Below are 72089 nucleotides of genomic sequence, written 5' to 3'. Positions count from 1 at the left end.
CTGGCAGTAGTTGTTTGTTTTGCAATCTGACTAACATTGTCATTGCTTCTGTTCTCCTCCTCCTCCTTCTCCTCAGAATGTTTACTAGCCAAAAACTCCTGATCATCATCCTCCTCCTCCTCCTCCTCCTCAATATCTGATTCATCATCATCATCCAATACTTTCTGTAGCACCATTCTTTCATCTAATCTTTTCACCTTTCCCTCAAATTTTGCTCGTTCCTTCCCTTGCAACAAGTTTCCTTGCACTTCTACATCCTCTTTCTTCTCAAAAAATCGCAGTTTTTTCCTAGGGTCTGGCAGACAGCTCTTTCCAGTAGCACTATCACTAGCAACACGTTTTTTTCCAGAGGGTACTGGTAGGGGCATTATGATTCTGTGGTCAAAGAAATATATAATAAATATAGTACATTAAACAAGTTAATAAATTAGTTTGGTATTCATTTTTAAAACTTTATTGAGCTAATAGCATTAGCTAGCTAGCTATTGCTAAGGCTACCCCCAGACCACAGGACAAAGAAGGATATAGTGATTATTTATTAGTCAGTGAGTGACACTGACAATTGATAATTTGATATAGTATACTTACTAATATATTATATTGCAATTTATACCATGCATTGGCCAGAGCATCAAACTGCAGCAGACTGAGACTGAAACTAGGCTGCAATACTTCAGTTCACTCATTACACTAGCCTCCTGGCAGGACTGGCTAGTGGCTAGGCTTTTCTGCATTGAGGTTAGAGAAGTCCTATTCCTATTTTTTCATATCCTTTTCAGGCCTATTCTGTTCTTTGAACTAAAATAACTTCTCCCTCCCACTTCAAGTCTTACCCACAGATCTCACACACAGGAGCAGAAGCCTCAAGCCAAGCACAAGATACATAATATAGGATATTGGACAGACTATTGGCCAATTATAGGTTTAGTAGTAGAATTGATTTGATAGTAGTGACTCACTGGCTTTAATAGCTAGCCAATATAGCCAGTGACACTAGGCTAATAGCCAAGCTAGCTATTAGCCTAGTGTCACTGGCTAGGGCTAGCTAGCTATAAACACTATTAGTGATAAATCTGGTAGATTACACATACATCTATATAATATTGATAAATATAATATTATATAATTTTATATCTTTATAAATCTATTAAAACTCTACTGCTGCAATGTTCAGAAAGCAATCAACGCACCTACCTTAGTACCTTCACCTTGTCCTTTATAAGCAAGCCCTGCTGCTGGACTGGAGTGCTGGTGCCTGCCTATGCCTAGGCTAGGAATGCTGCGAACGAAGAGCTCACTCAAGAAACAGAAAAAAAGAGTAGAGCTCAGCTCAGCTCACTGGTTGTGGCTATTGGCTATTTTGGCTAGTGGCTTGGCTGCTACCAGTAGCTAGCTATATGCTACTGTGGCTAGTGGCAATGGCTACTGGCTGGCTGCTAGTATCATAGGCTGATACTAGTATCAGCTAGCTAAGCCAGCTAGCAGCTAGTACCCCTTAATAACAATAAAGGCTGTATAATATTAACTAACTATCAAATCAACAGCTGCAGCTAGCTATAAACTGATTGACTGATGTTTTCTCCTCAAACCCACAAAACAAAAGCAACACATAAGCAGAGCACCCCTTATTATATAGCTATTATTGCTACCTATTGACTAAAAGTAGGAGGGAAAATAAACCTATTAATTTAAGTGGCCAATTCAAAAATGATGCAAATGAATATTATGCATAATATATCAAACAAATTCTAGTCACATGATTGATGACATAATCACAATATCCACAGACACACTACTACAGTAGGATTAGAACTTCAAGTAATAGCTCTATCCCCCATTCCCATTCCCCATCCCCCATATAAAACAATCTGTAAAAAACAGCACCTTGGCTGTTGGTAACCTTGGTAATGAATAAAAAAACAAGAAGACACCCAATAGGAATACATATTCAACCTTCAATTTTAAAAAAAGTGTCAATTTAGTATCAATTTACGTTAGTGCGCACTAACATATATCACTGCGCACTGCCATGTACCTAGTGCGCACTAATAATCCGTTAGTGCGCAGTACGGTGAGGCGCCATGTACTGCGCACTACGTCCAGCGACTGCGCGCTAACGGATAGTCCATGCGCACTAACATCCGTTAGTGCGCAGTAATAAAAAACCGACTTTAACCCGAAAATTCGTGGGATTTTGATTCTTTTTCCCAACTTCCCCAACAATGACGAATTAGACAATGTCGTTGGCATTGGCTAAATCGTGAAAAACGAAGGCACATCTCTACTAGTAATGTCTCTGATTATCTCTCTCTGGAAGCCAATTCCTTCTCATTTGCTCTCCTGCTTTAACCAAGTACTCAGACTGAGTACTTGGTTAAAGCAGGAGAGGTTGAGATAGTCCAATCCTCCTTCCACACCCAAATTTACCACCTTTTCTTCCTGAGACTTCTTAAATTCTTCTGAAAGTACCAAGTGGGCCCTCCCATCTCAACTACCTCTCACTTGAGTCAACAGCATACACAGTTCTTAGACCTTACCTTCAGCTCCTTCCCTTCTTGCCATGGGCAGAGATCCTTTCCTCATAGATGAATCCTCCACACTTCAACTTCTTACACAGTGAAAGACATCGCTCTCCCAATGGATTTTTGTAACTGAGTCCCTGGTATCCTGGGCACTCAGCTCCCAACCACTGAACCCAACCAAGGGGAAAAAAATCAAAACAAGAGGCAGGAAGGGTGGAAAAACTTCCTAGTCTCCTATTTGAGGAGATAGTCACTACAGATAATTTAAAGTTGAACCTCCTCTGCACCAGGTCACCGTCAGATCTACACCCTGGAGGAGTGGTAGCACACTACAGATCTTCCCTACCCATGATTTAACCAAACACAGGGATGTTCCAATCCTCTGTGATCAGTTCACACAAGAGTCTCACAAAGGAATTCTCCAAGAATGGATTAAAAGAGTAAAAAGAGTGATGGACCCCTTGTTGCATCACTATTAATCCCAGTGGTATTCCTGTATTCAAAAAGCAGTCTAGTGTATGTTAGAAATAGGGGAGGCTCCATTCAAATGCAGCTCTTCTCCTTGAGGATGCTGGGATGGTTTGCTTCCTGAGAATTAACAAAAGCAGCTTGTAAGAGTGAACTTTGGGGGAGGCAGTATAGAGTCGAGTTGAAGTTAGGAGGAAGCAGGAGTCGTTGCTTAAGTTGTTTTTTTCAGGCCCAGTCAGAGAAGATGGGCAAGCTCTGTTTGATGGTCCTGACCAGGATCAGGAGGAATTTCCTCTTCCAGTCCACTCACTGACTGGTTGGGATTTTCCCTCTGGGTTGTTTTCAGGTTCTTGCAATTTTTTTGATGTAGGAGCCTTGTGAGACATCTGGACCTTCTTGAACTCATGGAATGGGGAACCGTGTGTTTGAGACGCCCAGGGATAGGGAAGACCTGCCACAATTAACAACTCAGGTGTTAATATCAGTTTTTTTGGGACTGCTCCTTCTCCTTACCCTTGTAAGGAACATTAAGAGCTGTGTGCTCTGGGATCCCTTCCCAACTTGGGATCTGTGAAACCGACTGAGAGCAAGGTCTGAGGAAAACTGTGAGTAGTACTAAATTTGAGTTGCATCTGAGGATCCCCCCCTTTGGAGTCTTCGCCTGGGGAAGAGAGATAATTGAGAATCCTGTGGGTAATATGCGTTTAGCCAGTTCGAAGTGTTTTTTTTCCGTCAACAAGGAGATCTCTGACCATCTGGGACCCTCTTAATTCAAGCCCTGGATGGTGAGTGTTTCCCTTCCCCTGGATCCGAGTAAAGAGACCCTTGCACAGATAGAACAAGAAAGAACTGTAATAGTCACCTGTGGAGACTAAAGACATTAATTTAAAATGTACCATTTTCCATCTGATTACCCATCGGTAAAGATATTTTTTTGGACACTCAACTGGGAATGTCCCTGGCAAGAGCATGTTTTAAAATCTGCTTACATATGTGTATTAAAGCCAGAAAAGTCCTATGGAAGATAAGCAAAGTAGGTGTGCTCGAACAGCCTCTTAAAATCTGGAGCATATTTCCACGCGGTAGGCATATTGTAAATCATATGTGCGCAAGTGCACGCATGATTTGAAATTCCAGCCTATCTCTGCTCACACGCTTGTATGGGTACATGCGCACTTGTTTTAAAATTTGCCTGACATTGATTACTGGAGAGTTCTATGGGCTGGGATGCAGAGTTAAGAGAGAGAAAATATGTGTGAACTTTATTTGGTTTAAGTGAAAGGATATCCAGGGAAATACATTTACTTTACGAAGTAGAAATTTCTGTGGGAAGCATTAGGGATGTGCAGAAGGACACCATATGTTGTATTCGGGATTTGTATTCGTCGGGGGGCAGATACGTTGCATTCAGCAAGGGGGGCCCCCCGATACATTCATGCGTTCATTCTTATTCGTTTCCCGGCTAAAATTGAATTAACTACAACCCCCGACCCTCCTGACCCCTCCAAGACTTACCAAAACTCCCTGGTGGTCCAGCGGGGGGGGTCTGGGAACCATCTCCTGCACTCACGCCCTCGGCTGCCGGTATTCAAAATGGCGCCGATAGCCTTTGTCCTTACCATGTCACAGGGGCTAAAAGATTAAACTAATATAACCTAGTGCAAGGGCACTAAGAACCTGTGACAGAACATAAAAAAAAAATTCCTAAAAGAATTTTGAACATTTTGGAATAGTAGAGCAAACTTGTACTTACCTGATATTGTTGTAATTGCAGAATCCTGCAAGTAGTATAAAGGACGAGAGTTGGCGAGGAGAAACATACTCTTGAGTTCCAACTGTACCAGTTGTGCTAAGGAAAGTTCTGTACTTACCTGAGGAATGGTAACCTGTGAAGAAAGCTAAAATATTGCTAGCAATTTTATTTTTTTTTGTTTTGTTGGTGGGGAAAAATATTTGAGCTAATAGAATATTTGCTCACCTGTGTTCACAAATGTTTGGGTTTTTTTTTTTTCCTCTACGGAGTTACTTGTAAAAAGGAAAACCAATGGTTGAAAGAAAACAAGTGTCTGAAATTCTTGAACTGTGTCCACAACACCTGATGACATCTTATCTGTTACAATCGCAAGAATCTTTTTGACTCCTAAAAGAAGAGAGAGAGTTCAATAAAAGTTGGGTTGCCCAGTTTTGTTGTCTGTTTCTTCCAACTGTTTGACAAAACTACTGATCCCCCAACACCTACCTGAAGCCGAATAACGTTTTCCGTCTTAGCCCCTCCTTGTAAACTCCAGAATAACCACTGACAGGGTAGGACTTCCCCAAATGTACAAGTAAGTCTTTAGAGGGGGTAGGATTGTGGGGATTGCAGTAGGGGCGTCTCCCTCCTTATTCAGATCCCTTGATCCCATCCATCCACGTTCGGCCCATACGAAACCCCCACTGTGTCACTGGGAACTATACAGCAGAGGGGGAGGGATCCGGGAGAAAGTGAGAGGGTTTCTCCCCGCGGGTGGTTTACAGTAAACCAAACAATAGCTGTTACAATTGCACAAAGGCTGGTGGCGGGGAACGGAAGGGTCTGTAAACGCTGCCTCTGAAGAACCCCCAGTCCTTCTCAGCTCAGGGAGCAGAAGCTAAGGTCAGACCAAGGTCACACCAAGGCTTTTTTTTATTAACAGAGAAATGAAAATTCAACACAAAGGAACTACATATATGAATAACCCCCTATTTATCTTCCCATTTGGAATTTGCTACTGAAAAAAAAACATTAGGAATTGGATGAAGCCAGGGTTGAGAATACATAGCTAGAGCACTGTTTGCTTCAACAGTAAGTTTAATAATGTCTGCCTCCAATAAAATATAGCTGCTACTTCTGTCAACAAAAGGCCTTGATAAATTAGATATATTATGCTTAGCATCAGACTGGATTAATCATAAATCATTCCTTCTAGTCTGTAATATTCAAATAGATTTCATTTGTGTTGAAAGCTGTTCTTTTCATGTCCAATAATATATTAGGAAAATTCACATATTTATTTTATTTGTATGAAAGTTGATCTGTGTTTTATTTGAAGCCATCTTACTGTGCATATTATTTACAATCTGACACTGCATCTTGCCGTAATACGTTGGCTTTAGCAAAACCCGAGAAAATGAATTGCAGGAAAACCTTGCTCTGAAATAGACAAACTGCTCCTTCCATCAAGTGACCATGAGGTTGGGGGGGGGGAAGGGCGGTGAGAAATTAATGGTATGCTGGCACTAATTTACATAAAAATAGATGCCAGATGTTAGGCGGTCATCATTTATAGCTTTTTCCTGCTCTTGTGTGAGCTTCATTCCTGCAATAACAAAGAAATGCCCGCTCGGGTTTTATAACTTAAGACTTTCTGTGCCTTTTTGTTGTCTCTCTGAAAAAAAATGCATGCTGTCTGCAAATCGGTACTGAGAAAACCAAGGTGTTTCCCCCTCAAAATAACATATCACTTGAATTGCTACAAAGTGGAAATAATTTAATGCACATCTAGGACACAGCAGTGGTTTAATGAACTTAAGTTAGCTACGTTCCCTGGGAAGCAAGGTCAACAAATAAGCTATAGGTGAATACCATTTGTGATTAGCTTTTGAGAGGAATGCTCCCTTCATCATGTCAGTGAGCCTCGACAAACGTTGCTGATATGCTAAGAAACAAGAAGTTTAACTTTTACAGCGCTCAGGCAGGAATTCTATAAAAGAACAGATATAAGTATTGTCTGCACACGGGAGTTTATGCTAATGTGTAGGTCAAATGATGGATATGTTAACTTCTTACATATAAAAACAGCATACAAGGTTCCGGAAAATTCTGTTATAACAGCGCTTTATTTTTGACAGTTCAGTAGACAAGTAACAGAATGACGGCGTTCAGCTGACCTCGCTGAATTTATTGTATGAATGTTTCTTGTACTGGAAAATGTTGCAATAAAACCTATTTAAAAAAATGTTTTCTATTAACTTTGAAATAATTATCCATTGTGAGATTTTTTTTTTAATTTTATTTTTATTGAATTTTCAACAAATGTTTACATTTATTATAATGTCTCCAGAAAAATACAGAGTAGGGAAAAGGAAGAATGGAAATTAAACCATTAATTCTGGCATAAATAGCATTTCAATAAGCAGAAAAAGAACTTTTCCCTCCTGTCTATCATAGGAAAAAAGAGAGATCCAGGATGTTAAGAAGCAGATATTAGAAGCAATTACAAATAACAAGAATTAGCTTTAGCATAGACTGACCCATTACCATCTTTTTATATACACCCTAGCTTCCCCTGGAGACAATCTTAGGAGTGGGTGTCCAGATATTCCCGAAGGTGCGATGGTTCTGTGAAAATATACTTAGCATTTTGAAACAATAGAGCACATTTACAAGGAAACCGTAAATTAAACTTCGCCCCTCTGGTTACAACCTCATTTCTCATAGTAAGAAATTTTTTCCTAAGTTGTTTTTATAATGTCAGGAAAAACCCGCACTTGTTGGCCATGGAATTGTTGGTCTGAATTTCGAAAGAAAAGTCTAAGTATGGTATCTCTTTCTGAGATATATGTAAACGTCACTAATAAAGTTGCTCTTGATGTAATGAGAGAGTCTCTGTCGATTTTTCCAATAATTCTGTCAGATTTAATGATGATACTTCCTCAATCTCTTGTGTTTCCTTTTCTTTCTGGTCCTTAGCTAAAGGTATATAAAATGCTTTTGATATAGTTGGAATATCTGTTTCTTGGAGCCTTAATATCTTTAAGACATAATTTTTAAACATTTCTTTAGGTGGAATAATACGAGATTTAGGAAAGTTCAAAAACCTCAGGTTAGATCTCCTCATTGTATTTTCAATCACTTCCATTTTGTTTAACTGCTGAGTTTCTGACTTGATTAGATTAACCTGGATTTCCTGAATTTTCTTTATTTCTTTATCCATTTCTAATATAGAAGTTTCCATTTGACTTGACTTTTCCTCAATACCTTGCATTCTATTTGTCTGTTCTTTTAACATAGTATAGACTTGATAGAATTATCCATGCCCAAGAGTAGCTTCCATACTTCATGTAAGGTAATTTTTTTCTGGCACAGTCATCAACATCTCGCTAGGATCTGGCATTATCACTCCTACCTCCAGGAGATCTCCTCTGTCTGCTTCTGGTTTCCTTCCCTTCTGATCCACGACTTCTTGGCCCTTGTAACCCTTCTCAGGGCTCTCCGAGACGTTAGTATGTCACTACCGACTCTCGGGGGTCGGCGGGATCTCGAGGGTGGCTGGGTCAGCTGGAGTCCCAGATTTCTCCTCCGTTCTCTTAGGAGGTCCTATCGACGGACTGGGGGTCCTGGGTGCACCGGGGCTGAGGGATGTTTCCTCGGCCATCGCGGTCGGCGTCTGCTTCTCGTCGAACCCGCCAGCGGCCCCTCCCTCCGGTCTCTCGGTATTAGGCCTCGCAAATACCTCCTCGATCCGCGGCTGTCGATCTTTAGATAGCGGCGTAGAGGTAAGTGTCTCTCGAACTCGAGCCTTTCGTTTGGTGTGTGGCATCGTAGCAATAGCAATATTTTTAAGGAAAGAAGAAGTTGAAATGCTCGAAGAAACTTTTACCACGGAGCAGGAAGCTTTTGCGTGCGTCTATGCAAGCGCCATCTTGGATCTCGCTCCCCCCATTGTGAGATTTTTAAAACTTTACTCTTTTTGGACTCTGAAATTTGTTTAGTTTCAATTCAATAAGTTAATCTCTGCAGTTGGTATCTTATAATCTGCTGTAAATAAGTTCTTCTACTCAGTTATGGTTACTCCTATCTACCTTCTTTGCTGCTCTCTCCTCTTCTTCTCTCTGTCTATCCCACCCTTCCCCCGCTCCCTCTCTTGCCTGCTCCCTCCCCCGCTCCTTGTTTTTTGTAATTTCCTCCTATCTCAAGTTTATTGTGAACCGGCGTGATGTGCCCCACGAACGCCGGTATATTAAAAGCTGTTAAATAAATAAAATGAAAAAAAATTCATGCTCCATAAAGCAGATTTGATTAGAATTAGGAACACGTATAGCAAATTGCGCCATAATCTCTCACACTGTAACATTTTACTCATGGTAAAAAGAACCTTTTGGTGAGCACATGGCATCAGTGGACTAAGTACATTACTTGGAAGACTCTCTTTTTAGTAGCTATAAATTCAGCATGAAGAGCAAACAAGCTTCAAGCCCTAGTGACCTGTCCACCATATATTCAAATTTTTAAGAATCAGGTAGAATTATGAACTCACCCTGAGCTCCTACTGAAAGTAAGTTCAACTTTCCATCAAAATTAAGCCATTACATTACCTAAATTCTTCCCGAACTTGCATCAGTCATCCAAACAACAGGCCTAGCATACACTCAACTGTCAAAGAGCTTTCTTGCTCAGCCTTGATAGGACTAGATCTTTATGAAACTCAACAGAGTTCTTCATAACTTTCGACCAAAATAAAAAAAGGGACTGCCATTAGTAAGCAAGCCTTTTCAAAATGTCTCAAAAGCCGCATACAACATGCCTATGACTGCAAACACAGTCATGCTCTGCAACCAGTAAGGGCACATCAAATTAGAACCATTTCCTTTACATTGCCTTACCTCAACTCTTGTCAATGCAAGACATCTGAAAGGAGAGGAATCATGTTCTGATGCTAAATTTTGACAATGTACACTAACATTTACTCTTTCGAATAATAGAAAGACTAGGGGGCACTCCATGAAGTTAGCATGGGGCACATTTAAAACTAATCGGAGAAAGTTCTTTTTCACTCAACGCACAACTAAACTCTGGAATTTGTTGCCAGAGAATGTGGTTAGTGCAGTTAGTGTAGCTGGGTTTAAAAAAGGATTGGATAAGTTCTTGGAGGAGAAGTCCATTACCTCCTCCCTCCCATCCTGCTATTAATTAAGTTGACTTAGAAAATAGCCACTGCTATTACTAGCAACAGTAACATGGAATAGACTTAGTTTTTGGGTACTGGCCAGGTTCTTATGGGCTGGATTGGCCACTGTTGTAAACAGGATGCTGGGCTGACCCAGAATGGCATGTTCTTATGTTCCTAACATTGTACACTGACTCTTTAACTTTCTGCACTTACATCACGGGGTGGAAAAAAAAAAGGAAAAGACCAAAATAAAATGTCCTATAATGCAACCCTGACCTGGGGAGTCCCATCTTGTGTGGCTGTATGTGATGCTTGTTCATGGAGAACGTGACGTTGCTTACTTTATCAGGGGTTCTCTGTGGTCAGCAGAACATACTGCCAAAAAGTCCATCCCTCCCTCCCCGGAAAATTGAACTTTAAGCTTGGAAATAGACTGAGGGAGGTCGCACGGTGATGGTAGCGCAGGAAAGCCCACATATGCCAAGAATGGGATCCAGAAATTTCTGAGCTAGAGAAGAAAATGGAGTGGAGCAGCACTGTCGGATGATGCCACCCATTTTGTGTGGCTGTATGTTCTGTTGCCCACAGAGAATACCTGTTAAGGTACGTAACTTTGCTTTATCTAGCTAAATAGTTATCCGGCTACTTGGCGGGGCAAGATGGGCATGGCTACTCATCTGGATAACTTAGGGGGTCATTTTCTAAAGGGATTGCACGCGAAGAGACTTTTCGCATGCGATACCTAGATCGGAGTGGCGTCGGGGCGGACTCTGCGACTTCGCTGACGGCAAAAGGTAAGACTCCTTATTGCCCGCCAGTAGCGCGCCCAATAGCGCCACCTATCATGGTGGCGCTATTGAGTGCGAAAGCTGGCAGCGATGACACCGCGGTGGCGCGATGGCTGCCGGCTTTCGCAGGCCCGCACCCCCTGCTTCTCCCCCCCCCCTGCCCCCCCCCCCCCCCCGGTACCGCGTGATTCTCAAAGGCCTGCGATTTTAGAAAATCCAGGCCTTGGCCGGATAAGTGCAGATATTCAGGCTTATCCAGCTAAGTTAGTCAGATAAGTGAGACCTGCTACTGAGAATGCCCAAGTGTCAACAGTTGCTTGTGATTAAATTAAAAACAGTCTTTAATTATATTAGTTGTAGAGAGGGGGGGGGGGGAGGATCCAGGTAGGGGCCCCATGAGAACAGGGCTGTTGAGGCTCCAGGATGAGGTGACCCCCAATGCTGTATTTTTTTTTTCAACAGCCCAGCATGGGGGAACGGGAATCGGTGGCAGAACTGATCGTGGGAAGCAGTGGCTGGAGGTCTGCTGACTGCCTCCCACCCACTGAGGTAGAGCTGTGGCAGAGGGGGAAGGCAGAATGGATGTGATGAAAGGGCCGCGGCGGTGGGGGAAGTTTCAGGCAGCAGTCCGAGGACGGGTCAAGGGCTGTGGAGCCGCTCCGGGTAGGGGGGGTGTGGGGAGCTGCGTGAAAGCGGGCAGCTCACGAATGCGGCGGTCCTGTGCTCTCTCTCAGCGGCCTGCTCAGGAGGAAGTGGTGTTAAGTTTTCGCCCCAGGTCGGCTGCTGCTGAGGAGGGGGGTGGGGGGGGGGAGGATCGCTGCTGGCAGGAGGAAGGCCCACGGGCCTGCGTGTGAGCCCGCAGTCAGGGGCCACGGCTCGAAGCGGAAAGAGCCACGCGCAGCTCGTGAGGCGCTGGCCGGCCACCCCCTACACGCTTGCTCAGATAGGGGTAGCGGGAGGTGGGAAAGAGTCGTTCCTGGCAGTGTTACGAATTGTGGGGGCGGGGGCCACGTCCCCCCGTTCTGATGCTTACAGTATATCTCAGAGAGAGAACCAACACATTTAATGCCGTTATACGTACTTATTATTTCTTTAGCACTAGCTTACAAACTAGTCAAGACAAGCCTATAGCACAAAAGAGAATTTAGGAGTTTCATATATTACGAAAATCGTTAAAAAACCAAGGAGGCTGCGATCAGAAGAACCGGGGAAGAACCTGCGCAAAAAGAGCTCCGTAGCTGCTCCCTCCAATGCTTTTTTCTTTCTGGCTGCTATGGACTTACGCACGGCAGGCAGACGAGCTCGGCGTGACCCTTTCTTTTTTTACGAAAGCCTTGACTTGGCAGGAATTCGCTTCTGTCGAATTAGACACAAAAAAATAAAACACCACGATATTCATCATCGTGGGCAGACATCCTTGAAACCCAGCAGTAGTTAGTTGGGGGGGGGGGGGGGGTCGTATGTCTGGGGGGAAAAAGGGGCTTCAGAAGAACAGTCATGGCCAGGGCTACCGTACTGGCAGTGCAGGCCACCGCCTTGGAGCAGCAGATCCCCTGGGCTGGCACAATCTTGCAGGCCCCGCCCCCCTGCTACAGGTCTTCAAACACCCGTCATGGCTGCCCCCTCCTCCCTCCCATCCTGCGCAGAGCTCTTTAGCAAAGTGGCACCTCTGTCAGAAGCCCCCCCCCCCCCCCCAGGAGCAGCATCCACGACAGCAGCTGCAGCCTGACCCGAGCGTGGGGGACTGTGAGACAGCATGCGCTCACATCCCCCCCCCACAGCGATCCCTCTCTTTCCTGACCTGAGCGTGGGGGACTGTGAGACAGCATGCGCTCACATTCCCCCCCACAGCGAGCCCTCTCTTTCCTGACCTGAGCGTGGGGGACTGTGAGACAGCATGCGCTCACATCCCCCCCCCCCCCACAGCGAGCCCTCTCTTTCCTGACCTGAGCGTGTGGGACTGCGAGACAGCATGCGCTCACATCCCCCCCACAGCGATCCCTCTCTTTCCTGACCTGAGCGTGGGGGACTGTGAGACAGCATGCGCTCACATCCCCCCCCCCCCACAGCAATCCCTCTCTTTCCTGACCCGAGCGTGGGGACTGCGAGACAGCATGCGCTCACATCCCCCCCCCCACAGCGATCCCTCTCTTTCCTGACCCGAGCGTGGGGGACTGTGAGACAGCATGCACTCACATCCCCCCCCCCCACAGCGATCCCTCTCTTTCCTGACTCGAGCGTGGGGGACTGTGAGACAGCATGCGCTCACATCCCCCCCCCACAGCGATCCCTCTCTTTCCTGACCTGAGCGTGGGGGACTGTGAGACAGCATGCGCTCACATCCCCCCCCCCACAGCGATCCCTCTCTTTCCTGACCCGAGCGTGGGGGACTGTGAGACAGCATGCGCTCACATCCCCCCCCCACAGCAATCCCTCTCTTTCCTGACCTGAGCGTGGGGGACTGTGAGACAGCATGCGCTCACATCCCCCCCCAGCGATCCCTCTCTTTCCTGACCTGAGCGTGGGGGACTGTGAGACAGCATGCGCTCACATCCCCCCCCCCAGCGATCCCTCTCTTTCCTGACCTGAGCGTGGGGGACTGTGAGACAGCATGCGCTCACATCCCCCCCCCCAGCGATCCCTCTCTTTCCTGACCTGAGCGTGGGGGGACTGTGAGACTGCATGCGCTCACATCCCCCCCCCCCAGCGATCCCTCTCTTTCCTGACCTGAGCGTGGGGGACTGTGAGACAGCATGCACTCACATCCCCCCCCCCCAGCAATCCCTCTCTTTCCTGACCTGAGCGTGGGGGGACTGTGAGACCGCATACGCTCACATCCCCCCCCCCAGCGATCCCTCTCTTTCCTGACCTGAGCGTGGGGGGACTGTGAGACTGCATGCGCTCACATCCCCCCCCCCCCAGCGATCCCTCTCTTTCCTGACCTGAGCGTGGGGGACTGTGAGACAGCATGCACTCACATCCCCCCCCCAGCAATCCCTCTCTTTCCTGACCTGAGCGTGGGGGGACTGTGAGACCGCATGCGCTCACATCCCCCCCCCCCAGCGAACCCTCTCTTTCCTGACCTGAGCGTGGGGGACTGTGAGACAGCATGCACTCATATCCCCCCCCAGCAATCCCTCTCTTTCCTGACCTGAGCGTGGGGGACTGTGAGACAGCATGTGCTCACATCCCCCCTCCCCACAGAGATCCCTCTCTTTCCTGACCTGAGCGTGGGGGGACTGTGAGACCGCATGCGCTCACATCCCCCCCCCCCAGCGATCCCTCTCTTTCCTGACCTGAGCGTGGGGGACTGTGAGACAGCATGCACTCACATCCCCCCCCCCCAGCAATCCCTCTCTTTCCTGACCTGAGCGTGGGGGACTGTGAGACAGCATGCGCTCACATCCCCCCCCTCCCCACAGAGATCCCTCTCTTTCCTGACCTGAGCGTGGGGGACTGTGAGACAGTATGCGCTCACATCCCCCCCTCCCCACAGAGATCCCCTCTCTTTCCTGACCTGAGCGTGGGGGACTGTGAGACAGTATGCGCTCACATCCCCCCCTCCCCACAGAGATCCCTCTCTTTCCTGACCTGAGCGTGGGGGACTGTGAGACAGCATGCGCTCACATCCCCCCCCACAGCGATCCCTCTCTTTCCTGACCTGAGCATGGGGGACTGTGAGACAGTATGCGCTCACCTCCCCCCCTCCCCACAGAGATCCCGCTCTTTCCTGACCTGAGCGTGGGGGACTGTGAGACAGTATGCGCTCACATCCCCCCCCCCCCCACAGCAATCCCTCTCTTTCCTGACCCGAGCGTGGGGGACTGCGAGACAGCATGCGCTCACATCCCCCCCCCCACAGCGATCCCTCTCTTTCCTGACCCGAGCGTGGGGACTGTGAGACAGCATGCGCTCACATCCCCCCCCCCACAGCGATCCCTCTCTTTCCTGACCTGAGCATGGGGGACTGTGAGACAGTATGCGCTCACCTCCCCCCTCCCCACAGAGATCCCTCTCTTTCCTGACCTGAGCGTGGGGGACTGTGAGACAGTATGCGCTCACATCCCCCCCCCCCCCACAGCAATCCCTCTCTTTCCTGACCCGAGCGTGGGGGACTGCGAGACAGCATGCGCTCACATCCCCCCCCCCACAGCGATCCCTCTCTTTCCTGACCCGAGCGTGGGGGACTGTGAGACAGCATGCGCTCACATCCCCCCCCCCACAGCAATCCCTCTCTTTCCTGACCTGAGCGTGGGGGACTGTGAGACAGCATGCGCTCACATCCCCCCCCCCCAGCGATCCCTCTCTTTCCTGACCTGAGCGTGGGGGACTGTGAGACAGCATGCGCTCACATCCCCCCCCCCACAGCAATCCCTCTCTTTCCTGACCTGAGCGTGGGGGACTGTGAGACAGTATGCGCTCACCTCCCCCCCCACAGCGATCCCTCTCTTTCCTCCTGCCCAAATGGCAAACCCACGTCAAGAGAAGGAAAGGAGGGCGCGGCGGGGACGGTGAGCACGTGCCGGTTCGTAGTTCCTTCGCTCAGGGTACGGCCCCCCGCTGCCAGTGCCGGCGCTGAGAACGGTCAGCTCCTGCCGCGGAGGCCCCCAACTTAATGACAGGTGCACAAATAATGATGGGCGGGGCAGAAGCAAAGACATGAAGGTGCATGGGGTGGAGAGAGGCCCAGGCTAGTGGGGGCAGCATGTTTTCTAGCCCCCTAGGGCAGCGTTAATACTAACACTGGGCTTGGGAATGCAGAAGGAAGTTTGTATTTTATTCAGCTGACTTTTATTAGAGATGTGCATTTGTTTTTGCCAGATTGGACAATTTCAACGAGATTGTCCAGTTCGGCATGGTTCGGAGTGAACCTGTTACAGGAGGACCCGAATCCCTAAACGGATTTTCCCGAAATTCGGGAAAAATTTGTTTTTCGGGTTAGCGCCGAGGGGAGGGGCACATTTATTTAAAAAAAAAAAACAAAACAAACCCAACCCAACCCTTCAAATTTATTTAATTACAACCCCCCACCATCCCGATCCCCCCAAAAACTTACTGAAAGCCCTGGTGGTCCAGCGGGGGTCCCGGGATGAATCTTCCGCTCTCGGGCCGTCAGGCCTGCCAGGAATCAAAATGGCGCCGGTGGCCCTTTGCCCTTACCATGTGACAGGGGCTACCGGTGCCTTTGGTCGGCCCCTGTCACATGATAGGAGCAATGGACGGCCGATGCATCTTTGAAAACGGCGCGGGCCATCCATTGCTACTTCCATGTGACAGGGGCCAACCAATGGCAACCGGTAGCCCCTGTCACATGGTAAGGGCAAAGGGCCACCGGCGCCATTTTGATTAGTGCAGCCGATGGCCCGAGAGGGAGAGATCGCTCCCGGGACCCCACTGAACCACCAGGGCTTTTAGTAAGTCTTGGGGGGGGGGGGGAGGATCAGGATGGTGGGGGTAGGGTTGTAATTAAGTAATTTGAAGGGTTGAGGCGGGGGGTTTTTTTCGGTCCGTTTTGCTGAAAAAAAAAAAAAGAAACGTAGGAAAACAAAGTTTTCCATGAAGCGCCCGACCCGAAAAAACTAAGCACATCTCTAATTTTTATTTTCCACTTTTTGGCACTACAAAGCAGATTACAATCAGGCACTGTATGTATTTCCCTGTCCCCCCAGAGGGGATTTACAATTTAAGTCTGTAGCAGTGGAGACTAAAGTGACTTGACCAAGGTATCAAAGAGCAGACGCGGGATGTGAACGCTGGTTTCCCTGGTTCATCGCCCCACTGCTCCACCCACTAGCCTACTCCTCCACGTCTAGGTGCTACCAGTTTCATATCCAAAGGCGCTTGCCTTAAGACATTTTTTCTTCTCCGAGCTCCCATACCAGCATCTCAGTGTAGCATTAAAGCCATCCATTCACTTGAAACGTTTGACACTTTCACAGTTTTCATCTTGTTAAAATGTTTAATGATAAAGCAGAAACAAGCTGAATGCAATTATTTTGACTTACGTAGAAATGTTCTAATTTTTTTTTTAAATAAACTGTTAACACAGGGAAACAAGTAAACAGGGAAAATATTGAACCAATCAGAAGCATTTAAAGAGAAATCTGATTTTCATTCTATGCACTGCCTCAAATTCCCTTTGATTACAAGTCTCAATAATTAAAAATCTAGGCAGCTTTACCTATCCGTAGGCACCTTAGTTTTTCGTTTTTCAGGATTTTATTAGTGTTTATTATAGCTAACAAAAATGGGAGAAAAAGCAGCACAAGAAAATGATGCACTGTTTTCCACCGAGTTTCTCCCATTTCTGTTTGATAAAAGAGTGGAGGAGTAGCTTAGTAGTCAGAGCAGTGGGTTAAGAGACTAGGGTTCAAATCCCACCACAGATCCTTGTGACCTTGAGTAAGTTCAGGAACAAACAGGGGTATATTTACTAAGCTGCAATAAGGCTGTGAATGCATAACAGTAACTAATGCATGCAAAGCTCTTAATGCATAGTTAATCCAATGCAAATAACACAGCTGATTTAGAACAACTGTAGCCACGTTATTTTAACACATTTGGAAGAGATGAGGATAAAATCTCCCGGGGACATTGGGACGCCAGTGTGTACCTCGATTTCCCCGGGATGCTACTTAAAGGGGTCCGAGGCCCAGAAATCCATCCTCCCCCCCACACGTAGAAGTAAAATTTAAGACCTGCACGCGTGCGCGTTTGCCGGTGCGCGCGCATGGATGCGCCAATTTTATAACGTATGCGCCTATATGCACGCCTGCTATAAAATCGGCCACCCGCGAGGGCACGCGCGCACAATTTCATATTGACGTGCGCACGAATGCCATCTCCAGCGCGTTAAGCGGGGGGGGGGGGGGGGAATTTTAGCCGGTACTCGCGGTGATGCAGTAGGCTGAACGGTGGAATATAAAACCAAATACACAAATCCCCTGGGAAATAAAATTACAACTGAAAACGAAGATCCTCAGGCTGAGAAAGACTCCTTATATGTGTGTGCAAGCCCAGTGCTGACCAGCACTTTGGCCGCCGTGGGTCAAAGCATTTTCTGGAATCTGAATTGTAAGCCCAAAAGCCAAATGCTCTGCTCTGGAGGGGGATTTATTGAGTTGCCAGTAAGAGCGCCCATCACAAAACGACGAGAAACGTAAACGGTGGGGTTTGCACTCCCTCACTAACTTTCCCCGCACCCTCCCCGCTAAGGCACCCCTGTGAGGCTCCCAACCCCCTAGTGAATTTTCTAACTGTGCACAGCCAGGAAAAGCCTGCACATTTACCTTTCAGGCGCAAAGTTTGCTCCCGAATTTCCCAAAGCAAATTCGTGAGCACACATCCGCTCCGAAAATTTGCAGGTAATTGGCCCGGCCTGTGCCCAGAATCACCTGCACCAAGTTACCCCTGTGCTTGCATTCCCATCTCCACCCCCCCACCCCTGAAACATCTCTTCCCAGTTCTCACACACGTGTACATGTGAGGGTCCTGAGGGGGCGGCGATAAACGTGAAACGTGATGTCGTGCTCTGATATCGGTCCTCATTAGAGTGGTGCCTTACAAGGATTGTGAGATGCTACTTTACGGCCCTATTCACCACTAAATAGCAGGCAGCGTATGATAATAACCTACGTGGATATAAGTAAAAAAAAAAAAATCATTTAATCATGTTTCCTGAGAGAGTCCTGATCTGGGAATCAATCCCAGGTCCTCCGAATGTAGGTGAATTAACAACAACAACAAAAAAAAAGTATCACCTACAAGTTTGCTAACCTTTATTTCTACATCGTATGGAAGGAAATCATTTCAATACTAAAATGTAACACAGAGGAGCCAAAAGCTTGGCAGATTTTTATACTAAATTTTGCTTTAATAAAAACAATTTGTTTGAGACATCTGAGCTTTTTAAACTTGTTCAAGTACTTGTAACGCAGCGATAAATACTGAGGTTTGACAAAGAAATGCAGATGGTCTTCCTATCACCTCTGCAGTGTGTAATTGAAAAGGCTTCGACTTTGAGAAGTAATCGCCAAGCCATGCTCCCTTTCTTACGGCTCTATTCAAAATGATTTTTTCAAGTAATTATGCCTATAATAACCACCCTCAAATGTGTCACAATAAACTATTGCTCCTTTTAGATTGATGAACGGATAACTAACTGCAAAAGGTTGCTGATTAAATGCAATAGACTTAAACATAATTTCTAGTCTATGTTTTTAAGTAGATTTTCAGCTGTAATTATGTTCAACCTTCTGAATCCATCCTATTAAAATATCTAACATTTTTTGTTTACAACTAAGCAAAAACAAAATAAACCTCGCAATACTTCTGAAACGGGGTAAAAGCAATTGTGCGTTGCTGTCTCAAAAACCCAGCAAGTTCATTTATTCACTTATGACCCTTATATGCCGCCACCCGTGGAAGGCGAAATTCCTTGCTGCAACCCCCTGCAAAAGGAGCAGCAGTCGCCTGGGGTCCGGGCTAGTCACAAAACCTCAAAAAAAAAATAAAAGAAAAAAGCCACAATAAAGGCCTGCATAAAATCACTCACTCACACCTTCTACCCCATCAGCAAAGTGGGTGAACCCCGTCCGTCCCAGACTGAGAAACAGGAGAAAAGACAATAGTCGTGGAGGAGTAGCCTAGTGGTTAACAGTAGCAGGCGACAAACCAGGGCTCACACCCCATTCACACTCCTTGTGACCTTGGACAAGTCGGGTCATCCTCCGTTCCATCGGGCACAAACACGGGGACTGATTGACGGGGACTTTTTCTAGAGCCGTGCGGGCGCACATGTGCGCACACGTGCCGGCTGGCGCCCACGGACCCAGTGGGGTAGATTTACAAACACGGCGCGTTCGTGTACTTTTGTTGGCGCTCCAGGCGCAAACAAAAGTACGTGGGATTTTAGTAGATACGCGCGTAGCCGCTCGTATCCGCTAAAATCCGGGATCGGCGCGCGCAAGGCTATGAATTCTGTATAGCCGGCGCGCGCCGAGCCGCGCAGCCTACCTCCGTTCCCTCCGAGGCCGCTCCAAAATCGGAGCGGCCTCGGAGGGAACTTTCTTTTGCCCTCCCCTCACCCTCCCCTCCCTTACCTAACCCACCCACCCGGCCCTGTCTAAACCTCCCCCCTTACCTTTGTCGGGGGATTTACGCCTCCCGGAGGGAGAAGTAAATCCCCGCACGCCAGCTGGCTGCTAGCGCGCTGGGACGCGACCTGGGGGCGGGTCCGGAGGGCGCGGCCACGCCCCCGGACCGCCCTGGGCTGTAACCATGCCCACGGGCCCGCCCCCGAAACGCTACGGCCCGCCCCGAAAACGCCGAGCGGATCGGGCCCGCCCCCTCAACACGCCCCCCTCGGAAAACCCCGGGACTTACGCGAGTCCCGGGGTCTGCGCGCGCCGGTAGGCCTATTGAACATAGGCCTACCGGCGCGCAGGGCCCTGCTCGCCTAAATCCGCCCGGATTTAGGCGGTTTTAGGCGAGCAGGGCTCTTAAAATCCGCCCCAGTGCGTCTATGCAGGCAGGATACAGAATAGGTTGTTCGCCTGTACACGTGCGCGCAGTTCTTTATAGACGCGCACATCCGCCACCTCTACCGCGCAAGTGGGGGGATTTTAGTACACACGCGGCGCGCTGGTGCAATTACCAGTTTGCCCAGGTAAAAGGATAAGACTTCCTAACCCCCCCCTCCCCCCCCCCAGTTAACTAGCCTATCTTTTACCCTGTTAGCCCCCAACTCTTAAAACCCCGCTAACCGCTTTTTTTTTTGTTTCAGGACTCACACGCCATCCGTAGCCAGAAGTCAAGTCAGGCGGTAGGGACCTTGGCGCGCGCCCCGCTGCACGTAAATACCTACGCGCGGATTTCACTGAGAAACCTAGGCATGTCCATGCCCATCCCCCGCCCCTTGCGCAAAAAAAAAAAAAAAAAAAGGGCCTGATTTTAAAAAGCATTTACTCGAGTAAAAACCAGGTTTACTGGAGTAAATTCACTTTACCTGAGTAAGTGGGTTTTTGAAAATTGCTACAATATATGCCATTGACTTGTCTATAGGATTTACTCACATAAGTGCACTTTACTTGAGTAAATGGCTTTTGAAAATTGCTACAATAGTAGCTACATTTACGCATGTAACTCCTTTTGAAAATTACCCCCAAAATGTTTGTGCGCGTACCGGGAGATACGCGCGTACCTGCGTGCTTTTTTTTTTTGTAAATCCGCGCGGCACGCAGCAGCCTGACTTCTGCACGTATCTCCCGGCTTTGGCAGGTGTAGATCTTTTGACTCTTCTCCTATTCCCATCTGGGAGAAATGCTTAGCAAATGAGGCCCGGAGGTGGTAAGCCCTCTGGGAACAGGGAGATACAGTGCCTGAACATAATCCGAAGCTCCATGAAAGGCAGAAAACAAATACATAAAAGGACACGCCAGATACCCTAGAACTGGCAGGCGGACACAACAGGGGGCGGGGTCCTTCATGTCCCAGTAGTCCTCCCTGAAGACCAGCAATTGGGAAGCAGGGGGGGGATGGGAGCATGGTCAGAATAGTGGAGGTGCTCACCCCGGTGACCAGGCTGGATCGGAGTCGGGCAGCGCACACACGAGCACATGGCACCTGCACCACTTCACTGCCAGGGCAGGGACGCCACCAGCATTTATAGGGGGGGGTACCTGTCTGATGGGGCTGCCCTAGGCACAGCTGAAAGGCGTCCTGGCGAAACCAAGCGGCAGGCTTTCGAGAAGGGACAAGAAGAGGGCGTGATCGGTGCCTTGTATGGATAGGTCCGTGAATGCTGCCAAAGCTCCCTGTTCAGAGCAGTGACAGCGGGAAGCGTAAAACAGCCCTATCTAAACAGGCATATTTTGCCAGCCCCTATGCAACGCTGGATGTTGCAGGTAGAAGGTGGCAGGATGTTTTGTAAGAGAACGGCAGAATCCCCCGTCCACTGCAGCATGACTGCTGGGGTATGCAGGATAGTGAACTTAGAGATGGGAGTCCTGGTCTGTGACATGTGAGGCTCCAGTGGCTACGGTAGTGGCTCCTAGCTTGTGTAGGAGGTTGCAAGGTTATAAAGTCTAGGAATGTACATGGTTCATTTTGTTGTTGTTGTTTTTGGAGCGAGGGGTGGGTCTGAATTTCAGGTTGCTTAATATTTATTTTGGTTTGATTCATTTGCCGAATGGAAATAAACATTACATTTAAAAAACAAAAAACCCCAAAAACCTTCCAAAATGAAAAAAAAAAAAATAGCTGCCCCCTCCTTAGCCTTCCACAGGGATCAATCAATCCCCAGTCACTCCTGTCCCGCCAGCTCCCGGTCAGATAATGGTGCTGGCCGACACCGAGACCGGTACCAAGTTGTTCTGTGCTTGTAAAAACCAAATGACATCCGAGTCAGAACTGACCAGTGTCGTTTTTCTGACCAGGATCTGGCTCTTTTCCCTTTCTTCAGTGGAGAGCAGGGGGCTGCTCGTAGCTTTTTTTTTTTTTTGGCAAATAGTGTGTGTGCTAATTTATTAAAAGCATGCATTCTGTCAAACCGTTCAGAAATTTTTTTTAGATGAGTCAATGTTTTGGGGTCAGTTGTAACAAATCAAAACACAAAGGAACTCGTTTTCTGCTTTGTAGCCGTTCGAATAAAATGAAGGCACATCCCCGATAAGCTCCTAAGAACAATACAAGGCGCTGAGGATTACAGTCAGTGTGTAAGGGAAAGGTGTTTGGTTAATATCGTGTGAAAGCTGTCTCTTTCTGGAGAGCACAGCTGTGAGTGCAGAATAAAGATTGTGTAGGTGAGAAAAAGGGGTTGGTTTTTTTTGTTACATTTGGACACATGCCAGCAGTGCCTAGTGCACTGCAGCTTGCTGAAGCATTTGGCTGTTTGTTTGGTGACTGTAATAAGCTTTTTTTTTTCACGTGTTTTAACCACTGGGCTTTCCTCATTGAATACTATGGAGCTAGGGTAAATATTCCAGAGTATGCAAATGAGGCAGTGTGGGCAATGAGGCAGCCATGTTAGGCTTCTTGCCCTTAGGTCATAGGCAATGTCATAGCCCCCACATGCTTGGTGTAGTTACTTTGCCTGCTTTTACAGGGAGAAGGACATCCTATGAGCAAACTCTAACTGTTCAAACAGTGTTTGACAATTGTATCCACAAACTTAACACATCAGGGATGAAATGCACTCACCCCCCCCCCCCTCCCCCAACAATAATTTGCTTTTGGGGTGTGTGGGGGAGGGGGGGATAGCGATGGTGGATGAATTTTTTCCAAGAGAGTGTACACGTCTCCCATCTCCATGCAGCTCTCTCGCCTCCTTACCCCATCACACTCCTCTTCTCCTCCTCCAGTCCACATCCACCCACTTTCTTCTTTTCTCCCGCCTCTCCTCTCTGTCCTGCCAGGCCCTAAGACACTGCCCCACCGCTCCTTATCATCTGAAAAAGGAGGGAACAGGTGGAGAGGAAGGAGTGAAATTCTGGTACTTTTTGTCTTCTCTTCCTTTTTTTTTTGGCAGCAGAGGTGTTGGCAGGTGATGCAGCTGGTGTTCATGGCTCTCCTCCTGCTCCTCTTCAGAAACAGGAGTTTCCCCTGAAAACCCAAGTTGCCCGACTTGGGACAAGCAGCTGCTTCCTGCCCCTGGGGGGGGGGGGGATGGGGGGGATGGGGGATGTGTCCCCATGGTCCTTCACCACTACCTGCTGCTTCCTCTCAGTGGCATCCAGGGTGGTTTTCCAGGTTTCCCCAGCTCTGAAAATCAATATGCCAGAGGCAAGTAGGTGAAAATACGTTTCAGTGGACTATCAGACTCACACACCTAGGGCTAGGCGGCAACTGATGCTTTCTATAATGCAGTGTGAGCCCACAATGCTTCACTGTATGATTATCGCCCAGTTTGATGCTATTCAGCTTTCATGTAGCTTCTGCACCATAATTTGAATAACATGCAATTTTTATTTTCCCCATAGCCATTTGCCACAACCTCCTTTCAGCTCTCAAATTAGGCAAATGCCATGCTTTTTTATCAATAAGGACCTGAATCCTGTACGTCGCAATAACTGTTGCCACGTGGTGGCAGCATTTACAAAACCAGAGCACGTTCCTCTTCTTCTCTTTCAGTTTAAATTACGAAAACAAGTCTGGAGAACACCGAGGAAAAACACGTCTGTGAGCTGCACGTGAATAAAAGTCCCCTTGTACGAGCCGCACCGAGAAGCAAGCCCGCCTCTGTTTTACACTGGGACTGCGAATAATAAATATCACCTTAAAGAGAGATTTCACAGCAGCGGAAGCCTTTTGAGTCTTACACTGCTGCAATCCCCGTCTAGCGTTAGGCTCTTCCCTGTGAAATAAAAAGGGATCGTGCAGCAAGGAGGTGTTACGTTCGCACTGTGCCCCCAGGCACATTTCTATGAACGTGATTAGCTACACACAGCCTTGTGAATGAGATTTGTTCCATTGCGTAGGCACCGGAGTAAGTTTTCCCAATTAGATCGTTCGATCCTAAACCCAATAAAGTCCTAGAACCAACAGGTTTAGGACATACGTAAGCAGAGATGTGCGTATATGCCACACACAATAAAAAATAAAAAAAAAAAAAAAAACAAACCCGCAAAGAAAATAAACCAAAAGGAATGACGTTGCAGGAAGAAAATCCTGCTGTTGGCAGGGCAGCGACGTATCCGGAGTGCGTAAACCTGCAGCTCTGCACTGGGGCTTTGCAGGGCTGTCAAGCACACGGGGCACCTGTTCTGCGCGTCGCGCGGAAGGACCCGCATCCTTTTGACGTCTGCCGTGAAATCCCACCCAGCCTGGCCAGTTTGTCAGCCGTGGCGACAGTGCCGCGGGGGATCCCGTGTCTGAAAGCACCGAGGGGAGGAAGGGCCACTCACCGCCCACTGAGGGAGGGAAGCCGCGGTCAAATTAAAAGATCGGCCTCAAGCCGGGGGGGGGGGGGGAGCCCAATTATGCCCATTTTCCCCTTCTTGCATGTTTATGTTTTATTGTCTGCTGTGGGGGGGGGGGGGGGGGGGGACTTCCCAGCAGGGCTCCTTCCCGCTTGTTTACTTTCTGAGTGATCGCGTGCTCTCACTACTGCAGCAGCGCGCGCGCGCGGGGGGCTCTGCTGCAGGGGGAAGAGGACACCACGCCTCCTCCCCGGGATTGTTCGGCTTCGGGGGGAGAGGAGAGCGGCGGCGGCGGCTACCCCCGCCGTTTGTCATTTTTCCCGATCTGTGGTCTTTGGAAACCTATGATTTCAAGTCGACTTCATAACACGCTGATCGCTAAACAAAACAAAACATAAAATACCCCCCATGTCATTCAGAAAATGAAAGCCGGTGTATTTTTGTCCTGCTCTCCTCCCCCCTCCCCCCCCCCTTTTCCTTTGGCCATGCATAATTGAGAAGGGAACTCTCGGAAATCAAATAAAAAAAACCATCTTAGCTTGAGGGTTGTTTTTCTTCACCCCCCCACCTCCAAGACTCTCATTACTTCTCCTGGCCATGCTAGGTTTTTTTTTTTTTCCCACTTTGTGCTGCATCCCATCGTGTTGTGAATCACCATCACAGGTACACACAGTACTAAAATATCAATCAGCCCGGCTTGTCACACGCTCCCTCCCTTTTGGCAAGGGAACGCGATTGCTCTGCTATGAGAAATAATGACTAATTTTTCCTTCTGGTAAACAGGCGGCAACCGCATCGAGATGTTTACCGAAATCGCCATCTCGAAGGTGGCTTTCGCAGCCATTCCCTTTCTCGCTCCCCCCCCGAGACACAATTTTTAAAATCTTCCAAAAAAATCGATATAGATTTCAGCAAGAATGGAAAAAAAATAATAAAATAAAATACTCCGGCAATCGTTCAAGGAAAAAGGGATCGGCGAAGGGTAAACACTGCGGCTCTCCAAACACTGTAGTAAGAGAACCACGTTGGCGAAAAAAAAAAAAAGAAAAAAGGGGGCGGAATCACGGCTGGGTTGTTTTCTCCCTCTCAACTCATTACTTAATTGCTTATGCACTGTTAATTCCTACTACTGTTTCAAAGAAATCTTTCATTATTTTTTTTCTCGACATATAGATGCACTTCGATCCTGGGGAGGGGGGGGGGTGTAAATCACAGGATTTAAACAAACTAGGATTTAAAAAAAAATGTGTTTTCCCAAATGTTCCCTCTCTGGTTGTTATTATCGCCGAGCGCACGTAGGACTCTGGAGGAAGAGAGAGAGAAAAAAAAAAAAAAAAAAAGCCCTGATCTGTGGGAAATCGCGGGAGCCCAACGCTGATTTGCTCTCCCTCTACCTTTCCTTCTTGGGGGGGGTGGCAGAGCGCAGGAAGAGGAGGAGGGGGCGTGGTAAAAAAAAGGGGGGTGGGATGAGTGTTTCCAAAAACCCCGCCCCGCGGGCAATCCTCCTCCTCAGCCAGTGGCTCCCTTTCCTGTCCGTTGGCCGGCGATGACCAATCCGGCGCTGGGGGGGGGCTGGGCTGCTCTCTCTCCCCTCCTCCCGCGCGTGGCCCGCCCGCGCTCGTCCTTTCTCTCCCGTTCATCCCCCCCCACCCCTCCTCCTCCTCGCTACCCTCTCGCCTCGGTAACTGCGTACGTCACGTGTTGTTTTGCTCTTTACTTCAGTCACTCCGCGCGCGCTGTGTTATTTACTGTTAAACTGCAGCCCGTAGCAGCGGCGAGGCTGACAGCAGCAGCAGCAGCAGCATCGGGAGGATGCGACCCGCTGCAAGCGACGCGGTGTGCCAGAGCCGGCGAAAGGAATAGGGCACGGATGTGAAAAGGAGATTTTTGCTCCCCGGCACCCATTCATCTTAATTTTTTTTTGGATTTCGTTCCTGATTAAAGGAGGGTGCAAAAAAAAAAAAAAAAAGAAAAAGGGAAAGAACCCCGCCCCCCTCTGCAAACTTTTGAATCCAAAGTGAATTCCAGTAAAAAAAAAAAAAAAGGGGAAAAGCGAGAAGTCGGTGGTGGTGGTGGTGCTTGTGTGTGGGGGGGGAGGAGGAGAGACAGGAGAATGGCAAGTCCGCCGGCCAGCGGGCTGCTGCTCCCCCTCAGTCCCGGCGGCGGCGGCACCGCCAACCCGAACAGCAACAACAACAACAACAGCAGCGGCGTGAAGAAGTGCGGCTACCTGCGCAAGCACAAGCACGGCCACAAGCGCTTCTTCGTGCTGCGCGAGGCCGGCGGCGAGGGCGGCGGCGGCGGCCCGGCCCGCCTGGAGTACTACGAGAGCGAGAAGAAGTGGCGGCAGAAGGCGGCGGCGGCCAAGCGGAGCATCGCGCTGGACTCCTGCCTGAACATCAACAAGCGGGCCGACGCCAAGCACAAGCACCTGATCGCCCTCTACACCCGGGACGAGTACTTCGCCCTGGCGGCCGACAGCGAGCAGGAGCAGGAGAGCTGGTACCGGGCCCTGACCGAGCTGCTGAGCGAGGGCCGCGCTGGAGGCGGCGGCGGCGGGGGGGGCTCCTGCCCCGACGGACCCTTCCCGGGCCACCCCTCCTGCTCCTCGTCGCCCGCCTCCTCCTCCTCCTGCTGCCTCCTCTCCGGCGCCGAGGACCTCAACTACGGGCTGATCACGCCGGCCAGCGCCGCCTACCGGGAGGTCTGGCAGGTGACCCTGAAGCCCAAGGGGCTGGGGCAGAGCCGGAACCTCACCGGCGTGCACCGCCTCTGCCTGTCGGCGCGCGCCGTGGCCTTCGTCCGCCTCAACGCCCAGGCGCCCGCCGTCACCCTGCAGCTCAGCAACGTCCGCCGCTGCGGCCACTCGGACAGCTTCTTCTTCGTGGAGGTGGGGCGCTCGGCCGCCACCGGGCCCGGCGAGCTGTGGATGCAGGCCGACGACGCGGTGGTGGCGCAGAACATCCACGAGACCATCCTGGAGGCCATGCGGGAGCTGGCCGAGTTCCGGCCGCGCAGCAAGAGCCAGTCCTCCTCCTCCTCCTCCTCCGCCTCCAACCCCATCACGGTGCCCGGCCGCCGGCACCTCAACCACCCGCCGCCCAGCCAGACCGGCCTGGCCCGCCGCTCCCGCACCGACAGCAGCAGCAGCAGCGCCACCGCCGCCTCCTCCTCCTCCTCCAGCCCGGCCAGCAAGTTCACCTCCTGCCGCATGCGCACGGCCAGCGAGGGCGACGGACGCCCGGGCCCGGCCGCCGGCAGCCCGCTCAGCCCCGGCGCCGCGCGGCCTCAGCACCTGAGCCGCTCCAACACGCTGGGCGGCCGGCAGGGGCCCAAGATGGTGGGGCCGGCGGGCGGCCTAGCCCACAGCCGCTCCTCCTCCTCCTCCATCATGCCCGCCTCGCAGTCCCCGCCGGCGGCCACCAGCCCCGTCAGCCTGTCCTCCAGCAGCGGCCACGGCTCGGCCTCCGACCCCCTGCCGCGGCCCTTCAGCTGCAGCGCCTCCGCCTCCGGCTCGCCCAGCGACGGCGGCTTCCTGTCCCTCGACGAGTACGGCTCCAGCCCCGGCCCGCGCAGCGCCACCCCCGAGTCCCTGGCCGCCGGGACGACGCCGCCGCCGCCCGGGCGGGAGGGCGCCGGCGAGCTGTGCGGCTACATGGTGATGGAGCGGCCGCTGCGGGGGGGCTGGCGGCGGCCCTGCCGCGAAGAGGCGGAGGCGGAGAAGGCCCAGCGGAAGCGCACCTACTCGCTCACCACCCCCGCCCGGCAGCGGGCCGCGCCGCAGCTGTCCTCCGCCTCCCTGGACGAGCGCACCCTGCGCGCCGCCTCCTCGCCCAAGCTGCCCTACCACCCGTACCCGGAGGACTACGGCGACGTGGAGATCGGCTCCAGCGGCAGCAACAGCAGCAGCAGCAACCACCACCTGGCGGCGGACGACGGCGGCTACATGCCCATGACCCCCGGCGCGGCGCCCCCTGCCGGCCAGGCGCCGAAGGGCGAGGACTACGTGCCCATGAGCCCCACCAGCGTCTCGGCGCCCAAGCTCATCCTGCAGCCCCGGCCCTGCCCGCAGCAGCAGCAGCACCTCCACCACCACCAGCGGCCCCTGAACGGCCACAAGAGCGCCTCCCCGGCCGGCAGCTCCCCGGAGGACAGCGGCTACATGCGCATGTGGTGCGGCTCCAGGCTGTCCGTGGAGAGCCCGGCCGGCGGCGGCGACTACATGAACATGTCCCCCCACGACCACAACTGTGCCTCGGTCACGCCGCCCGACTTCTTCGGCGGCGGCGGCGGCGCCCACCTCCCCAAGCCGGCCCCCCCGGCCTCCCTCTGCTACGGCGCCCCCCTGCCCGCCAAGAAGGGCGACTCGGATCAGTACGTCTTCATGAACTCGCCGGGCCAGCGGATCGCGGAGGAGCTCGCCCGGCCGCCCCCCCCTCCCATCATCCACCACCACGCCGTGCCTTCCCCGGACGCTTTCTTCCAGCGGGCGGCCCGGCCCACCCGCCTGGCGCTGGACACCGTCAGGACTTTGCCCAGCATGCACGAGCACCCGCTGCCGCCCGAGCCCGGCAGCCCCGGCGAGTACATCAACATCGACTTCGGCCGGGGGGGCCCGCCGCCGCCGCCGCCCTCCCAGAGCCCGGCCTCCTCGCTGGGCTCCGGCCACCACCACCAGCGCTCGCCGCTCTCGGACTACATGAACCTGGGCTTCGGCTCGCACTCGCCCAAGGGCGGGCTGGCCTCGCCGGGCTCCCCGGAGGAGGAAGAAGCCATGTCCCCCGCCCCGGCGCGCCCCTTCCTGCCGGCGGCCGACGGCGACTACACCGAGATGACCTTCGGCGCGGCCGCCACGCCGCCGCAGCCCATCGCCGCCCAGAAGCCGGACGGCGCCCAGCTGGCCAGCCCCGCCGCGGGGGTGAAGCGGCTGACCCTCGTCGACCAGCGGCCCGGCGGCGCCGCGGAGGCCTTCGCCCGGCCCCCCGACCCCGACCGCGGCGCCAAGGTCATCCGCGCGGACCCGCAGGGCCGCCGGCGCCACAGCTCGGAGACCTTCTCCTCCACCACCACTGTGACCCCCGTCTCCCCGTCCTTCGCGCACAACCCCAAGCGGCACAACTCGGCCTCGGTGGAGAACGTCTCGCTCCGGAAGGGCGAGGAGGGGCCCGGCGGGGGCCAGGAGGGGCCGGGCGGCGGGGCCGGCGGCGCCAGCCCCATGTGCCGCCACACCTCCGCCGGCTTCCAGAACGGCCTCAACTACATCGCCATCGACGTGGCCGAGGAGAGCCGGGGCTTCGCCGCCGTCGCCGCCCTGCACGGCCTGGACATCGGCGCCTACGCCCGCCTGGGCTTCGGCAGGCACGGGCTGAAGGAGGCCACGGCTGTGAAAGGTCAGTGCCCCCCGGGACCGATGGGGGGGAGGGGCGGTGGGGGGTTGTGTGTTTTGTGTGTTGCTGACCCTCCGCATACAAGGGCCTCTCCCTCCGATCCAATTCTGTACGTCTATATATATACGTCTATCTGAGGTATATATAGACGGACACACTCCGGCGTTGTCCGTGGTGAAACACAATCGCAAGGTTTTGTTTTACACAAACCCCAGCCCGGGCTTTGTTTTTTTTTTTTTGGAGAAGCAAAGTGTTTTGCCTTGAGTCAGGTTAGTTCATGTTTCCTGCCCTTTAAGTAGAGAGGGAGCATCAGATGGAGGGGGGGAGGCAGCCTCTGTCCCAGTCTGAGCTCGTCATAGTAACAAAACAACAAAAAAAAAAAAGTCACACCACTCTAAGCAACTCACTGGGCAGACAGGAGGGACCGTTTTGGTCTTTATCTTATGTCTTATACCTTGTTATATGTAACTGCTTTTCTGCACTATTGTTTAAATGGTAAAGTTTATTATAATTTCACCCCTGTTTCTTGTGAACCAGCATGATGGGACCACTGTCTTGAATGTTGGTATATAAAAAACTTAAATAAATAAAATAAATGTCATTTTACTAGGCTAATGTGCTACAAACCTAAGCTTCCTCTTAAGGTAATTGTTTTAATTGAAAAAAATAGATATATATGTGGCTCTTACCATTTTTGGTTTGTTCAGCATTGAATGATGATCGTGTGTGATGCAGCCCTTGAATCACAAGCTGGCAGCTTATTTTGTTTCCAGAATTAGGTTCCTAGATACAGAACAGATTAACCAGGAACAGTTCTGGTTTTGTTTTGTTTTTTTGCCTGCTCTTAATATTAAGGAAGTTAGTTTGTGTTAAAGATTTTCACTGGCCAAGTATGTAAATTCAGTGGGGGGAAAAAACCCACACCAAACCATTCTTTAACCGAACAGGGTTCCCTGTGTCCCCGCCACCCCAAGCTCCCTTTTCCCACCTTTTCTTATTATTTTATCCGTGCAGAATGAAGCGGGGTACCCTTTTTTTTGTTTTTCCAGTTTGCTAGCCTGGGTGGGTTTGTTTTGCTGGCAGCCGGCACCATGCAGTGAAGCTGCAGTTACTTCTCGCATTTGTCATTCAGAAAAACCGCTTTAGCAAATGCCCTGAGCCTTTTTTTTACGGGACACCCGATTCAGCCCCAGCAGCTTCCGACAAATCCTTGGCTGTGAAATAACTCGAGGTGGGCACAGAGGGTGCCGGGGAAAACCGCTGCATGGGGCGCCACAATATGTCAGGGATTAAAAAAAATTAATAATGGCAGCAGATTGGGGGGGGGGGGGGGGGGGGAGGATTGCTATTTTATTTTGTGTTTTTTCCCCAGGTTTAAAGAAAGCAAATAATCTCCACTCGGCTACAGTGACTCGTGAAAGGGTCCCTTAGGTCCACAGGACAGCATTAGGACTAGAAGAGGGGGGGGGGGGGGGGGGGGGAGAGATCAGCAAGACCCGAGCTGGATCCGGTGTCGGGGGGGGGGGGGGGGAGATCACTAAGACCCGAGCTGGATCCGGTGTCGGGGGGGGGGGGGGGGAGATCACTAAGACCCGAGCTGGATCCGGTGTTGGGGGGGGAGAGATCAGCAAGACCCGAGCTGGATCCGGTGTCGGGGGGGGGGGGGGGGAGATCAGTAAGACCCGAGCTGGATCCGGTGTTGGGGGGGGGGATCAGCAAGACCCGAGCTGGATCCGGTGTCGGGGGGGGGGGATCACTAAGACCCGAGCTGGATCCGGTGTTGGGGGGGGGGGAGATCACTAAGACCCGAGCTGGATCCGGTGTTAAGGGGGGGGGGAGATCAGCAAGACCCGAGCTGGATTCGGGGGGGGGGGGGAGATCACTAAGACCCGAGCTGGATCCGGTGTTGGGGGGGGGGGGGGGAGACCACTAAGACCCGAGCTGGATCCGGTGTGGGGGGGGGGGGGGGGAGATCACTAAGACCCGAGCTGGATCCGGTGTTGGGGGGGGGGAGAGATCAGCAAGACCCGAGCTGGATCCGGTGTCGGGGGGGGGGGGGAGATCAGTAAGACCCGAGCTGGATCCGGTGTCGGGGGGGGGGGGATCAGCAAGACCCGAGCTGGATCCGGTTGTCGGGGGGGGGATCACTAAGACCCGAGCTGGATCCGGTGTTGGGGGGGGGGGGAGATCACTAAGACCCGAGCTGGATCCGGTGTTAAGGGGGGGGGGGGGAGATCAGTAAGACCCGAGCTGGATCCGGTGTTAAGGGGGGGGGGAGATCAGTAAGACCCGAGCTGGATCCGGTGTTGGGGGGGGGATCAGCAAGACCCGAGCTGGATCCGGTGTCGGGGGGGGGGGGATCACTAAGACCCGAGCTGGATCCGGTGTTGGGGGGGGGAGATCACTAAGACCCGAGCTGGATCCGGTGTTAAGGGGGGGGGGGGGGATCAGTAAGACCCGAGCTGGATCCGGTGTTGGGGGGGGGGGGGGGGAGATCAGCAAGACCCGAGCTGGATCCGGTGTTAGGGGGGGGGAGATCAGTAAGACCCGAGCTGGATCCGGTGGGGGGGGGAGATCAGCAACACCCGAGCTGGATCCGGTGTTAGGGGGGGGAGATCAGTAAGACCCGAGCTGGATCCGGTGGGGGGGGGAGATCAGCAAGACCCGAGCTGGATCCGGTGTTAAGGGGGGGGGGGGGAGATCAGTAAGACCCGAGCTGGATCCGGTGTTGGGGGGGGGGGGGGATCAGCAAGACCCGAGCTGGATCCGGTGTTAAGGGGGGGGGGGGGAGATCAGTAAGACCCGAGCTGGATCCGGTGTTGGGGGGGGGGGGGGGGAGATCAGCAAGACCTGAGCTGGATCCGGTGTTAGGGGGGGGGGAGATCAGTAAGACCCGAGCTGGATCCGGTGGGGGGGGGGGAGATCAGCAAGACCCGAGCTGGATCCGGTGTTAGGGGGGGAGATCAGTAAGACCCGAGCTGGATCCGGTGTTAAGGGGGGGGGGAGATCAGCAAGACCCGAGCTGGATCCGGTGTTAAGGGGGGGGGGGAGATCAGTAAGACCCGAGCTGGATCCGGTGTTGGGGGGGGGGGAGATCAGCAAGACCCGAGCTGGATCCGGTGTTAGGGGGGGGGGGGAGATCAGTAAGACCCGAGCTGGATCCGGTGTTAGGGGGGGGGGGAGATCAGTAAGACCCGAGCTGGATCCGGTGTTGGGGGGGGGGGGGGGAGATCAGCAAGACCCGAGCTGGATCCGGTGTTAAGGGCCAAAGCAGCAAGGCAGAGCCAGGGCAAGCACACAGGATCGGGATTCGTCCTGGATCCCCTCTCCTTCTCCATGCAGGCAGGAGACATAAATCGAGCACTCGTTAAAAACAAAACAACCCAGCAGGCCAAATTAAACGCAGCTTGAGAGAGGGATAATTAGACGCGTTCATTTTCCTCTGCTGCAGTTTCTGACGGACAGGTTCATCAAGGGCCGCCCAGTGGAGATTATTTTAACATAGGCACGATGAAGTCTTACCGAAGTTAAATCGCTTTTAGGCTACCACTCAAGCGATCTTTCAGCCGAATAGGTCATTACCCGAGCAATTCTGTGAAGCGTTAGCCTTTCCATTTGTCTTTGGGTTTATTGGATGCACTCCTTGCTGAATTCCTTATGATTTTGTCATTCAAAATTTCAGTACACCAACATGCTTAGTGCAGTGCTTGTTTATGGGTTTACCAGCTTGAAAGATTTGTGTATATTGGCACAGCAAACCCCTTTTCTTAAAAAAAAAAAAAAAAGTGTACTTAAAGCAAGCGATGTTAATTTAGGACATTTTGGACAAAGGGCTTGCCAGTTCACAATTTCTGACAGCAATGGGAATCATTGGGGGGGATGGGAAGTTTCTGTAAACTAGGAGACAGGAGAGACTATTTTATTTAAAAGCCTCCTCCATTTGCTGGGGGGGATTACAATACAGACTAACCTGAATGACCTTAACTCTTCTGTGGAACGTGAATATTCTGGTCTGGTGTAAGGGGGCAGGATGAAACTATTCTGGTTTGGTCACAACTGGATGCTACTGGTATCTAAGGCTGGTGCTTTACTCCCAGTGGTCGGTAGCAACTAGGGGAAGATGCTGGTGACAATAATAAATAGCTTTTATCTTTTCAAATACTGCCTTCTTTGGATTTTTGTTTCTCTCACTTTCACTGTAAATGAATCGTAAACAGATTTCCTTAAGTTATGTATGGCAGGAAAACCTTTTTTAGCTTTTGTTTGGGGGTGCAGCTGCACGTGCCATGCATATGTTTTTGGCATGCTTAGGGTTTTGAAAGCATTAAATGCTAGTACCGTACTAGCTTTTCAAGGCTAAAGTGACTGGAATAACCCCTCCAAAATGCCTGGCTTGATAAATGCAATTTTTATTCAGTGGCTTTTATTTTATGGCTTTTTACTCTCCATAACGCCGTTTAATAGTGCTTGATTATGTTATAGTAGCAAAGGAACAAAAGATGAAGACTTGCAAACTTTTTTTTTTAAGTGCCTTCTAAAGGGTTTCTTTATTTAATCATTGATTGATTCAGAATCAGATTTCTGAACTTTGTCTAGGGAAGACCAACCTGCTCAGTTTCTCCAAATTTGTTTCCTTTCCACCATTCGTATCAGTTCAAGTCAGGCTAATGCTATTCAGCAGTGGGATATGTGGGAAAACATCTGCACTCTGATGATGATCCACGTTTTGTTGAGCGACCTGCATGGGGTGTGGGGGGTGCCAAAGGGGAGTCCCAGATTTGTAAAGTTAAGTGCAAAATCAGCTAAACTTTTCTTTTAATGTTTGCAATCCCTTCTGTCAGCAGTACAAGATTGCAAGCAGTCTAAAGCGCATGGCTGCAACAAGCCTTTCCCATTACTTTTAATAGTCCTCGTATATTTGGTTCGTGTTCCTTTTTGTGGTTGCCAAGGTTACTTTGAATCATTTAAGGATGTAGACACCGTTGAATGGTGGGTTTGTTCTAAAGTGAACCAGAACAGTGGTTGCCCAAGGCTGAGGAAATGCTTAGATTGATGATTGCTTCTGATTGCTCGATGCCTTTTCCGATAGCTTCACGTAAGCAAGAGAGCTAAAGGAATGTTCAGCCTGGAAACTATTTGAAGCATGTTTTTAGAATATTTATTTGTAAGGCATCTATTATGGTTTGATTTCACTATGAATTTCTGTACATGGCGCTGGCGTAGAGGCTGTTGTGAAGGTGTCTTTGCTTTTATTTGATGAAAGAAGGGAATGTCTGTGTTTGGTGGGTTTTTTTTTTTGCTGGGGAATAAAATATCTTTATTGTATAGGGAATTTCCTGCTCGTGCCACAAGCTGTGACTGCAGTTAAGTTAATTCTTTTTTTTCTGTCATAAAAGCAAGTACAGTTCTCTGCCTGAACCGTACAAAATAAGAGTTCATTCTGTTTATCAATTTGCATCTGGCATGATTTTTTTTTTTTTTTTTTAGTGGTTGCAGGTTTGCACATCTGTGGTATATTGCAGGTGTGTGTGTTTCAAAAATGAATGAAACACTGTACAATAGAAGATTTTTGTAAAATCAAAATTGATTTGCTCAGAAAATCTTGAAACCAAATGCATTTTTCTATATGCTGTTTGTCTCCTGAGGTTGCTTAGAATATAAATATTAAAAGTAGCCAGGAAATTCCATCCAGCACTTTTTTTTTTCTTTCCACCAGCACCTTGTAAATACAGTAGCCAGCAAAATAATCCCTTTATTCACCCAGCATTGGGACTGGAAACTCGCTGGTACGTGCTCGCTGAGCTCTCGTGCCATGTGCATTTTCCTTTCTTTGAATGGCACACGAGTGAGACTCTTGTAGTCCAAAGGCGTATGCATCCTTTATCAGCCTTGCTAGTGTACCTTGACAGCCGTTCATGAATGTTTCCTAGCGGATGAAAACTTAAAAACTCTGCCTTTAAATAGAACCTGCGTGGGTCGGGCAGCACAGGCTGAAAGGAGCTTGAATCTAATGAGAAATCTTTTGATTGGTGTATCAAAAATATGGCGGGCTTGAAACCCCATGAAAATACCGGCTATATTTGTTAAGACATCTTTATGTAGTTTCCCGACTAAAATGACATTTAAAAAAAAAAAAAAAACAACCCTAACACAATCATGTTTTTTGGGTTTTTTTTGCGTCATGTCACTGCAGTGCAAGTTTGAGTTTTAGCATGTTCCTAACGTGTATTGTCATGTGCTGTTAGGAAAGTGTGCACATTTTCTGACACGTGCTGGATCCGAATGAATGAAAACGTGGGGCAAAACAAAACGAGAACTGGCATAAAAATCTGAAACAAAATGTCACCGTGACGTACACCCATTTTTTTTTTTATTTTCCATTCACACCCCTAGCAAACGTATATTAGTTTCGTAATTCAAGCTGTTGTAATCCGAGCAGGATCCTCACCCAGCCTTTGCTGTGTATTTTAAGATGCCTGGAAGTGAAATGCTTGGCTGTTGCACATCAGTCATTGTGGTTATTTTGGGGAATGATTGCTAAGCTTGGGTCATTAACCTAGTTAATGATTGGTTTATTTATTTATTTTTTTAAATAACTGCCGTTAGGTTTCACCTCTGGGCGACTGAATAAGAAATCGGTGGTTGGTTTTAGCACTTTCTATTTTAGCTATTTTGTCGTCACGATCAGATTTTGGATTTAGTGATAGTAAAATATATTACTATTTGCTAGTCCTCTAATTACCAGTATTGTAAATAACATTGCTGTTCCAAGCTGGTTAAGCCTCTCGCCCTAGAGTGTCTTGAAGCTGTCCTGGTTTTTCATTGGGGGGGTGGGGAGTAGTTTTTGGTTTTTTTTAAGGTACATCCGGAAGTATTTCGTACAGAGTAAAGAGCATGCAGAATACCTGGTGAGCCAGCAGCGGGGCCTCCATGTTTGAGGAAAACGTCCCGGGGTTTGTTGACATTAGCTGTGACAGTCTGCTCCGTATCCTAGAAGAGAGCACTTCCTTCCTGGCAGATGGCGGGCCCTCGGGGCTGTGCACCTGCCATGGACGAGCAATAGCCTTGCTGTTGACAATAGGCTAATGACTGCAGACCATCTGCCTCGCAGCCCAAACAAAACAGGGGAAAAAAAAAGAATATTTGCCCTTCAGCCAGGGAACGATTCTTCTGAAGAAGACGGTCGTGACAAGAGTTTTGTAGGGGCCGAGGGCCTGGAGAAGACACGAAGTGGAAGCGCCCGGCCCAGAAGAATGCTGGAAGGTTGCGTGCAAATGAAGCCGATCTTTGGGAATTGGCAAAGCAAATGTCGTTCCTCGGTAGTAAGCCATTTCAAAGGCTGTAGAAAAAAATTGGCCCGGTCTGTTTGCAGCAGCAGCAGCGTGCATGTGCGGTTCAGTGTAGGTTGGGCTTTCAAGTGGTACTTTTATTATTATTATTTTTTAATACGGCGTCTCTCTTCTTCCTCCTCATCCTACAAAAGCTGCTTTTTGCTAGTGTGTGGCGTTGGTGCCTTTTCCCCCAAACGGTTGTACTCCTGGGCCGTTGCTCTCATCCTGCCATTATCAGAAGGGGGAGGAAAGAACTGGTCGCCCTCTGCCTTGGTCGTGTGCTGCTGCCTGGCCCAGTTTGAGTGAATGCAGGAGCAGGAACCGGAATGTTTTTGCCTCCAAAATCCATTACAACGGTCTCGGGTTCCCTCCCACGTCAGGTTTTTCTATCTCAGAATGCATCTTGCAGCCTCTGATTGCTACTTTCACTGCCTTCTCTTCTTCCTACCCTTTGCTTTTAAAGCAAGAACAGTGTGTGTGTGTGTGTGTGTGTGTGTTTGGGAGGCAAAGATATATTAAGTAGACCCATTTCTAAAAGCTGCCCCAAACATTCCCCAGTGCTTGTACATTTTATAAAGCAGGATTATGGCGCATTGTTGAGCAGCTTGCTTTGGAAGGCATCGAGAGCAGGGCTGTAAGAACGACGACAAGCTGGCAGACTCAGTTGATGGCAGCGTCAGCAAAACGAGTTGAATACCATTGCCATTCTCTGCCGACCAGCATGTGACGCATACCTACCATCTCAGAAAAGATAAATACTGTAATGTGTGTAAGTTGTACTGTTGAGTAAGTCAACAGTATTGTTTCTGTTGTGATTTGGGAGCAATTAACTTTTTTTTTTTTTTGCTTGGAGCTAATATGGAAACCAGGATGCAACAAACCAAGCAGAAAAGTCACCAAAAGGCGTAGAATCTAGCTCCAAATCAAGTTTAACTAGAAGTCGTGTTTTTGAATACAGAAGCATGGTTCAGCTTTTTAGAGAGAAAGATTGGTTTGGGAACTGGTGATGACGTTGGTGTCCTCATCTACCTTTTAAATCATTCAGAGCCTGGCTGCTCTCCCAACACTAAAACGACCAAGCCGTGCCAGGAAGGAAGCATTCAAGTCCGTATTGGCCTTCTGCAGCTTTAAAACGGCGCAATAAATTGTTTGCTACATCCGAAAGGCTTCTTTGCAGTGGTGAAAAAGGTGTGTCTGCCGAAGAACAATTTGTAAATTTATAGGCATGCCGGTTATCCTAGGGAACTGCAGGCCACTGTGTTATCATTTGGGTAAATGTGAATGTGCGAGTAAGACAGCCTCATAGTCAATAGTGGCAGATGTTTAGGATTGTAACTGCTACTCCTATTAGAATACCTTTGCTGAAACTCCTTTCTTTGTTATAGATTGAGCTAGTTGGCTTTGATCTCGTTGAGCTATTGGTTTTGTTTTATACCCAGCAGATGCCAATTGTTTTACGGACCTACTCGCTTTAACTTGAGTCATTCTAAACGTATTGCATGTTTAATCTTGGCCAGCCGACGTATCTTGAAATGGCTGTTACAATGCCACGAGTCGGAGAGACATGAAATAAGAAATTGTTGCTTTTTTCCTGTGTCGATGGGAGATAGGAAGTCCAGCATCGGCGCAAAAATCCCCAGCGGAGACCAACTCTGACGTAACCATGCTATCTTATTTTATATCTGTCGCTTTGCTCCTGCTTCATGTCTTGGAAACGACAGTGACAAGGAAGCAGAGCACTTTTTGAGTTAGCGTCCACAGAAAGTTCTGGAAAGTGAGCTTTCCCTTTGCCCCCCCCCCACCACCATCTCGGATGTGAATTGGTTTTCCCCTTCTTAACTTACCCTGCCATGGAAAGAGCGGTTTCCAGGGCAGGGTAAGTTATTCTTAGATTAGGACTCCTGACTGACCACCTTAATCGATTTTTTTTTTAAATTAGCCACATAGACATTTTATCTGTCCCAGTCCTAGATTCTCCTCCTCATTACAATCTTCCTAGCATGATCTACCATTTTTCCTCCCCCCATCTAAAGTATCCTCCAGCTTGCTTACCTATTTCTTGAAGGACAATAGCTAACATATCACAATCTGGCAAATTATACTTCATTCATTCATTCACTTTCAGCACTTAACAGTGAGTTAACAGCCTAGAATAATACTCTAGGGCTATTATCCACCTTCTCAGTAATACCAGAAAAATATCATTTCTTAACTTTGAAAATCAACTTAAAATATACAGTAGCCTCTTTCCCCATTTCACCATCACTGGTTTTATTCCGACGACGTTCCACAAACCCCGGCTTATGTTCTGTTAAATCACAAGAAAACTAAGCGGAAATAGACTTTTCTAAAAATTCTTTTTAGACCTCCTCCCATCTGTTCTAACCCTTGACCCATCAGCATATACCACCTCTCAACCAAATCTTCAGTCCTGACACCCACATCCAAATCCGCTAACCAGGTTTCTCATTATCTCACTAAGCGTCTCCTGGTCCACCCTAGCACGGCAAGAACCCCCCTAACCGAGTGATCCGACCCGTTCCGTTAAGGGATCTGAAGCTAAATTCCACCCCATAATGATCAAACCAGGCAAACTTTTCCATTCCCAAAATCGTGAATTCCCCTTCTTACTGGGCCAGTTTGGGAACCAAATAATAAATCGAATATGTGGCTCCCTTCATTGGTTGAACTCATTTCCACCTGCACTAAATCACTAGTAAGGAGAAGAGAAACTGCTTTCCCTTGCGGAAAGCTTCCCGATCTACCTGCAAATGAAAATCTCCCATGCAGAATAAGAATATCTCATGGCTTATGCTAAAATGAATTCTGTAATGTAATCAAGAAACTCTGAAGAACTTTGTGGAGGTGGGCACCCCATGCTCCATTTTTATTAAAATACTTTCACAACCTAGGACGGGATCCATAAAAAGCCATTTAAGAGGTAAAACGTCTCTTAAAAATAAGGGATATGACAGAGGTCTTTAAGATCATGAGAGGTCTTGAATCGGTTATTTACACTTTCGAATAATAGGAGGACTAGGGGGCACTCCATGAAGTTAGCAAGTAGCACATTTAAGACTAATCGGAGAAAATTCTTTTTCACTCAATGCACAATAAAGCTCTGGAATTTGTTGCCAGAGGATGTGGTTAGTGCAGTTAGTGTAGCTGGGTTCAAAAAAGGTTTGGATAAGTTCTTGGAGAAGTCCATAACAGCTATTAATCAAGTTCACTTAGGGAATAGCCATGGCTATTAATTGCATCAGTAGCATGGGATCTTCTTAGTGTTTGGGTAATTGCCAGATTATTGTGGCCTGATTTGGCCTCTGTTGGAAACAGGATGCTGGGCTTGATGGACCCTTGGTCTGACCCAGCATGGCAATTTCTTATGTTCTTATTATCCAAAACAATTTTAGAACAAATTTGAAAAACTGCAGATGCCTGAGAATGACTTATCCACGTTTCAATAATAAATACTAAAATAACATCAGTGGCTAAAACTAAGTCATGAACATCTAACCAATGCTTTTGAAAATAAACACACATTTAATTAAAATACATTTCAACTCCCCATTTTCCTTATTCATTTCACCCCTCAATTTTCCCTTATAATTTCTAGACTATTTCCCCTTCCCAACACAAGAAAAAAATCAGAGACCCCCCCCCAAAGAATATTAATCTCCAGCACCATCCTCCTCTCCGAGATCTCCCCAAGAGGCGACTCTTCCCCCGGCTCACCACAGCAGCTTGTTCAGATGCTTATCAAGCCCCGTGAGATGACAATAGGCAGGAGGAGTCACATTTCAGTGGTGGTTCAGGGAGTAGGACCATCAGGCCAGAGTGCTCTGGGGCTCTCAATGCTGTTAAGTGCACTCGGTTCTCAGTTTTGATAGTCACAGAAGCCAAAGGTCCAAAAGAACATAAGAACATGCCATACTGGGTCAGACCAAGGGTCCATCAAGCCCAGCATCCTGTTTCCAACAGTGGCCCATCCAGGCCATAAGAACCTGGCAAGTACCCAAAAACTAAGTCTATTCCATGTTATCGTTGCAATTCTCTAAGTCAACTTAATTAATAGCAGGTAATGGACTTCTCCTCCAAGAACTTATCCACTCCTTTTTTAAACACAGCTATACTAACTGCACTCATGCCCAAAATAGTAGCAAATGTTTCATTTATTCTGAGATTGATAGGAGAAATTGATGCTGATAATGTACATACCCCTAGAGTTAAGAGTGGGAGAGTCATCCTAGTTAGCACGACCTCTGGTTGTTGCCATTAGGCTTCATGGGGGCTTTGTTGCCGGTTGCTAGTCTTAGGTGTGTTGGGGAGGGATAGTGGAGGTGCTCTGGTTTTGCTCAGCAGCTTGTTTAGAAGAAGAGGGTTTTTCTAGGTATGTACTGTTCAAAGAACAAATCTGGCTACCAAAGTTTACTCTTTGGTATTGCAAAAAAAATTGGTAAACATTGGATATAACCATCCATAATTGAAAAAGAAGTTGCAATGATTTGCGCTATTAGATTCACTCCACGTTGGATGTGCGTTGTAGAGGCGCTAATCCTCTTATTGCATTAGGGGATTAATTAGCGCCTATAGAACCCGCGTCCAACTGCGGGTTATATAGGGCGCTCGGCTGAGCTCAGTGTATTGCATCGGCCCCTAGATGGGTTAGGAGGTCCTTTCCTATACCTGAGCGAACTGGGAACAAATTGGGAAAGCTGATAATTGTGTCGGCACACGTATCTACTAAAATCGCCCCCAGTTACGTGGTACAGGCGGCATTTATGCACACATGCCCTCGTCCATATAAAGGTGTGTACAGCCTATTTAATACTGTACACATTTTATAATATGGCCACGTCCTTTGGTGTGAGCCGGCATATGCACGTATGTGTTCCCGTGCGACTGTGTCAGAGTTGCCATCTAAGTCCCTAGAATGTGTACTAAACCAGTCCCATAAGATGATAATGCATGTAAATGAAGGAACATTTGATGCAAATTGGGCATCAGCAGGCGCATGCTAAATAGTGTTGTGCTTTCCTCTACCCACATTGGAAGCAGCATGCATGCTATTTCCAAATATTGAACACTTGCCTTGAGCAAGGTGTTAACCTTTTGTCTATCATGCTAATTCAAGTGTTGCATTGTGGGTTTCAAGATGGAGTAGAATAGAGTAGGGGTGGACAGCTGCAGTCTTCGAGGGCACATGTGGTGGGGTGTTCAGGATATCCCTAATGAGTATGCATGAGCGACTTGCACGTGCATTGCCTCAGTTGTCCGTAAATCTATCTCATGCAAGTTCGTTAGGGATAACCTGAAAACACCACCGATTAGGTGCCCTCAAGGACGGGACTGGCTTATCCTTGGAATAGAGGACCAGGGAGACAAGAGAAGCTGGAGAGAGAGAGGAGAAGGCCAGATAGAGGGAGATGGAGGAAATTGAGGGTGTGGGACAGACAGGAGGACAGCAAGGGATGCAACGGTGGTCATGGACGTCTGCACTCTTATCGCATACCTCCTGATGTCTGTGCTCAACCTGGGGACCACATTGTCACCATGTTCCTTTCATAGGCACCTGCAGTCGTGGGGAAAAAAAATTAGGCACCCCCTGGTCAAATGATTTTTTTTTTCTTTCAGTGAATAGAAGCTGAAACAACCTCTCCACCGCTCAAAGTTAAACCCCAAATTATAAAATAGAAGTGATTCCTCATGTAAAACTTTGTATTTGATGTCACCGTGCAAAATGCTACAACCAGCACCTTGAGAAATGTACGGGCAGTGCGCTCGGTTCTGGGGCAGATGGCACGCTCTTCACTCATTTGCCCACAGTTTCATCATTGGTCCTTAACTTCCAGTGTCCTTTACTTTCATATTCTTTATTTTATTTTTTTTTGTTTGCATATAAAACAAGCCTTAGTGCACCAATGCAAAATCCCCAGACTTATTTTCAACAAGGACTTCTCCCAAGCCTTCTGGGTTGCTTATGCAGAGTAGCAGATGGCTTTGAAAAATTCAGATTTCTTACACAAAGCTGAGAAGGCTTTAAGGGAGTCGGTGGACAGAAACCATTTTGACAGAAACCTTTCCTATAAATAAATAAATATAATTTTTTTCCCCAGAGAAAAGAGAAGAATGTTCTCCGTACCCATTTCAGTTCATAATAGATATATTTTGGTGGTTAGCGTGACGGATGATGCTTCAAAGGAGCTTTGGGGAATGTTTTCATCCTGTTACAGTGTTGAGTGGTTCCGGGTTATATTTTTGAACCTAATCGGAGGCTCCTCTCTGAGGTTTTTATCCGCAAAGGACCAGCTTTAGAGTAGGCGGAGCTAAGTTCAGAGGCCAGATAGGTACGGTTGTGACAGAAATGAGTCCCTCTAGGCGGGTTGTAATTATTATTTTTTTTTATATATTCCGACATTTGATCTGAGATATCGCATCGGTTTACATTCAGGTACTGTAGGGTTGCCCCGTTTTTCACTCACTTACGCACAGAACTCTGCCCCCCTCCCCCTGGTTAAAACTTTTCAGCTGGGATTTTTCTATGGCTAGAAAACGGCCAGAGCAAAAGTGCTGCCGCCAGACCTGCAGCGTGCTGTCTGCTCGCGGCACTGTAAGATGGGGATTTCTTTTTTTTAATTTCACCGTGGCCCTTCTCTGGCTGTGTTTGCCTGCTGCAGGCTCCCCTCAGCTCAGCATTGGCGATTCTTCCGCTCAGCACTTCGGGAGCGGGCGCTTCGTGTACATTTTAAGCTCCCACGTTTTTCGCTGGGGGCTCGAGGCGAGCTCCGTTCAGGAACTTGAAGGCATTTCACGGTCCCCCCCACGGGGCTTGGAATCTTAAGATTGTGACTTTGGAACTGGCCCGCGGGCCCACGTGTGCGCGTTTTTCCGGCTCGCGGCCAGAGCCGGCTCCATTTTATAACACGTGTGCGTACGTGCACGCCTGTTATAAAAATAGCCCGGACGCATGTACGCGCGTGCACGATTTTAAACGAACACGCGTAAGTGGGAGAATTTTATAAGTGACGCGCGCCAACACCGTTTGCCATTTTCCCAGTTAGCCCAGTTAATATAAATTCGATATTGAAATATAATATAAATTCTGTATTGAAGTCCTGTATTCTATGTTGAAGTCCTGTATTTATTCTGTTTTGAAGTACTCGATGGGTTGTAAGTGTTCCTTGTTTTTCAAACGTTCAAATGTTCCTTGTATCGCTCCCGCGCGACGGCTCTGTTGTACTGTAAACCGGTGTGATTTGTATACTATACAGGAATATCGGTATATAAGAATTTAAAATAAATAAGTTACGGGATAGGATTACCAAACCTCCTCGTTTAATAGCCCACCCTTAAAACTCTGCTGACCAGCTTAGATTATTTTTAAATTAACTTACACGCCGTCCGTCGCAGCACTGAGGTTACGCGGCAGGGGGACTCCGGCGCGTGCCTGTGAACGTGACGCGTTTCCGTGCACATCTCTCGGCCTTCCCCCGTGACAAGTCCACGCCCCCGCCCGAGACCACGCCCCCACTCCTGATCAGAAGCTGGTGCGCGCAGCAGGAGGACCCGCACGCTCACAAAACCCGCTCGGCGGGCGCTGGCCGACGTGTGCGCGCGCCTCCCCGTTTTGGCACATGCAGGGCTTTGAAATTTCGCCTTTTGAGTTGTTTTTTTATATCCAAGATAATGGACTTGCCAGGGTCACAAGGAGCCTCCGCTAGATCTGAACCCCGGTTCATCTCCTGCTGCAGTAACCACTCCACCGCTAGTATACTCTTAAGTTTTGTATTTGAGAACGCTATACATGTGATTTGCCTAGTGTACTAACAAATCAAGCTTTAAATGCAAAGTGCCTTCAATGGAAAACGTAGTTTGCTCAAAAATTCTTCCTTTTTTTTCCCCTCAGTTGTGCATAATTACAGATCAAGGAGAAATCTGTTGAAAACACGGGTTTACGTTTTCTTCTAGGCAAAATGACAGGGGTTTTTTTTTTTTTAATTCTTGTTTTTTTGGCTTGAAAGGAACAGGAAAACTGGAATGAAAACAATAATTTGAAGATTGCGGGGTCAGCGGAGTTCAAATGGAACACTCGGTGGAAACAGCGCTCGGGGCTGTGCTTAAGCGTTTGCTGGCAGATCGCGCGGTGGAGGTGGATTGTGCTCTCGGGGAGGGTCCGAACATAAATCTGCTAGCTGATACTAAACACTGCAAGACTTGGCTTTTGTGTGCTTCAAAGCAAAATTGTGTGGGGGTTTTTTGGGTTTTTTTTTTCCTTTTCCCCAGTGCTTTGCAGAAGTAGAACAGGTGAAGCCCTACCCGGCCCCCACGGAGTCACGCAGAGCACAATAGGTCCTTGCTATTCACCCTTTGGTCCAGATCTTCACGGCCCTGGGGGCAGGAAACTTGGCAACCTCTAGCCAACATTCCTTTACCTTGCCTTTTGTCTTTTAAAAGAAAACAAAAACTCGGGCTGCTTTTGTCTGGGGCGCATCTTGCGAACGTGGGTTTGCCCGTTCAGGAGGGGGGGTTAGCTGGTTTCTGCTGCAGTGCCTGCACCCAGGGACCGGAAATGATCTGATCTGCTCTGTTGCCACCTCTGCTCTTGCCTTGACTTGAGGGCAGCCAAGCGGAGGGGCTTCCGACATGGAGGGCAAAAGCCGGAATAACTCTGAAAGGCTGCTAAACTCCATAGTGGTTTTAGGCCTGGCTTGCCTTGCTAAGCCCGGCCTTGTTGCCTGTGCTTTTTCAAGGGAAGTGACATTGAGTTTAGGCGTGGAATTTGCAGACAAGAATTAATAACATTAATAGGGCAAAATGCCTCCTTCCATCTGCCTCCGGCATAACGGAGCCAGCTCCACTGCTGCTGTTTCTGCTCAGGAGTGCTGGCGGACATAATCTTTTCGTTTGAGAGATTTGGAGAAGCATTTTTCTTTTCTCAGCCATGACTTTTTTTTAATCTTTGGAGCATCTTTTTGCCTAATATAGTTAAGAGTTAGACTCTTCAATGATTTGTGTTTTACATTTGCTTTGTCCGAGGTGTATGTATGCACGCTCTGACTTCCCAGGTACATGCAAATACACTGAGGGGCGCACGTAACCCCTGAAAACCTGCCTCTTCCACCCCCTGCGCGCGCCGAGCCTATCTTGCATAGGCTCAGTGGCATGCATAAGTCCCGGGGCTTTCCTGGGTGGGGGGGGGGGGGGGGCGTGTCGTGGCTGGCATGTCATCCGGGACGTTCCGGGGGCGGGGCCACGGATGTGGTTCCGGGGCGTGGCCGCAGCCTCCGGACCAACCCCCGGACTGGAACATGGCGCGCCGGCAGCTGGCTGGCGCGCGCAAGTTACGCCTGCCTCAGGCAGGCGTAACTTGTAAAATAAAGGTAGGGGGGATTAGTTAGGGCTGGGGGGATGGGTTAGATAGGGGAAGGGAGGGGAAGGTGGGGGGGAGGGCCGGAAGGAAAGTTCCCTCCGAGGCTGCTCCGATTTCGGAGCGGCCTCAGAGGGAACGGAGGATGGCTGTGCGGCTCGGCGCGCACAGGCTGCCGATTTTGCGCAGCCTTGCGCGCGCCGACCCTGTATTTTAGAACATGCACGCGCCGGGTTGCGCAAACAAATCTACTTCCGCGCGCACCTTTTAAAATCTACCCCTGAATGGCTGCCAGGGGATTAGGGAATAGCTATTGAAGGACCAGCTTGTATTAGTTACATCAGTCCATAAAAGCTTGGCAAGTCACCATCTTGCTAGATACAACCGAGGCCAGGGCTGAGCGCTCCTGGGAACATTAGAAAGAAATACACATTTGAGTTAAGTGCCAAAAGGCTGTTGAGACTGGAAGACGTTGGGCCCATACAGCTGCTCTTTAGTTTGTGTTGATAGCGTCTCTTGATTATGTGAACGAAAATGCCAGTTAGCCAGCGCCTGTAGTAGTAAAATTTCCATTCATCTTCACGCCAAAGTGAAATTAGAATTCTGTTCCCTTGGAGTTCGTTCAAGCTTGTTAATGGCTGACTGTTTCTCAGGCAGGTAAAATATACGCAAGACTATGGTTGTCTGTCGAAGGAATGGGTAAGAAGTAATGTGGCGTCTTAATTTAGAAAGCCTTGTATCATGGATGCAGATACCATGATCTTAAATTCTTCCTTTGATAGGGTGCATTTTGCTTGTACTTACAATAGGTTCCAACGCGGTGATTAACAAAGAAATGCAGATAGGACTAGTGCATGTACTAACATTGGAAAATACTGCAGAGCCTCCAGCTGTCACAGACTTTCGTATCTCGCTCTGTTGTTTCCGTAGGCCTTAGTTCAAGATCTCCTTTCTCTTCTCTCCGGGTAGCACTGTACTGGTTGCAAGTATTCAGGTACATGAAGTGAGTACCCGAGACAACAGGAAACCAGAGACTTGCCCGAGGCCCCCGGAGCATGTGGAAGATGCTGATTTTGGACATCCAGTTTCCCGTTGCTCTAGCCATTCCCCTTGCACTTGGGGAGTAGAAAGTGTGCCCCTTTGTCTCAGCTGGTAGTCAGGGTGGCATCACTCTGGCCCTCTGAGGATTAGTACCTCACCCCTCGTGAGCTTGGAGCCTAGTGGATGGGGATGGCTGATCCTTCTGGTCCCCTTAGAGCCCCCAAGTATCGCAGTGATGCACGGAGAGCAGATAAAGACCAAACGTCCACCCAGTCTGCAGAAACCAGATTAGCAGAAGAACAGTTTTGTAACTAGGGGTTATGATCATCATAATAATAAAAAGAAATGTGTACATGATACAGAAGAGAGAGAGGACCTAGGGATAAACTCACAAAAGGAAACATGGACAAAAGATGGCTGAGTTTTAGTAACGTAGTGGTAAACCTTCATTAAATATGAGGGTAAGATTGACTAACATGAAGGTGGGCCGTTTTGCTTTATGTTCAGTTATGGTTCTGAGTAACCTCCATCTCACTGTTTCCTTCCTACTTCAATTCTGTCTGAGCAAACCTCTGGCCAACAGCAAGTGGTGGGTTTCCGCATTTTTGCTTATAGGACAATGCCAAATATCATAGTGTACAGGCACCTACCTGCAAGAAAGGTTCCCCAGTGCCTACGCGGAGCTTTCCGGCACGGTCATGTTTACCAGTAGGTTCTAATGCCCAGCTTTGTCTCCCTGCTAGATTATTTTTCTTCCCCTCTGCAGTTTCTCTTATCTCCCTGACATCCGCGTGTGCTTTCCGACTTCCACCTGTCTTCCTACCTCTGTTCCCTGCTGACTGCCTTCCCCTCCACCTAGTCCATACCCCCGCCCCCCCCCCCCCAATCTTAAAATGGCAGGAAAGCTTCAGCTTTCTTCCCTGCCGCTGCTCCCACTGAGTGGGGAGGGAGGAGCGGCGTCAGGGCAGCCGTGCCTGAAGGAGGAAAGCCAGGCCTTTTGACTGCAGGAGTTGGCACCTCCTTCACACTCTCGGTACCGCAGCACGTACAGGCGACCTGGTCTGGCAGCAGTGGCTGGGGAGCGGCCCGAGTACGTGCAGCCTTGACGCTATGCTGGAGGGGTCCCTTTCACCTCGACTTTGTGCTAATGAAGGGGGGGGGGGGATCCGAGGAGGAGGCAGTCAAACGGGCTTGAAAAGGTAGCAGAGGGAGAGCCCCGTTGTACTCCTAGTGCTAATGAAAATGTGACACTGCTGAGGGATGACTTATTGGGGGGAAGGCAGTTTAGTACCCTCATGGCAGGCACTGGGCAGAAGCTTGAATCCTGCTGTGTGTGTGTGAAATTCAGAGTGGTTATTGGGCAGGTTGCCATGTGTGTTAATCATTTCAGACGTATGCTGCCTCCGTCGTTTGGACATCTAGTCCATGACTTCTGTTCCTGCCACATTGCTGTTTAAAAAAGTTCATAGCCAATAAGCTGACCGGATGGGATGTGTTCATTCAGTTCAGCACTAGGCTCAAATTTAAATTGCCACGTTAACAGTCGAGTAGTAAAAGTGACAGCCTGTCTGAAAACCGGGTTAGTGGTAGATTAAACAGAGATTGAGCTGGGCGTGCTCCAGACGTCCAGGAATCTCCCCTTCCTATTACAGTCTAACCTCTTGTTTCCCCATCCTAGGTAATTTGGGTTTTTCTCAGTAGATTTTTCAGTTCTGGACTTCCAAGGGCTCCTATGTTATGTTTCCAGAAGTGAAAGGAACAATATGAGTTGGGTGATTTAAAAATGATTTCTTATATTTGCAGCTTAGACATTACCTTCAGACATTACCTTGAGTTAAACTTCAGTCCTCGATTTGGGAGGCCATAGTTGATCCATTTTTTGATTTGAGGACTTTAAGTGAATGTCTCTGTCTAAATTACATAAGGCTTTTAGTAAACTTGGATACTGAGGACAACTTTGCAATCTTGACTAATAGATGGAATCGGGATGGGTTTTTCACAATTTGGCCGCAAATGATTAGTCTTGTGTTAAAGATCTATCCATCAATAAGCACTTCAGGGAAAGTCAGAATACATTTTTTGAGATGAGTGTATGTTATCAACATTTTAGCTTTTGAAGCGCAAATTTCTGTTACGGAGAATTGTGACAAATGTGATTCGGTGGTATTGTCCTGCTATCAAACAGTTCTGGGTGAGAGTGGTTTCTGATCTGCTTTTTGGGAGTGTTCCACCGTCCCTACTTCGTGGGACCGGAGATCGTCTGTCCCGTCAGGAAGGCTAGGGAAGAAGGCCATTCTAGCGCCCTGGATCGGAAAGGACCCTCCAACATTCTGGCGTTGGAGATGCAGATGGACAACCTATCTCATTCTTCTCTCACTCGCTGGGGAACTACACTCAAATCCCATCTCATTGAATTCACAGTATCATCCTAAATGCCTGAAGTGGTGGCTGTTAGCATCGGTGATCATTTTTATTCGGGAGGGTGGGGAATGGCAAAGAGAAAATGGATCTTTGTGTACTTTTACTCGGTGTACAGAAGCACTAAATGTACATCGAGTGTGGACTTTGTATTTAATAAAAACCTTTTAAACATAAACAGAGAGTGTGCCAAATGATTTAGTTTCAGACATGTCTTGATGCATTTCAATGGAGGCTCTAAAACCTGGGATCATGGGATGAGAGTGAAAGAGAATAGACTCTCGAGTGATCCTAAGAAATATTTCTTTACAGAGAGGGTGGTGGATCCATGGAACCAGCCTCCCAGTTGGAGGTGGTGGAGACAAAACCAATATTTTATTTCCAGAAAGCATGGGGTAAATGCAGGGAATCCCTGAGGGGGATGTGATGGGAATTGTAAAGCGAAATTAGTTGGGAGGATGGGCAGACTGGATGGGTCATGCGGTCTTTTTCTGCTGTCATGTTTGTGTTTCTAAGAAAAATATCCCAAAGGGGGGGCCCCTAGAGAGGAAAGAGATTTTCTGTAGGTGCCCCATGGGTTTGAACCCTACCGTAAGCAGCACTTCAAAATCAACCCCCAGTAGTACAGAGCCAGCTGCATCTTGAGCACGGGCTCCAGTCTGTGAGCTGTAAATAAGCGTTGCACGTGGGAGTGCACACGTGGACAAAATAAAGACAAAGCCATTCTCTTTAGAGATTGTTGAGGATCTCCTCAACCATCACTGACTCTCACTCCCCCACCCCTCCCCAATCCCTTCCCCCCACCCAACCTCACCCTTTCCTTCTCCCTCTGGACATACCAGGCTAATAACTGCCTAGGATAAACCTATGTTTTTGTATCTTACAGTTTTTGTTGATTTATATATTTTTCTCTCTCTAATTGTTTCTTAGTTTAAACTCTGTACTGTCTTCCATTGCCCAGGTTTTATGCTCCCTGTTTAATGTAACTTTACTTTCTACCTTGATGTTAATTGGTTTCCCCTCAGTTACATTGTAAACCGGTACGATAAGACCTAGTCTTGAGCATCGGTATAGGAAAAGAAATTAAATAAATAAAAAATAAATAAATTGTTCCTTGATCTCCCGTTTGCTTTTAAATGAAAAGGAGAACCCAGTAGCAGGGGGAGCTTAAGTTAACCGTGAGGGTGCATTCCTGTTTGTCTCCGTTAGGTTTGTCTATTCTTCCCACCCATTTGAACTGAGGACGTTAAAGGTGTCCATCTTTAAACGCTAATGTGGTATGTCTGTTTCACAAACACCACACACCCATTTTAGACACCCCCGTATCTGTTACATTGCATATATATTATCCACCAGAGTTTTGGCTATTGAGGTGTGGCTTTTTTTTTTTTTTTTTGAGTGTATCCATAAAGATAAGAAAATATAATTTGAGAATACTAATTTTTTTTACCTATCTTGTAGATATTATTAATGGTATACAGATGAGGATTTCTGCCTATAATTCTTGCTTTCTAGGATTAAACTTTTTCTTTTACTATATGCTTAATCACATGATTTGTTTGACTCTCCCTCCCAAGAGTTCTGAGATTAAAGTGATGGGGTTTTTGTTTTTAAATGACGTGAATATTTTCAGTTCAGACTGTACAAAGAGAGAACTATTTAAAATACTTGAGGGCTGGCCTGGCGATTGTGTTGCAGAGGGTCACCAGTTTGATTCCCCCGGTGGGCCCTTCCACACCTCAGGTTGGCTGGGGTTGGGGATGCTGCGGAGGCAGCCTTCACAGCCACTTCATGGTCTTCCTTACAGGTTGACGCCTGATGGCTGCATTTGGAACCCATGGTACATGATCAAGGAAGGAGCCCAGTGTGCATGGGTCTTGGCCTCAGGGCATTGCTGCACTGACAAACTAGGAACAACAGGAGGGGAAGGGTCTGTTAAATAGGCGAAAAATCCCCAGCTAGCTGCGAATGAATCCTAGCACTAGTTATGACTGACCTGGAAGATAAGAGGAGCAACTGCCTAGCCTAAAAAGATACTTGAACTGCAGAACTATCACTTTGTGAGGATGGACTTGAAGGTTTGGCTGTAAAGATTAGAATATATATCCACCTTTCGAGATGATGATGATGATAAACTAGGACATTCTGAGGACCTTATAAACCCGAAAAAAGCATACCAATGGCAGTAGAGAGATCATGGGTGAACTGCAGCAAGGTTTTTCTTCCCATAAGAGGAGGTTGGCATTTGGAATAAACTACCTGAAGATCTGGTTACTGTATGGGCCATATGCTACTTTAAACATGGAAACATATAAATGATGGCAGAACAGGACCAATGGTCCATCCAGTCTGCCCAGCAAGCTTCCCATGGTAGTATCTACTGTGCCCTGCAGGTTACCCCCATGTATTAGTCAGTGCCGCTTGACGTGCTTTGCTTATGGACTTGGCCGTAGAAATAGTCCTGTGTTTTTTGTACATCAGTATCCCAGACTGTAAAAAAAAAAAAAAAAGTCATGGCTCGAGTTGGTTGTCTCCGAATCCAAATTCCATTTTCCTTCCATCCCACACCCCTCTCCTTCAAAGCAGAGAACGATGTTGCATCAAAGGCATTAAGACTTATTGGTGAAGGTTAATAATCCCATGCCTTCTGTTAAGGTTAGTAACTGCTTCTCTGTGCAGGTTACCCCCCATGCTTATCAGTTCTGCAGACTGTAAAAGTCGGGGTCCTCTGTTGCTTTCTGAATCCAAGTCCCATTGAATTGGAGCAGAGAGCAGTGTTGGAGTTGCATCAAAAGTATCAAGGCTTATTGGTTAATAACTGCCGCACCAGCAAGTTAGCCCCATGCATGCTTTCTTTGTTTCTTTTAGGACTTGGCCGTAGAAGTAGTCCTAAGTTTTTTCCCTTATGTCTGCATATCGGTATCTCAGATCATAGAAGTCGGGGGCCCTCTGTTGTCATCTGAATGCAATTCCTTTTTTCCCCTGCCGTCCAAGCGGAAAGCAATGTTGCAGTTGCATTAAAAGCATCAAAGCATATTTGTTTACGAGGTCATAATCATGCTTTCTGATAAGAATAGTAACCGCCGTACCAGCAAGTTAAACCCCTGCATGCTTATCTCATTTCCGTCCTCTTCCTTTAGAGATCTACAGTGTTTATCCCATGCTCCTTTGAATTCTTTGACTGTTTTCTTCACCACCTCCTCTGGAAGGGCATTCCAGGCCTCCACAACCCTCTCTGTGAAGAAATATTTCCTGAAGTTGGTTCTGAGTGGTCCCCACTGGAGTTTCATTTCATGACCCTTAGTTCTATTGTTTTCTTTCCAATGGAAAAGGATCAAAGTCCATACATCATTGAAATCTTTTAGGTTGAAGGTCTGTATCATATCTCCCCTGCACCTTCTGTCTTCCAGGGTATACGTATTCAGATCCTTCAGCCTCTCCTCGTGAGGGTCTTGCAATACAGACCCTGTACCATTTTTGTTTCCATTCTCTGGACGTCTCTATTCTCTCTCTATCCTTTCTGAGATACAAGCTCCAGAACTGCACACAGTACTTCAGGTGATGCCTCACCCCAGCACCTGTACAAGGGCATTATAACCTCCTTTTTCTTGCTGGTTATTCCTCTCTCTATGCAGCTCAGCATTCTTCTGGATTTAGCTATTGCCTTGTTACATTGCTTTGCCATCTTCAGATCCTCAGACTGTATCGCCTCAAGATCCCTCTCTTGGTCCGTGCACATCAGTCTTTCTACCCCAATCACATACAGCTCCTTTGTATTACTGCACCCCAGATGCATGACTGCACTTCTTGACATTGAATCCTAGCTGTCAAGTCTTCAAGCACTCTTCAAGCTTTCTTTAATCACTTTTCATTCTCTCTACTTCTTCAGGCGTGTCCACTGTTGCAGATCTTAGTATGATCAGCAAATAAACTTATTTTACCATCTATCCTTTCCGCAATGCCACTTACAAAGATATTGAACAGAACTGGTCCCAGTACTGATCCCTGTGGCACTCCGCTTAACGTGGCTCTGTCTTCAGAGTAAGTTCCATTTACCATTACACGCTGTCTCCTATCGGTCAACCAGTTTGTATTCCACGCCACCACCTTGGAGCTCACTACCAAGCTTCTCATTTTATTGACCATATCAAAAGGTTTTCTGAAATTCAAGTGGATCACATCGAGCGCCCTTCCTTAATCCGATTCTTTAGTTACCCAATCAAAAAAGTCAATCAGATTTGTCTGACAGGACCTTCCCTTGGTGAATGCATGCTGTCTGGGGTTTAGCAACCGACCATATTGTAGATAGTTCATTATCCATTTCTTCAGCAGTGTCTCCATTAATTTTTCTACCACCGATGTGAGGCTAACCGGCCTGTAGTTTCCAGCCTTCTTTCTGCTACCACTTTTGTGAAGCGGGACCACCATCACTCTTCTCCAATCCCATGGCATCGCTCCCGTTTCCAGGGATCTATTGAAAAGGCCGTGCAGTGGACTCGCCAGCACATCTCTGAGCTCCCTCAGTATCCCGGGATGTATCTCATCTGGCCCCATGGCCTTGTCCACTTTCACTTTGCCTAGTTCTTCCCTTACATTCTGGTCTGTAAACGGAGTTTCGTGTACCCCATCCCCATCTTCGATCTTGTCTACCAGCAACGGTCCTTCTCCAGGTTTTTTTTTTTTTAGTGAACACCAGACTGAAGTATTTGTTTTAACATTTCTGCTGTTTTTTTGTCTCTCTCCACATTTTGTTCCTTGTCACCTTTCGATATCACTATACCACCGGACCTTTCTTCTTTCTCTGATGTACCTGGAAAGTGATTTATCACCTCACGTTATCTCTTTGGCAATCCTTTCTTCATCTGGACCTTTTTGCTTTCCTAATTTCGTTCTTCATCTCCCTCAGAGAGAAGGGACAAAATCAAGAATGCAAAAATATCAATACCTAAACACTTCTTTGACAAGGCAAATCTTGAGAAAATGATTAATAATTTAAGAGACCATATAATTTAAATGTAATAGAAAACAAACCAGAAAAAAGGATGACAATCACAACAGAGAGATTATAGGCACGCTTTAGTAACACGATGTTAGGTTCCATATTAGGGGCTACCACCCAGGAAAAAGATCTAGGCATCATCGTGGATAATACTTTAAAATCGTTGGCTCAGTGTGCTGCAGCAGTCAAAAAAGCAAACAGAATGTTAGGAATTATTAGGAAGGGAATGGTTAATAGAACGGAAAATGTCATAATGCCTCTGTATCGCTCCATGGTGAGACCACACCTTGAATACTGTGTACAATTCTGGTCGCCGCATCTCAAAGAAGATATAGTTATGATGGAGAAGGTACAGAGAAGGGCAACCAAAATAAGGGGAATGGAACAGCTCCCCTATGAGGAAAGACTAAAGAGGTTAGGACTTTTCAGCTTGGAGAAGAGGCGGCTGAGGGGGGATATGATAGAGGTCTTTAAGATCATGAGAGGTCTTGAACGAGTAGATGTATTTACACTTTCGAAAAATAGAAGGACTAAGGGGCATTCCATGAAGTTAGCAAGTAACACATTTAAGACTAAGCGGAGAAAATTCTTTTTCACATAACACACAATAATGCTCTGGAATTTGTTGCCAGAGGATGTGGTTAGTGCAGTTAGTGTAACCGGGTTCAAAAAAGGTTTGGATAAGTTCTTGGAGGAGAAGTCCATTAACAGCTATTAATCAAGTTTACTTAGGGAATAGCCACTGCTATTAATTGCATCAGTAGCATGGGATCTTCTTAGTGTTTGGGTAATTGCCAGGTTCTTGTGGCCTGGTTTTGGCCTCTGTTGGAAACAGGATGCTGGGCTTGATGGACCCTTGGTCTGACCCAGCATGGCAATTTCTTATGTTCTTAAGTTTCTTCTTAACTTACAAAAGATAGTTGGCATTTGCAATAAACTACCTGAAGACCTAATTAATGCTGTGCCAGTTTGCTGCTTTTAAAGGAAAGGATAATGGACTATTTTGAAGCCAGCAGATTACAAGGATCCAAAGCAGCTTGATTTTACAAGATGATGATAAGAACATAAGGCTTGCCATACTGGGTCAGATCACGCCAAACCTGATCCATTTCTTTTCCTGGGTGAGCACTGGATGTGGTTCCGTTAGCTTTCATTAAAGCTTTTGCAGTTAGTCCAAATACATTGTTCATAAACTGAGCGGCATAGGAGAGGATTCTGAAATAACTGGATTAGAAAATATTTGAGCGCTAGACAACAGAGGGTCCTGTGACACGGAGTTCACTTCAAGGACAAAGAGATTATTATCAGGGAAGTGCCCCAGGGGCTCAGTTCTGTGTCCAGTTGTGTGATTTTTCTAAGTGATACTGCAGAGGGCTTGGTAGGAAAGGTTTATCTTTTTTTTTTTTTCTTCAGTTGATATGTAGACCTGCAAAAGGTGGGAACTTCAGGGGAAGTAGAAAAATGAGGGAGTTATCGAAGAGCTTGAGGCGTGTTCAAGAGTTTGTTAAATAAGATGTAATGTGAAAGAAACTAGGGCCGTGCATTTAGGAAGCAGTTTATGATCAGAGGATAAGATACTGATGTGCATCATGGAGTAGAAGGATTGTGGAGTGACAATGATGTTTCAAGAACTAAATGCTAATGTGCATATCTAACGCATGGTTACTTGCTAAAATAGTATTTAAGCCGTAGGCTCCAGTTTTAGTTAAGCCACTCCTTGAAGAGCTCTGGAAAAAGCAACGGCTCTAGAGGACCCAGTTCCTTGTAGAGCATTTCTAAGCTTCACAGAAGGACATGTCAGCTGTTTTATTTGGCAATCCACTTGCTGAAAAATGGGGCACATCATCCTTAAGTGAGCACCATTGGGCCATGTTGGTTCCACTGTTAGTGAAATCTCAGCAGTACGAGCAGCATTGCCTGATGTTGGACTACTAAATTGCATCAGATGGTAATAACGTCTGATGTACTGATGGTATGGGATTTTATTGAATTCAACGTGCTACCTCATAACCGGTACCTGCACTTTCTGTGTCGTATGTGTTCAAGAAAATAAACGAGACAGTTAGAATGAGTGAATCCCGTGGATTTATTTGGCATAGGATGGAGGGATCGAGGATGATGGTACACCCAAAGCCTACCCCCCCCCCCTTGAAGAAATCCTGCTGATTTTGAGGGACAGTGTAGTGGCAGGTTATTCCCAGTACATTACAGGAGGTGATAGTCTCAATGATCTGCATTGAGGCAATATCTGTTGTCCAGATCTGGACATCCGTATCTCAAAGGATTTCAATTACACACAAGCTGTGGAATTTGTTGCTAGAGGTTGAGGTCAAGGTTAGATGTATTTCTGGAGGTCAGATCTATTAATAATTAGTAGCCAGGTACATGTGAGAGTGAGCAACAGGGAAGAGAACATCTCATTAGGATCTGCCGACGGCGACCCAGATTGGCTGTGGTCTGAGAGAGGATGTTAGGCTTGGTGGACCATTGCTCTTACCCAGCATGGCACTATTTATGATCTTATTATATACCGTGACCATGTAAGGAAGGGCTATCATAATGGTGCAGAATCTGCCCTATAAACCCTTTGAAATGAGACTTGAACTGAAGGGAGGGAAGGGTATGATAAGACATTCAAATGCTTCAGAAGTATAAATCATACACGTGAATTGATTAGTTTTCAGTGGCAAGGAAATTTTATTTTTTATTTTTTTTTATTTTCTCCCTAGAACAAGAGGTCATGATACAAGCCGTACAGGGGTTAGACCAGGAATAACATAAGGAATTATGTCTTCAGAGTGTGATGGGACATATGTCCAGTCTTTTTTTCAGAATTCACAACAAGCTCGGGATAAGTGCAAAGGATGCTTGGTTGCAAGGATGTGAAGGTAAAGCCGGAGTAAACTCTGGCTTTGCATCGGGAATGGATCTCCCATGTTATAAAGTCGGGCGTCCACGTGCGTGCCCCGGGTGGCGCGCGCACGTGGATGCCCGCGCGCGCGCAACTTTATAAAATCTCTTCCCCATAACGAATATATCCGTCCCGCAGAACAGCGAGCCAGAATTTTGTGATTAGCTAAGACTCTTAAGTGACTGTTTTGTGTTTTTTGGCCTCCTGTTTTTGTCTACTCATCTACTGATTGCTTGAGCAAAATAGACTGGTCTGTTTTATTGATGCTTGTTTGCATTAGTCAGCTGCGAGGTTTACATCCGTAACTTCAAAACGAAAGCCCATGATACGGTTAGTAAGCAGCCTGCTACAGCTTGTGTGTTATTGAGTGGTTAGCATGGTTACAGATGGCACAGGACAAACTATAATTACAAAGTGGATGTGATTAATATCTTCCTGGAACGTGAAGGGGAAAGTGGCTGTAGTGCACAATTTTTCCAGTGAGAACAATGATACAGGTGAATTAATACGATGGCATTGATCTGAAAGTGTTGTTGGTATGCGTGTTTTCAAACACTTCTCCACCCTTTGAAATAATACCAGTGCATGAGTAATTGCAATTTAGTTAATAGGTGTGTGCATGACGATTAACCGTTTGTTGGCTAGCACTGCGGCACAGATACTGCAAACTGACTTGCTGGGCGTGTTGCTTTTCAAGAGACAGTCTTCGAATACATTTGTGATGCTGGTGCCTTGCTGTAAGTTTGGAGGCTACAAATTTGTGGCTATGTCCTTGCCTAACCTTAAGGATTGTGCAAATGCCACTTTCGCATTCTCTCTTTTCTATCCTATACTCGCTGAATGGGCTTGTACCTAGACATAAAGATGTTCATTTTTCAGACCTTATTCAAATTACAGGTTTGTTTATATACTGTTGTTCCAATACAGACCAAAACAGTTTACAATTTAAAAACGTACGTAGAATGTGAACATAGCCTCAAATTCCACAAAACATTACACAAAAACCAAATACTTGCTTTCTGATTACTTTACTAAAGCATTTCATGAAGCTGTATTTTTTTTTTTTTTTAGTTTTCTCTTAACACTTTTTTTGCATTCACTCCCTACTTAAATATGCTGACATCGAGCTCTCCAATTTAATTTATAAAGGTCATTTCGTAGAGTCATGTTTGTAGTTGTCTCTTCAAATTCGGTGCACCGTCTCAAATATTCTGGCATCGTATTCCATAGCGTAGGGCCTGCAGTGGAAATGGCCATCTCCCGGACTTCAGTGAAATGGACGCTGTGAATTGAAGGGAACTTTGAGAAGACCTTTATTTGAAGATCTTAAGGCTCTTTGTGGTAGGTAGAAAGGTAGGGCTGCTCCTAAGCAGACAGGATCTGTATTAGGAAGAATCTTGTGAATTGATGGTAGAACTTTACTGGATGCCATGCTGAGTTGATAACCGGTGGTCAGATTTCAGATGGTGCTTGTTTCTCCTAACTGGACACTAACTTCAGAAACATGCATCTAGCCCCCCTCTCAGGCTCATCTAAACTGTTGCAACTTCTAAAGGAGACAAGGAACCCTATTAACTGGGTAATAATTATGAATCCTTATCCCGTCAAGGCTGGATATAGCTGGAAAAAAAATTTGGTACAGGTAGATAGTGGCTGGCCTACATTTCCTTGCAGAGAGCGACAGGGATTTGAACTTTTAGTCTCGAGAGCTCACCTGCCTTACGGCGCACTAAATTTATCCTCGCACTACCACTCCCCCCCCCCCTCGCCATCCTTTTCACTTTTCATCCTTATACATCTTTTCTGTGTAGAAATGAGCACAGAAAGTGAATACAGCACAGGATTTGCAGTGCAGAATTTTACAATCCATCTCTCTCCTTCTCTTTTAAACATTAAGAGACCAATATTTAAGACACCCTTAAATAGATAACTTTGCCAGCTTGTTGGGCTTGACACCTATCTGGCTATCTCTTTATTGATTAAGAAAGTACATCAAGAACCAACGAAAAATAAACATACGGGAGACAATAATGTCAGCATGTACAAAAAAGGAATGTGCAAATTTCAAGAATACAAATTCAATGTGCTCCCATACTAAATTGACAGAGCCATTGTAATCAGCAATAGGTTTCCAAATAACATGGGGCACATTCAAAAAAACGTATAACCTTTCCAGTTTCCTGAAACAGCTTATACTGCTATAGCTAGAGGTATATCCAGAAGTTTACAATGAGACGGCGAGAGGGGACCCCTGAAATCACTGAGATCGCAGTACGATTGTCGAGAAAGATATAAGACCATTGACAGGGAAGATTTTTGTATTCCCAGACTTGAAGCCAGTAAGGATGTATTTTAATACAGTCAAAGAGCATATGTCCCGGGGTCCCCTCATGATTCAAACAATGCCGACATGTCCCAGTAGATCTCAATCTCGCCTTAATGCAACTTCACTGGGGGGCCAAGTGGTACAATGCATAAAAAAAATACAAACGCTGCACATTTCCAGTATTTCTGGGGGCTTGGTGGAGGGCAGTCATAGGCCTGCCTGTCTGAACTTGTGTTTTTGTTAGTTTTTTTCTGTCTTTATACAGCTATGTTTTTTAACCCTACTCTTTGGGGCATCTAGAGTTAGTCAAAAAAACCTATTCGACTGAATATCAGAGTTAGCCAGATAAGTTTCCCAGCTAAATTTAGCTAGGTAAGTGCCACTGGTATTTTATTCGTATAAGTTCCTTTGAATATCTGCCCCTAATAGTTTGGTTTTCTTTTGCCATCATTAAACCTCATGTTTCTAGTAAGTTCTATATTAGTCTGGCTTCATGGAGCAGCCGTGAGAATTGCATGGTGACACAAGTGAACAAGCTTTAACCGAGTAATGCTTGTAACCACGACATGCCTCGTAAAATGTCTTCTCCGGTTGCATGCAGCTTCCGGGAGCATTGACTTTCATATCCTTTGACCAGTGGAAAACCCAATTTGTGGTAGACGGGAGGATAAAAGCATGCTTCCTAGAAAGGAAGGCACTTCATGTTGAGGCTTGGAAAAATAACCTTTTTTTTTTAATTTCTAATAAGTTTTGAAACATAGAACCATTTTTTCCTTAATAATCCCTCTCTAATCCTGAAGGGAGAGCCTTGGAGTGTAGCTGCTGTCCATCAGCACCGCAGATGCAATAGGCTTGCAATTGCTCTTTAGTACATCACCCTAGTTACAAGAAGGCAGCTCTTTCCAGCGACAAGGAAACATAATACAAAATTTGGATTAAGGGAGAGGACAGGCGGAGAAATGCTATTTTACTTTAGAGGGCAGTGCTTGGGGGCAGATACATGTTGATTTGTTGATGTGGGCAAAGGAGATGGTTGATTAATAGCAGAGCAACTGGACAGGGCCCAGCACTCCTGTCGGCACCTACCGTGCCGCTCTGTTCGCTTCTCAGCACTTTCCATGTGCTGAAAATGCCTGGCGGTGCCTCGGAACCCTTTCGGGCATAAGCCGACGTCGTTTTTACACTCGCTGTGCTGGCCATTGCTTGCTGAGACCATGTGTCAAGAGGGCCCGATTCATCGTGGGGGGGGGGGTTGGTCAAGCAGGTGGGAGACTCTTTGGCCAGTCGAGCTCAGGAAATGCTCTTTAATGGTGTAAAGAAGCTAATAATAAGCCAACGTGTAATGCAATATGTTTGAGGCCAAGAGAACATTTGCAGTTAGTTACAAAAAAAAAATCAATGCGACTGTATTACATTTTATATCCCCTGTGAGGATATAATGGGGCGTGCCGCTTTTATAGAACGGAAATTGCCGGGAGACAGGACAGAAGGCTGAAGAGTCAATAAAGAGCTCCAGTTCCTAAACCTTTGACTCTTAAGGATATTAATAAAGCCAGTTGTGTTCTGCATGTCTGACTTTAATAACATATAGAACAGTCGGCGTGTGAGGCTGGACAATGACAGTTGTATGCATAATTTTGATGCTTAGAGCTAGTTTAGTCATTTATAAAAGGGAATCGCATGCCCTGAAAACGTTTCGTATTGCAGTGTAAATGTGCTTTGCAGACGAGGCAGACAGCGCCATTCTTTGGAAGCTGTTTTGTCCTTTTACTTCCCAGCCACAGAGTCCCTACGTAAATCGCTCTCCAGGAGTGGCTGACTTTATCGCTACCTTTTTATGTCTTTAGTAACAAAACATTGTGGATTCATGGAATTCTTGACTGCATAGCTATTTATGGATTTGTTTACAGTGGCCCGGAAGATTGCAGTGGCCTGCTTTTATAGTAATTAGAAAGGGACACAGTTCCTGATGCGAATACCAACTGAAATCTCCAAAATAAAGCTTTTAGACTTCTGTTTTCAGATCTGCTGCTTCCTTTCCTTTTTTATGTTGATGTATTTCTCAGCAAACAAAGGTTTGCCACAAGTAGGTCATGTGAGCGTGCTCTGTGATGGGCAGACCCGGGCCCGGTTGCCCAGCGCGCCAAGATTTTAGGGGGCAGCAAAATCCTGCCAGCGTTCGGTCCAGAGCCAATACCATCCAAGAAGGGGGGGAGTGCTGTGCTTAGAGCCACTGCCACCAAAGGTTCGCCTAGGGCGTCAACTATGCTTGCACCGGCCCTGGAGTGTAGACATTTGCTTCCGGAACTTGACGGAAAAACCTAAGGGCTTTTACAATGCATGTGGAGGACCTGCTGGCCTGCTCAGTTCATTTTTTTTCGTCTACCAGAGTCATCAGAAGCGTGAGCTTCGGTGGCGTTGCTTTTTTACTGTTTCTTTGTGCTTTTTTAATTCTTAAAAAAAACAAAACCTCATTCTCCCTCATGCTTTCTTAGGCACGTATTTTCGCAATTCTTAAATTTTCTTCTTCACACTACTTGTCAGCATGAGGAATATTTAATTTGTCTTCACCCACTGGAGGCCCAAAGCTGTCCCTTTTGGCTCGCTTTTTTTCTGGTTGTCTTAACTTCTTTAACTATGTCTTTTTTTTTTTTTTTTTCTCCTTATGTCAAAGGTAGCAACCAATGAATTTAAGTTCTGTCCCAAGTTGCAAATAGGCGATGTCCATCACTGGGTTTGCTACAAATGCTTGGGTTGCAGTATCTGTGAAAAAATGATGATCCCCTGACCGATTCGGGCTACTTTCCTACCTTGCCAAGAAGGAAGCTGGCATTAGAGGCTCGATACATGACCACAGTCTAGGTTGATGTCAAGGCTTTGCCCATGGGACATCTCTTTGGGAAGAGATGATTGCGCGAGGTTCCGATGAGAATCAAAGCTGTGGCGCCTTTATTAATTGTGTTGTCATGAGGACACTGATTAAAGAGGAGTTACATTTTTAATAAAAAAATATTCTCTAGCTTGAGGGAAGGAAATTAGAGAAACTTTTAACTGCCAACTGGTGTATCTATACGTTTTTCTTCCCAATATGTTTGTTTTAAAGAAGTAGGTGTAGCCGCTTAAAATTTGGAGAATTTACAAAACCCAAACATTTAGAACTAAGGGACATGTTTGTGCTTAGATGCATTGTACATTGAGGGAACTATTGTTTTCAGTTTTTATTTTGTTTTTCCTGGAAATATCCGTTTGCTATAATGAAAAAAAGAAAATGCAAACTAAATCTGTGGGGAAAAAAAATGTCTTTTTGCCCCCTTCCACTGCTTTCTTCCATTTTTGTTGTTATAAATACTGATAAATTCCTGGGAAAATGAAAAACCAAAAATGAAGATCCCTGTGCATATTGAAATCTGCCGTTTCATTGACTTCTCACGTAGGCTAGAACTGTTTTTCCCAAAGGCCAACAAAAATGCTGTGACTTTATTGATGACGTTGATTCTTGGGTGAAATGTGAAGACTGATGCATGCCTCCTAATATATTGTGTTTTGTTTTTTTTTAATTGCAGAGTGAAGAAACTTGTTTTCTCATCCCACGGAGTACAACATTCAAGCAAGCTGCTGCACGGACGTTTTGCATCGAAAGTTGCTCGAGGTTTACGTTTTGTTTTTTTCTCTATCCGAGCAATCACTTTTGTTTCGAAGACCATTATGTACCATACTTAACGCGATAGATGGGCAAGAGAGAAGGAAGCTTGCCTCACTTTGTTCCTGCCATTGGCATCTATCGACAAGCTGCTGCTTCGACAGGGTTCTTTAAGATGGCTGTTCGTATGCGGGAAGTTGGACCTTCTCAACTAGCCTTGAACTCATGGCCAATGCCTTGGGTTTCTCTTTTTTTTTTTTTTTGCATGGACGATCCCTATTTATTCTTCAGCAGGCTGGGAAATTTTTTGCTAGCACCGTCTCAAGCAGTAAAATCTGGTATTTACTGGCATATCTTCAGAATTACTACAGACCTACCTCAGTCTCAAGTGAAGCCGCATTGGTTTTGTTGGCGTTCAACAGGACCTCCTTTCTAATCTTTATGCTGAATGCGTCTCGAGAACAGGCGTCAGCCTTACTGAACTCTGAAAGTCTACAGCTGCTGGTTAAACCGAAGTCTCTAGCTGCAGGTTCATCCATCTCTCACACACAGTTCTAGGGTACTGACAAAAAAAAATCTGAAGACTCTCTAATTTTCTAGGTTGGATCTTAGAATGGTTACTAAACACAAAATTGAAGTGACCTAACCAAGTTTTAAAATACTAAACCTCTGTGAAACTAGTCTTTTTACTTTTGAGGGGGACTTATTCACTTCTTCTGTTTTCATGTCCTTCGATAGGTTAGGTACGTTTCCCCATCAAAAGCTTTTTTTTTTTTTCATCCATTTTATAGGTTCAGGTGTTTCTGCTAATTAAACTGAATTTTTTCCTCAGAACCAAAAACCCGCAGGCCCGGTCATTGGCAAACTGAAGGCTCTGCTTAATACTGTGATGACATTATGCCAGCTACCGATGAAAGCTGAGTATTAACTTTTGTAGCAGCGTCTTTACTGTAAGTACAGACCTGCAGTAAACATCCGAAGTGGTTGGCTTACTAGAGCCACTACCTTTATTTTGTAATTTCAGTATTGGAAAAGTCCCAGTGTTTTTGGCAGTTGTCATGTGTAAGCACTGTAACCTGACCAGCAGAATGTTGTGTCATCTTGTTGCTTTTTTTTTTTTTTTTGGACGCGTTTTTGAGTAACAAGTTTATATTAATTATTGTTGGGGGTTGCCTGTTCCAGTAGTTGTGTACTTAAAACACAAATTTGGTTGAGTTCTGAGGGTTATTATTTTTTTTACATTCTCTGTACTACATCAGAAACCGATTAAGGGGGAAAAAAAAATAACACCATTTTACACACATTCTACAAATTCTTAATTTTTTGGTGGAAGACAGTAATAAAGTCTTATAAACATAATTAATGGCAATGCAAAAAGTCTTCCTGCTTAACATGCTGAACTTTTTAGAACAGAGGATTGTATTATGAGACAAAGTTGAATGTAAAGTAATCTTTTCTCCTTTTTATTTTGTTGTAACTTGTTTGGGGGAGGGCGTCACAGTGCAGGAGTGCATGGGCCATACTATATTTGGTCTAAGGTCAATTTCAATGTATAGCGGTGATGTATATAACTTGTAAAAAAAAAAAAAAGTAAAACTTTCTAAGATTATTTTTAGTTTAATTTGAAAACAAAACGGTTGCAAATAAGCAAAATCTGCTATCTACAACCCCCCCCAACTAAAAGCACTGAAAGTTGGTACCTGCTGAATATGGTTTGGTTTTATATTTTGAAGTAATTTGACAGATTGTAATATCATGCCACTATAACAAATGGTTTATATTCATACTTCAGTCTGTTAAAAAAAATAAAACAAACAAACAAAAACCTCAAAACTTGACAACATTCTAAATTCTTCTATCTTGTACATTTCACAAAAGGCATATGCAATATTTACATTATTGATTTAGTTTACAGAATGGAACCAAAATGTATAATATCATTTGCTAGAATGTCATAATGTATATTGGATCTTTGTACAATCTTTTTGCCTGACCTTTTAAATTTTGAAATATTTTTTTGCTATATAAACATTAGCAGTTTAAACAGTGTTTTTTTGGTTTTTTTTTTTCTTTTTCTGGGGTATGTACTGTTTCAGAATCTCAAGATGTTAAATATATTTCTTGCTATTGTGATGACAAAAGAGACTTAAGTTATCTTGCTGTGTCTTCCACTGTACATGCTGTATATAAGGGTAATTGTAATGCTGCAGATGGGAATACATGGAGCTAGTTGTGCATTGTATGTAGTCTTTATCGATCATGGATGCTCTCTTAATAGCCATATGCAATAAAATAAAGTACATTATTTATGAAAGGAAAACTAGTCTTCAAGAGTGTGCTTTTGTGTGAAGGTTTGGAGAGTTGGTTATACAAGACACCTTTTTCAAGTTCTTTAAAGAACTTCATTCGAGTAACCATATTGATCCCGGCGGAAACGGGATGCTGTCAGGTTGCGATATCTATATTTTTTTTATTTAACTGGACAAATCTTGGAATTATCTAAGGACGCTGTGCTTTGTCAAGACCACTGGTTTCACAAACCAGTCCTCAGGATCTGCCCAGCCTTCAGGATAGCCCCAATGTATGGAGACCACGTGTCCATATATATTTCGTGCATATTCATAAGGAGTTGGCTAAAAATCAGACTGACTACAGGGTCCTGATGACTAGTCTGAGAGTCACTGTCCTGATGTTCTCATGACACTTTTATCAGTGGACATGTTAAATTGATTTGGTTAAAGTTAAATTGCAAGAATTTCACGTTTAAATCTGGGCTTCCTAAACTTGGTGACCCATAACCAGTTGGCATTTCAGAATATCCAAAATGAATATGCATGAGATAAATTTGTATATGTCAAGTGTCCAGTGTACTCAAAAAGGTAGGTGAAAAAGCTTATACAAGTCTGTGTATGCTGGTATCATCAATGCCTGCAGGTTGACACTCAACAAGGCTCAAAGCCTCCAAGACAAGTGAAAAGCCAGGTCCCAATCTAATGATTTACCAGCTTATGTTCACCATTTTTTTGAAAAACATTTTTTAGTTATGCATTTAAAAAGTGGAACAGAGTTAAATCCTCCCTACTACTTTGTAAGCAGATCAGCCCCGTAGTTTGCAGTATGATAGTTACTTAGCTTATCGTCAGTGTGTCGGTTCATGTGGGATCGTCAATGCAGGGACTATTTAAGGCTTCCAAACAAATTCAGTATCTTTGGCCTAATCTCCTCTGCACTGGATACCCACTGCACCCATGAAGATCCCACAGGAACTGACACTAGGATGATAAGCTAACGGGCATGGGGAGGGCGTGGTCTGGGCGGGATAGCAGCCATTAGCCGCTGTGCCGGGCAAGCGTGCACCAGCAACCGACTGGCAAATGGAAGTCGCTTCTGCTCCAACGGAGCAGTAAGTAAAATCTAAAAGTCTAACAAATTTCAGTGATTGTAAAAGTTTTTTGTTTTTTTTTTGTGTGCAGTAGCTTTAAAATTGTGTACACATCAAGGTCTTACGTTTTGAAAAATAAACCTTATTCCTTTTGGTGCAGCATACAAATGTATAGAAGGGGAGGTGACAAATTCACTTTTCTAGAAGTCTTAACAAATTTCAGTGATTGTAAAAGTTTTTTTTTTTTGTGTGTGTGCAGTAGCTTTAAAATTGTGTACACATTAAGGTCTTTTAGAAAAATAAACCTTATTCCTTTTGGTGCAGCATACAAATGTATAGAAGGGGAGGTAACAAATTCACTTTTCTGACACCTCCAGATCGTAATTTTGTTTTATATCTCCTCCAAAAACAGGTCCATTAGGCTGAGTGGTAGTGTTCTAGACTGTGTCCACAGAGCCACTGGTGACCATGTCCTCCAGATTGTAAAGGCACTTATTGTTAATTTTTTTTTAATGCATTTTATTCTGACATATCTTTTTGATGGTACAACGTCCCCCTTCTATAATTATTGCTGGCAGATACTGCACCACAAAGGATGAGAGCTATTTTTAAGCTCAGGACGCTATTTTCAAGGACTGACTGATCTTTTGCAGTTTCTGTTAACTTTCTGTGATTACAGCATTTTTAATTGATGTATTTGGCACTTTGCTGTTCCTTATCATAATGGTGCACAGAGCTAGATCCAGACATCTGTCCCACAAAATATTTAACCTAGTTTATCAGCAGTTTGTTTTTTTTTTCTGTTGAATATTTGTTGGCAAATTCAAGCTCTAAAATGTTTTCATAGGCCCAGATAAAGCTCTCTCAAATTGCCAAATTCAAATGTTTTCAGTACCCATCACCTCTCCTTTGTACCAACTGTGAAAACTTGAATTGAGCCCAATACTTATTTTGAAGTTTTTATAGACTACCCACATAGCTTTTATACAAGACTATCCAAAGCAGTGTACAAGCAAATCATCAATCCAATAAAACAAAAAAGTAAACCTAAAATATAAACAAAAAAATCTAAAACAAACCAACCTGAACCCTCAGCTGAAGTACATCAGATTGACTGGGACCCTCCAGAGTAATAGGCTATAAATGAATTTTTTTAAATTTGGCATTCTGTGCTACACTTCCTTTTATTTATTTTTAAAGTAGCCCTGCTTTACCCATCACTGTGTAATGATGTGGGGGTTCAGTGTGAGCTACAAAACACACTGAAGTAAATTACTGCTTTTTATTGCTGCAGGAACCAGGACTGCATTCAAAATCTGTGCATGGAAGGTTAAAACATATGTAACCTCCTCTTTGGGAGCCACTTGGAAAGCAGGGGCACACGGTTGTCCCAGGGGCCACTTTCTCACAACAAACACAGTCTACTTGCCCTGGGGGCACCAGTGTTCTCTCCAGCAAGGGGGGAGAATTCAGCCTCTGGTGCCTCAGGCTCACAGAGGTGGGGGGGACTTCCAGTCTCTCTGGATGCTTTCTCAGCTGTCCTCACTATTTGGACGCCCTTGCATTTCTGAACGAAGATGCTGGACTCTCCGGTGGAGTGTGCTCACTAAAACTTTACTGCCTCCAAAAAAATACTTTGTCCAATTCACAATAAAAAATTCTCCAGTGGATCTTCTCACAAAAATGGCCCAAAGTACCTCTTTTTCCTTGCTTCTAATGGCTGAGTCAATGCCCCTAAATTAGCAGGAAAGACCCAAAGCCCTGCGGGCTAGAGCGTGATCTCCTATCTGCCTCCCTCTGAGGGTATAACCTGGACTTCTGTTAGTAGAATGTCCCCCGAAATCCCAGCTCTCTCTCCTTCTCGATGGGCAGGAACTGGTGCCAAAAGAAGTCTTCCTCACGCACCAGTACAGAGCTCGCTGCAAAAAAAATACTTCTCTCTTCTTCGCGGTTGGGTTACTGTTAGGCCACTGTAGCTGGGCAGCAGGGAAAATGCAGCCACCTTACCCCCTGACCTGATATAAAGCAGGGGTGAAAGTCCTCCTGGGGCAATATCAGGATCCAAAAAAGGTAAACCCCTCTCTGCAAAATCTTCTTCCACTCTCACATGACCCTCCCTTCCAGACCTGGGGGGTGGGGTCCTAGCCAGGGAGAAGTCTCTTCCCCTGGATCAGGCAGGAGGCTCTTAAAACAGGGATGAAAAAAACCCACACACACAAACCCCTCCTCTCAAAACTCCACCTCAAAAGCCCCACACCACTGCCTACGCACAGCTTGCTTTTAAGAGGCCGCCGACCAATCCAGGCAAGCCTCGGTGGAAATGCCTGCAAGGGATGGGCCGCAAACTACTGAACCCTAGTCTAGCTTAAGCTAGGGACAATTTAGCTAGTGAGGTGGTCCAACATCCGTAATCAGTATGAACACTTTTATAAGTAACAGTCTGCCTCTAAAACGATTAACCTGCAATATTGTATTTACTGAGAGTGAGGCCTGGTATATCTTTGAATTATCAGTGATCTCACTCTGTTTCTCCAGGGGATATTACTATGCTGATCACTGGGTCCAGAAATACTCAGGCAAATATAATTGTCTCCAGCCCTCCTTATATATATGCTACAATGCTTAGGGGTACATTTTCAAAAACAGCGCTCGTGTACTTAAGTACGCTGGATTTTATAAGATACGCGCGTAGCTTATAAAATCCGGGGTCAGCGCGCGCAAGGGGGTGCGCATTTGTGCAACCTGCGCTTGCCGAACCCGGCGCGCGCTGCCTGTTCCCTCCGAGGCCGCTCCGAAATCGGAGCGGACTCGGAGGGAACTTTCCTTCCGCCTCCCCTCACCTTCCCCTCCCTAACCCACACCCCCGGCCCTATCTAACCCCCTCTACCTTTGTTGGCAAATTTACGCCTGCCATCACCCAACCCGGGGGGCTGGTCCAGAGGCCTTGACTATGCCCCCGGGCTGGCATCACGCCCCCGACGCGCCTCCCGCCCCGCCCCAAAATTCGCGCCGCCCACCCAACACGCCCCCAACATGCTCCCGTTGCAAAGCCCCAGGGCTTGCGCGCGCCGCCGAGCCTATGCAAAATAGGCTCGGCGCGCAGGGGCCTTTTAAGAGGGTTATGCGCCTAACGTATGCGCGTAACCCTTTTAAAATCCGGCCCTTAATGTTTAACCCACAGAAGTTAGCAGCCATATGATGTGCCTTTGACCTTCTGTGGGCGACAGACAACGTTGACACACAATGCTGGCTCAGTTGGGATGAGCAAAATGCCTCTGGAGTATGGTGATGGGACCGGGGAAATCAAAGGTTAATTAATGTTGAAATAACACGTAACTTAGATTTACTTGTAATCCATAGTCTTATAGGTGATGCAGAAGAAGGTGGTAGTGAATATCACGATAGTGAAATAGCAGCTCAGAAATCAGCATCGAGCCCAGTACCTAAAATCTCTCCCCCTGTGCGTCTCAGAAAAGTACTCGTGCTCCCAAGGACTACTGTGAAAAGCAGAATAGAAATCAAATAAATCTAGCTTTCTGATCTTCACTCCAGAAGCCTTGATACCAGCTCTTCAATCCAGAAATACGGTAATCAAGTAGCAGTTTCCAGCAAAACATAAGAGGGACTCTGCAATTCTTTTATGCAGCTCATCTTTTGTGTGTTTATCTTAACTGCCCAATCTAAGTTGGAGACTCACTGTAAAGTCCCTGATCAGCAGACCTATTTCAGTCAGAGCCAGCACATCTGCCTTTCACTCTTTCTCCAATTGTCCTGTAACCAAAAGCCTAGCCTCCATTGAAAAGTGCTGCTCCTCTACTCATTGGCTCTTGGAGTCATGTGTTCTGAAGCTTGGTGCAATCAGATGGAGCAGTGGCGGCTAAAGCAGCCATGTTATGGCTGTCTGCAGGAGTCTCAGAATCAGGAAGTGATTGGCAGCCATGTTGGGATTGTCTATAGTTTAAATAGTTGTACAACTTCAAACCCTTTAGGATCCATTCAATTTATTAGCTGTTCCGCAATTTCTGTAGTCTAGGTTGCAAGAAACCTGTTCTGGGGCATTTTCTATTGCCGGCCCCTTAGTATGGAAAACTGCTAAATGCAGGGTCTGAGAGGAAGTGGATTACGTAACCGGCGTCACTTTTTTTAAAATCAGGCCTACAAGAAAGGTTCGAAGTTTTAAATCGGGCTTTCTCATTTTTTTCGATTTTGCTTGTTTGTGTTGAATGCTACGTATGCTACAGGTTAAGGATGCTGAGTTTGTAATCTGCATTGATCAAGTCGCTTGGATGTTGCGGAATATAAGGATGAATGAAGGAACAGCCTGTACTCTGTTCTCAAACCTGGCTCCAACCACTCATTCGCCCACGTACAGAGGCAGCTTTAATCAGCCCCTCTGATTTCAATATATTTGATCCAGTTTTTTTTGGCTGGCATCTGTTTAGGGCAGAGTACTGCCACAGCTCTTCAATTTGCACTGCTTCTTTCAGGAAATATTTTATCATGTTTAAAATGTGATTATGCAAAAATAAGACAGCTGGCTTGAACAACCATTCCTCTCTCTTTTTTCTTTTTTAATAGGATCCACTTTTTTCATTAATAAGGGATACGCTATCATGCAGAATAATAAGACAGTTACATAGTAACCTAGTATTGGCGGCAGAAAAAGACCAAATGGTCCATCT

General features: G+C 46.9%; 1 protein-coding gene across 1 annotated transcript; it reads left to right on the top strand.

Moving 5' to 3' along the window:
* Positions 1–26314: 26314 nt before the first annotated feature.
* Positions 26315–64079, top strand: IRS2 (insulin receptor substrate 2). The gene is made up of 2 exons (XM_029604880.1): positions 26315–29995; positions 63949–64079. Exons 1-2 carry the CDS (start codon positions 26719–26721, stop codon positions 63951–63953), a joined length of 3282 nt encoding a protein of 1093 aa, XP_029460740.1. The 5' UTR covers positions 26315–26718; the 3' UTR covers positions 63954–64079.
* Positions 64080–72089: the final 8010 nt, after the last annotated feature.

This window comes from Rhinatrema bivittatum, chromosome 5 (genome assembly GCF_901001135.1).
Source record: "Rhinatrema bivittatum chromosome 5, aRhiBiv1.1, whole genome shotgun sequence".
NCBI classification, from domain to species: Eukaryota; Metazoa; Chordata; class Amphibia; order Gymnophiona; family Rhinatrematidae; genus Rhinatrema; species Rhinatrema bivittatum.
This window is presented reverse-complemented; position numbering and strand designations above follow the sequence as displayed.

Coding starts and splice junctions, on each gene's coding strand:
- IRS2 (XM_029604880.1), top strand. CDS start 26,719: ATGGCAAGTCCGCCGGCCAGCGGGCTGCTGCTCCCCCTCAGTCCCGGC.